We start from the raw sequence: 72,089 nt of genomic DNA on the forward strand, positions 1-72,089 counted from the left end.
CCTTGAAATGTGGGGTGAGAAGATTTAGGAAAATAAGGGTCGTGCTCTTCGAGTATTTGAAATACTGTCATGAGAAAGGGCTATTAGACACGGTTTGTGCTTCTCTAAAGATCAAGTCATAAGGAAATATCAATTGCACTATCAGGAAGCACATTATAATAATGAGTTTAAAAATAACGCAGACTTCATCACGGATAATTATGCCTTTCATTTCTTTCTTTCATCCGTTCAACAAATAATCATTTGAATAGTTAGGATGTGTCAGGCATTATGCATATAATGGTGAACAAAATAAACCAAGGTACTGCCATTGATGGAGTTTAATTTCTTTGTGCAATGCCGTACTGTTTACAGATAACCTTTATATAAAATAATCACTTAACCAAGAAGCAAGCTTCCAGTCAGGATAGCTGAAAAGGGATTTACACATGGGCGAGGGCGAGGCTGGCTAGGAGTGAACTCCGGCCAGGGAAAACCGGGAAGGAAGATAACTTGAACACAGGCAGCGCAGATTGAGGGGCCCAAGGGACGGCTCCTCCCAGCGTTCCTTCCCCCCGCCCATCCTCTCTCCTTAGCCCCGCCCCGGTTTCCTCTTCTTTTTCTCCTCCCCCATCCGCCCGTTTAACACGCGTCCTCGGGCCGCGGGATTGCGAGTCCTTCTCTCGCGAGATCTTGGCAGTATCCAGGCCGGCTGTTGTGGAGGCTGACGCGGAGTCGAGGGTCTGTTTGGCTGCGCGTTTCTAACAAATCCGGGTACCGCCGGAAGGCGCTAAATAGGTTCTGGGGTCCGATACCTGGTCTGCCGGCGCGCGGGGTCCCTGAAGAGGGAGGGGGCGGGCCTCCCTGGACTCTAATCGGCCTCTGTCTGCGTGCTCGAGTCGGCCTTTGCCCGCGTGTGCGCCGCCGGTCCGGAGCCCCTGTGAGGTCGCGCGTGCGGGGATTGGAGTCGGGGTCTCGATGTGCGGTGGCCCGCGGGCTCCGTGACGCCGTCCGGGGACTCCTGCCGCGCAAGTTCGAGGTGCTGCCGCCGGGTGTGGGCAGGGGTCCTGTGGCGGGGGAAGAGAGGGAGCGCGCTGACTTTGCCTTGTGTGCGCTCGGGTTGCCGCCCGGTCGAGGCCTGCGGGTCGAGGCCTGCGGGTCTTGCAGGTTGGAAACTCCGGAAATCCCGTGGTCATGATCCTAAAGAAGTTGCTTTTTCCTAAGTCGCCAAGTGGAAGTTGGTCTTGATTCCCGCTTCATACGAAGCTCTGCCGTGTCATTCAGAGGCAGAAGGAATAGTTGTAAAAAGAGGAACGTAGACAGATGATTTAAATCCTACCATTTTCATTTTTTAAAAGATTAGGGTGTACAGAACGATGGAGTATATGAAAGAATCCGCCGACCGCAGCCCTGGACACATGTGAGTTGCAACCCCTTTTCCCTATGCCCCTTAAGTGAGAAGATCTCAGAGTGAGTCTGAAACTGTCTTACTGGGGGGAAAGCTTTTGAGGTGGGAGAGGTTCTTTTGTCATAAATGGAAAAAATAAAAGTCTTACTTCTGCAGAAAATCGAATTCGTTTTTAGTTATAAACTTTGTTCTAGTAAATACATGCTTTAGAATGGTTAAAATATTCACTGCATTCTTCTAGGTCTTCACTGCCCATATGTAGCCGTTAGCCATACGTGGCTATTTAAACTTAAATTAATTTAAGTGGAATAAAATTAAATACTTTTATTGCTCTGTCTTACTAGCCTCATTTCAAGTGCTCAGTAGCCACACGTGGCTAGTGACTACCATTGAACATGGAAGATTATTGAACTTTTCTTTTGGACAGCATTGTTCTAGTTAGTGGTTCTCAAACCTTTGCTGCCCCCAGTACACCCAGAATTATGATACTCTCATCATTTATATTGAATCACTAGACGTTGATATAATTCCTATCCTGTTAAAAAATTCTTCTTTGGGTAAATGTTTATATTTTAGCAGTCCCTGCACCTTTTAAAAAAATTGCCTTTGGAGTTTATTGCAGTCTAATTACTGTCAGAAGTGATTTAGCTATTAGTTTCTATTGGTGTAATCCATAGGTTTATATATCTTCCAGAAATACTTTAAGACATGTTTATCAGGAGATGGGTAGACAGCTGTAGTCTTTTTATCTTGTGATACCATGCTCTTTACCTAAGCTATGAGGTCTTCTGTAGGCCTTGAATAAATAAAGTTCTCAGTGCAGCACTTGAGATAGTGCACAGAACAAATGAGGCATCAACTAGACTAAATAGGCAGCCACATTTTTATTTAGAGATGAGTTGGATGAATTAAAGAGTGATAAACTGATCTTACGTATTCTTGAGATGAAATTTTCTTTTTGGTTTTTGCCACTGACATAGTATTGCGCTGTTAATCTCTTCTTTCTTAGTTTTCCAGTTTTAAAAAAGGGATAAAAAAGTGCTCAAATTTTCCTCAATTTTGCTATTACATTTGCAGTTGTGAAATTTATTGTAAGTCTGTTCATTGGTAAAAATTAATGTGGATGTTTGCGTCTGTATCGAAAATGCCTAAAAGAATATATACAGATGGTTAATAATGGTTACCTCTGTGGATGGTCTTGGTTGGATGTGGTAAAGAAAACTTTAGCATTTTATCATATTTAATTATTTGAAATTGAAGTTGGTTCAAGTTTTGTATTCTCCATCAATATCTTCTTTTTTTGTTTTTTTCGTGTTTGTTTTTCCATTCATTTTAATGTAACTGTGTATTTCCGTTTGTTTTTAATAGAAATGGACTAGAATTGCACTAGTCACTTTTAGTGGTCCAGTTGCCATATGTAGCTAGTGGTGTCTAGAAGGATAGACTCTTCTCTTGATACTCAGAAGCCTGGTATTTTTGTTATATGGAGACTTAATTTTTTCAATGTTTGCGGTCAGGTTTTTATACAGAACAAAAATAGAGTATTTTTATCATTATGTGAAGTTCTCTCTAGACCCTTAGGGCATAGGTCTTTTTTTGAGGATTTTTGGAATTGTTGCCATCCTTAGTTTTTTGCCCCAGTAGTTCAGGTTTGGTCTTTATCTACTGCATCTTTGAAGATTGCTTCATTTCTAAGTCATTTTTTTTAAAAGGGCAAAAATATTATGGCCTAACTTGAAGGTTTTTGCTTGGTATTTTTTTTTCCTGTAAATAGTGTGTTTATAAAATTTAATTTGAAAAATTTGTCTTTTATTTATTCAAGCTTGTGCTGTGAGTGTGGTGTCCCTATTAGTCCAAATCCTGCTAATATTTGTGTGGCTTGTTTGCGAAGTAAAGTAGACATCAGCCAAGGTATCCCGAAACAGGTCTCGATTTCTTTCTGCAAACAATGTCAAAGGTACAGTGCCGGTACTATTTTACTCTCCATAAACCTGGGATTTATATATAGAGAGCCACTGGGATATGCTGAAATTACGCCAAGATACATACATTGAATAAGTGCATGCAATTGAGATTTACTTTTCTTTTCTTTTTTTTTTTGGTGGCTGGGCAGTAAGGGGATCGGAACCCTTGACCTTGGTGTTCTCAGCACCTTGTTCTCCCAAGTGAGCTAACCAGCCAGCTCAGAGATTTAATTTTTATTTATGTTGGTGTCACCAAAGATTTTAGAATTTGCAATTTTATGGTGTACTTTTCTAGTTTGCTAATCTGATAAAGATACTGTAAAGATACTTGAATCTGTTCTTTTTCTGTTAAGGGATTTAATAGGTTTGGCGTACTGTATATAGTTTATAGGTAGGAGTTGATGTTTGTAAGGGTAAGAACAGATTATTAAGGACGTACTACTTTTATTACCATGAATTTTTTTTCTTTAGTTATTAGAAGCTATGTATGATAAAGCACCTTATGGTTTAATTTAGAAATCTGTTTTAAAAACTGTTATCTATTAATGTTTACATGTAACTAAAATGACTATAGTTGATGGAAAAGAAACTCAGTAAATCATATCTGGAACAGTCAGGATTTGAAGGCAGAAGACTTCTTCTCAAAGTTAATGTTTCATTCCCTCTTTATTTTCTTTAGTTTTTGGCATAAACAGCTTATATCTAGTAGGCCATTGAATAACATAAAACTGCCAATGAGTATAAAATTATGTCTGTGATTTCCCAAATGGGTTAGGACTCTAGTGCTTTGCTTTTTGTGTGTGGGTGTGTTGGGGGGGGGTTGGTTCATGGACCCCTTTGAGAATTTGAAAACTATCCCCCCCCATACTTACATGTACATTATATAGAAACACATGAAATATTATATATACTGTTTCAGGGAGTTTACAGTTTGCAAGTTTGGCAAGTGTGAGGCTTAATCTGTTATAAATATTTGCTATTCTTAAAAGCATCGTGGAGTTACAAAAAAAAAAAGGACTGGACAAAGAATCAGGAGACCTAGTTTGTTTTGGATTTCTTTCAAACTTGCTGTTTGAAACTCTTGGCCATTTATCATCTCTGGGGTTCAGTTTCCTCATCAGAATGAAGGGTTTTATTAAATAATATGTGAAGCCCTTTCTAACTCCAAAAGTGTGTTTATAAGCAAAGGGGGACCTCTATAATGTATTTGGTAGAACCTTGAAAAGTGAAATCAGAACTTTCAGTTATTTAGTAAGTATGGCAAAAAGGCATTCACATAACACATTTGGAAGTATTACGTATTTAACAGACATTTATTAAGCACCTACTAGTATGTTCCAGGCATTGTACTAAGTCCTGAGTAGGTTGGGCTAAAAAACTTACAGCACATGCATAAAGGATTTAAATTTTAATTTAGCCAGGTTTTACCTAAGTTTTTAAAACTTGTGTTTTGCAATTTAAAATTTGAAAAGAGGCTTGAAATATAGATGAGTAATCTGGACTGTGGCTAATACATAGTGTTGGGAGGTACTAATTTACCTTTTTTGTGAGAAATAAGCAGTTCTCAAACATTTTAGAAGTATGTGTAAAAAATTTTAATTTTACTTTTTAAACTAAAGCTACTTGTCTAATTGAAAGTTTTCTGAAATTGTTAAAGTATATTTGGGTTAAGTGCTTCAGATCAGCCTTGGGTATTTTTATGACTGATTTATAATCATTGTTATATCTGTATATTCAATTTTTCCTGAGAGAAGTTGGATTTCAGTGTGTTATCTTCTCTCTCAGATATTTTCAGCCACCAGGAACTTGGATACAGTGTGCTTTAGAATCTAGGGAACTTCTTGCTTTGTGTTTGAAAAAAATCAAAGCCCCTCTGAGTAAGGTAAGTCAAACAGCTAAAATCAGTGTTTGTAAGTATATACTTTCATTAAATCTCTCATTTTCAGAAAATCTTTTTATGAGTAGATTTTTCAAAACTAACTATTAAATGTTACTAATAGCATCCCACTACAATTGCTGTTTTCATTTTAAAGTTATGTATATTCTTTTTCATGGAAAATGAAAATATCTTTTTGCTTTAAAAGACTTACAGAATCAATTTTTTTTTATTCATTATTTATTGAGAAACTCTTAGGTGTGATATTTTTTTCTAAAAATCTTTATATAAAACTATTGCTAAACGTAATTTAAGAGATTATAGTACTAGGGCTATGTTATTTGACTTCTTTTTATTTTCATTATTGCTCTGCAAGGAAAATGTTTGTGCCTATCACTTAAAGTCCATGCATAAATGTCTCTAAAAAACAAATAGGGTTTTGTTTAGCCCAGTTTATTTCTTGACATAACTCTTTCAGGTTTTCTTTATGTTAACCTTTATGACTCACTTCTACCACATGTTTTTAATTGAAATGGACTCTTTCATTTCGAGGGTTTTTCCTATTCTCCTTTAAGCTCTGATAAAATATCATGTAATCGTTCTTTGAAATTTCTCCCTTTATCTGCCACCCCCTCCTTCCTCCACCACCTTGGAATTTCTGTTAGTCAAATATTGGCTCTCCAGGCTTAAAACTTTGTCTTTCTTCATATTTTTTTTTTAATCTTTTTGCCTTTTTTCCTTTGTGTTCTTGGTGATTTCTTTTACTTTATCTTCCAGCTTTTCTATTGATGTTTTTTCCAACAGTAATATTTTTAAGTTCCAGAAGCTTTCATGTTCTTGATGCATTCTATCCTTGAATTTTTCTGATGATTTTGATAATAGGATTTTTTTTAGAGTTTCCTTCTGTTCCCTGATTTGTCTCTCTCTCTTTTTTTTCTTCAGTTGGCCGGTATGGGATTCTGAACCCTTAACCTTGGTGCTGTAGCACTGCAGTCTAACTAACTGAGCTAACTAGCTTGTCTCTGTTTTTCTGAAGTCAGTTTTTTGTGTATCTTCTTTTTTTGCTTTTATACTTTAGGCTTTTGTCAAATGTCTTGTGAGTCTTAATAATTCATTAATTTATTCGCAAATGTTTATTAAGTACCAGCTCTGTGCCAAACTGCTTTTGGTGTTGGGGATATGGCAGTGAATAAGACAGATAATCCCTGTCTTAGGGAACTTATATTCTAGTTTGCTGGGAGGGGTGGTGTAGAGTATGCAATGATAAAAATAGGTAGGTGTGTTATTCATATATGGTATATTAAAAGGTATGCATTCTGTGGTGAAAAAGCTGGGAAGGGGATAAGAATTGTGCAGGGAAGAGTTGCATATTAAAATGGGATATTTGGGGAGGCCTCGTTCATAAGGTGACATTTGCGTAAACATTAAAGATGGTTAAAGATGGTAAGTGAGAGAGCCATGCAAAAATCTGGAGGAAGAGCATTATGGGTGGAGGAAATAAGAAGTGTAGAGACCAGAGGCAAGAGCATACCTGTGAGATTAGAGTGGAGTGGTAAGTGGAAAAGTAGTTGGGGGTGAAGTCATGGAAGGTCAGAGTATGTGTGGCCTTGTAGGCCCTTTTAAGGACTTGTTTTTACTCTGTAATAGGTTTAGAGGGTGAAGAGCAGAGTAGTGAGATGATATGATTTATCAGGATCTCTCTGACTGCTTTGTTTAGAATAGATTTGAGGAGGGTAAAGATGGAAGTGGAGACCTTAGGAAGCAATCGTAATAATCATGAGAAATGATGGTTTTGGCAGTGGTGGAGGTGGTGAGAAGTGGACAGATTCTGGATCTGTTTTGAAGGTATTCAGCATTTATTGATGTAGCTGGATGTGTGTGTAAGAGAAGAGTTAAGGATGACTTCCAGTGTTCTTGACCTGAGCAGCCAGAAGAAGGGAGTTGCCATTAGTGAGGTTAAGAAAGGCTTCAAGAGGAACATGTCAGGGTGGGGGAGATCAGAGCTAATTTCTAGCTGGTACTTGGTTGTCCATTAGACATTTAAGTAGAAATTTTGAGTAGGCAGCTGGATAAATAAGCAGGAGAGTGGTCTACCTAAAGATAGTGAATTTGGGATATAGATGGTATTTAGAGCCATGAATTGGATGAGATTACCTAGGGAGTTTAGATAGAGAAGGGAAGGAACTGGAGGACTGAATCCTGGAGTCCTTTAATGATAAAAGTTTGGGAAGATGAGGAGGAACCATCAACGGAGACTGAAAGGAGCTGCTAGGGAGGTAGGAGGAAAGTCAGGTGAGGCTGATGTTCTGGAAGGTGAGGAAAGTAGAAGGGAGTGATTGGCTGTGTGATTTGTAGCTGATTGGTCAAGAAATTAGTTCTGTAGATTTAGCAATGTGGAGGTCATTAGCAAATCTGACGAGCAATTTCTGTTTACTGGTGGCAGTAAAGATGTGATTTGAGTGGAAATGAAAGAATGGGAGAAAGAATTGAAAGAATAGGTAATTCTTTTGAGATTTACTACAAAGGAAAACAAAGAAGTGGGCAGTGGCTGAAGGGGGAATTGGGGAAGGGACACGTTTCTTACACTGGCAGATGTAATAGTGGATTTGTAAGCTTTCTGGGAATGATGAGAGCATGGAGGGAACAGTTGTGAAACTGCAAGGAGACAGAATAATTGGCGGGGGATGTCCACGAAGAGTGGAAAACATAAGATATAGCACATAGTGGAAGAATACATTTGTTTGTTCATTCATTCATTCAACAAATATTCAGCACTTATTTTCTGCCAGCCACCATTTTGGGATTGTGAATATTTCATGGAACAAAATAAAGATCTCTGCCTTCTAATGGGCTTTCTGGAGGTTGGTCTTGATAGGAGCATGGGCAATTCATCTGTGGTAACAGGAAGGAAGGTGTTGGTAAGTGGGAACTTCTGGAAATCCTCTTTTGTTTTCTTTTTTTAATTGAGAAAATAGAACCATGGGCAGTAGCTCCTAGGGAAGAGCTATCAGATTTTGAGGAGAGAGGGGAAGGTATGAAATAGCCCTCTAGAAGAGTAGGAGAGGGAATGCACTAGAACAGTGTGGTGTGGGTGCTGGGCAGTGCTAAGGGTTCCTATTACAAATTTAAAGACTAGTCAGCATGGTGTGCATTTGTTTCTCTAGCCCCGTCAGCTACATGGGTAAGGCATAGAGCAGGCAGAGCATGGATTTAACAAAATTATGATTTAGCCTACTGACCGAGGTGAGGTGAGAGGGACCAAGGGAATTGAGAGTGTGTACATGGGGACTGTTTTGATGATTGATTTTGAAATTCTCTGGAATAGGGTGGAAGTGAGTAGATGAGGAATGAGCAGTAGAGAAAAGATGGTAGGATGAATGGATTGTCTGTTACACTGAATTGAAGAATTTTTGGTGCCCAGGAACTAGAGGCAATTAGCTGGAAAGATAGGAGGTGGTAGTCAGGGAGTAGGATGTTTGGAAAAGGAGGTGGCTGAGATGGGAAGGAGATCAAGATCTTGGGGGATGAGGAATTCAAAGAAAAGAGAGGTCAGGTTATTGTGGGGATCATCTGTGTGAATACTGAAATTTTCAAGTATTAATATTATGGTTGTAGAGAGTAACAGTGATCCAGGATTTAAAATCTTTGAGAAATGAGAGCAAGTGATATAAGGATTAACAGACAACTATAACAAAGAATGTAGTCAAGTGGTAGAGTCTGATGACTTTGGATTTAAAGCTGGGTATATTTAAGGAGGAGGCAGGGAGAATGATCCAAAATTAGCAGTGAAGAGCAAGGAGGACACCTGTCTGGCTCCTGGTCCAGTAATAGGAGGAAAATAAATGGAAAATTAGTCATCACTTTAGTTAGCTTCAGGGGAGCAGTATAATCAGGAGATCTAGAAGGTGAAGGGAAGGTTCAGCAAAGATGTTGAGGATTTGGGAGGTTTTGTTAGGGAAATGTTGGGTTCCAGAGGGCAAAGTAAAAGGGTTTCAGGATTCAGGGAGGAGTAGATAGGGACAGAATAGGGAATAATATGTGGGACCATATGAAAATCAGATGTGGGAGGTGAGGGGTGACTGAGGTGTCTGGTAAAGAAGGATAAAGGACCTAATAAGCCCTGGTTGTCTGAAGACAGTGTGGTGAGGCTGTATTGGGGAATGCTGACGGGAATGTCAAGGGCCCTCTCTTCATTCCTGCGGATGGAGGTTGGAGGCTGGGAAGAGCAGCCTTATTCAGTGCCCTTGGGGCTTCTTCTTGACCCCTGCAGATGGAGACCAAGAAAACAGGAAGCTGCTTGTCACCCTCTGTACCTGGTTTGGCTTGTTGATTGCTAGGCTTTGTTTTAGGGGATCCAGTCATATGAAGAGGGTTTTATTCAGGAGTGCTACATCTGCACTAGCTAGTCTAGTTCTCACCAGACAGTACTTGATAAAATTATAATCTGCTTGTTGATGCATCCCAGATCTGTTATCTACAGCCCAGATTTCTCCATAGATCTCCAGACCAGTATGTGTCTGTCTATCCACTGAACAAGATCACTTGGATAGCTCATAGATAGCCTCTTAAACTTAAATGTCTGAAACCAAATGCAGTGTCTTCTCCCCATTAAATCTGTTGTTTGTTGGTTAGAGCATGCTGTTAATAACACCAGTGTCAAGGGTTTGGATCCCTTTACTGGCCAGCCACCAAGAAAATAAAAATAAATAAATCTGTTGTTTCTATCAGAAAAATTGTTCTACCTAGTTGCCCAAACTGGATACTTCAGCATCATTGTAGAGTCTGTTCTCTTCCTCCTTCCAATATTCAATTATCATTAAATACTGTAGATTTTAGCTCCTAAATAGCTCTTGGATCTGCCTCTGTTATTTCCAGTACTCAGTTCAGGTCACCCATGACTCCAGCCCAAATTATTGCAGCAGCCTCCATTCTTGTTTTCTCCCCCCATTCCCCCTCTGTCTCAAAACACCCTTTTTAGTTGTATTGAGTTATATCGTTTCTCATATATAGCAAACTGGTGTTGACCTCAGATGTTGCTGATTTAGCAGTGAGTTGTGATTGTGGGTTCAGTATTCAGTGCATGAAACATCCTCTTATGAGTGCCCATTCTGAAAAAAAAGCCACAGACTTAATATAGAGAGAATAATCCAAGCGGAAACTTTCATTCATGAGGTTTCTAATTGATGAGGTCACCAGGTCTTTGTTTTCTTCTCAAAATTATGCTTTCCATTCAAAGAATGGTATCCTTTTTTAGGGAAAAGAATTTTTTCCCATGCAAATACTTTAATTTTTGGTTGAACTATATCAGTTGCATTAATATAGTCATCGGATTGTCCTCATATTTGCTTCTATGGTTGTCCTACTTCTGATGATAAATTTTTTTTGTGTGTGTGTCTGTGTGTAGTTATGGTATGTAGTGATGCTAATCACAGGTTCCTTAAGCATCTTATGAAATCTGTTTATTAATGAGTTGTTCTTTGTTTTCCTTCTCAGGTGGGAACTTACAATTCTTTTTGTTTGTGTTTTATTGAAGGTACGGCTTGTAGATGCAGGCTTTGTTTGGACTGAGCCCCATTCTAAGAGACTTAAAGTTAAACTGACTATTCAGAAAGAGGTAAGCTATACATAATTTTCTTAGGATGGTTGCAGTACAAGTAGTGAGAATGAGGGCCTACTGGTAAGGTATTTTATGGCTTGAACAGTTTAAAGGGAAAATGCACACTTAATTTTAGCTCTTTGTTTTCTTTTGATCATCTCTGCAAATGGTTAAGTCACTAGCAGGAGCAGTTTATGATTATTGGGCTGAGTGATTTTTTTCAAAGCTATTTTTATTAGGAAAAAGACTGAAGTAAAAGCATAGTGTGATGGAATGATTCTCAAACTTGTCTGATCATCATAAGGACTCACAGTAACTGAATCAAAATCTCTGGATCTGAGGCCCAAGAATCTATATATTTAAAAAGCCTCTCAAGTAATTTCTGATTGGTTATGTTTGGGAACTATTAAATTAAGGAATATTTTCTTCTTGAGAGTTTTCCTTGTCTCATTTTTTTTCTATTACGATGAATTCTGTATATAAATACACACACACCCACACATACATGCACGCACACCTATATAATATTTTCAAAGAATATCCTCACAACCATGTCAGCAAAAGGTAAATTTGGAGCATTAATCTAGAAAATTTTAGGAATTAAACCTGTGTACCTTTCTTGAAATACTATAACTTATGACTTTAAATTGACTGATTGGTATCCTCAAAGCATTCATGGAAAAAGAGTTTAAGTTAAATATGAATACATCATCTTTTAAGAGAAATATTCAACATGAAACAGATCCAAAAGGATGAAGGAGTGTAATTGTTTTCTTTATCAGGTGATGAATGGTGCTATCCTTCAGCAAGTGTTTGTGGTGGATTATGTTGTTCAGTCCCAAATGTGTGGAGATTGCCATCGAGTAGAAGCTAAGGACTTCTGGAAGGCTGTGATTCAAGTCAGGCAAAAGGTAATGGGAGAAAGATGGTGAGTGAGTCCTACATCTTGTATTTCATCTTGTCTGTTATAAACAGCTAGTAAAATCACTTTCTTCCCCTTCTTTCCAAATCCTTTAGGCACCAGGTATAGTCTGGGTCCCTGGAGCATTCAGCTTTGAAAATAGATCACTATCACATTTTAGATAATCTTTAAAAATTGTTGTTGTTTGAAAAATCAGTATGCTATAGCTATAGATGGTATGTGTGTGCTATACCCATAAATGGCTTTTTTTAGGCATTTAATTTATTGATCTAATGCATTTGTATTTAGACTTTGCACAAAAAAACTTTCTACTATCTGGAACAATTGATTCTGAAATATGGAATGCATCAGAATACACTTCGTATCAAAGAGATTCATGGTGAGTTAAAATTTAAAAGCATTTGAAACAGGTCAAAATTTTATTTCAACTTATGTAAGTAATTTTTTATTTATTGGTAATATCTAGATTAGTACTTTCCAAAAGAACTTTCTGTTAGTAAGAAAAAAAATCTTAGTTCTCTATCTGCACTGTCCATTGTAGTAGTCACTAGCTGCAAGTGGCTCTTAGGTACTACTTAAATTTGGCTGTTGAAGACTTGAAGTGCAACTGAGGAACTGGATTTTTAATTTTTTCTTTTTTTGTGTATTTGTACTTTTCTCTTAATTTAAATGAAATTTATATGAAATAGCCACATGTGGCTAGTGGCTAGTTTATTGGATGGCACATATCTAGAACTAAGATTTTTTTCTTTGATGTTCTTCCTCTGCCCCAATTCAAGACATTTATTAAGCATCTAGTTTGTGATAGATACTATTCTGGATTCTTAGAAGATAAAGATTATTTTAATTAATTATTATTAATTCCTGCCCTCAATGGATTGCTTATCTCACTACCAGATGAACTATGCATTCCACTGTTACTTACTGGTCTGTTACTCATTTATCTTTAAGTGTTGAAAAAGTGCTTAAAAAGTGTGATCTTTGGTCTTTAAATGGGGAAAAAATTGTAATCAGTTATGTCACTTGGAGAAAATCTTTTAAGCTTTGCATCTGACCTGAGTGCATTACCAGTAGACACAAAGAGTTGATAGTCTGAATTGGTGAAACACAATTTAGTGAATACTGATTGTGGGTAAGGTAACCTACTGCCTATTGGACATAGTATGTGGTTATTTGAGGCTAGCCACCAGGCACAAATACACCTTTGTTCTGAGTAACTCTTTTGGGGGTAAAGAGACCCAAATTTTCTAAGAAGCAAATTATTATTATTATAGTTCATCATCATGGTAGAAATATACTTGTATAGCAGCTGGCTGATTAGCTCAGTTGGTTAGAATGTGGTGCAGATAACACCAGTCCATGGTTCCATCCTTGTATCAGCCAGCTGCCAAAAAAAAAAAGAAAGAAATTTATCTACTGTTTTCCCCAGAGATTGTGCCTTAAAACAAGATAGTACAATATATGCTCTGTTTGTAAATTGTGGTGATAGTGGTAATTTCCCCTAATATGTGGGATTGTTCTGGATTGTTCTATGACTTGCTGTCTTGCTTAATGTATTTGGAAACCTTTCCACAACATTACATACAGTTCTATTTCATTATTTTTAATTGCTGTATGGTATTCATTAATCAATATATATTTTAACTTAGTTGTTCTTTTGATAATAGGCTTGCGTATTGTTCCATTATTTGCTGCTACAAACAGCACTGTAATAAATATTCTTAAGATGTTTGTCTTTCTTCATATGTAGTAGTTTTCCTTTGGACTGATTTAAAGAAATTAGAAAAGCCAATGAAGTCTTATCCAGTGTTGGCAAATGTTTGGACAAATGAAAACTCTCAAGTGGTGGGAATGTAAATTGACAATGTTTTGGAAGATAATCTAGCAGTGTGTGTCAAAATTTAAAATTTACATATGTAATACTCTTTTCTAATAATTTCAGTTCTCAATATCACTAATAGTTTACAGTTGATACTCTTGATTTGCTAGATAATCAATTATGTGTAAACAGCGATAGATTTATTTCTTCTTTCTAGTATTTTTCCCTCTTTTTTCCCCCCTTTGGATAGAGTGTTGACACATTGGACATTATTATCTTTTTAATCGTTGAGGTTTCTGTTTGATATATATGCATACGTACTTAATAATAGTTACAGCCTTCTATCTAATCTTGCTGTCTTTTGTGTTAGTGACATTGAAAGGATTAGAAAGTGTGCCTTTTTTCTACCTAGTGTTTATTAACCTCTTGAAGTTTTATAAGAACTTGTCCATTAATCTTCCAGTTTGTTATCTTCTGGGGCATAAGTCTTTTCGATTTCTTTTAGGACATTGATCTCTTTTAGGTATTCTACCTCTTTTTGAATGAATTTTGATAGCATTCTCCAAGAAGAGAAACCATTTCATCTAGCTTTGTATGTTCTTGGTATAAAATTGAATGTAGTAAATTCTCATAATATTAAGTCTCATCCATAACTGTAGTTATGTTCTCTTTATTGCTTCTAATGTTATTTGTCTTTTCTTATTTTCTATCCCCCTCCCCTTGGTCAGACTTGCCAAACTTTTATCTATTATGTTAGTTTATTCAAAAACTATTTTTAGTTTTATCAAAAAAATCTTATTTTTTCTTAATTTTGTTTTTATTACTGTAATTCCTTCTACTTTCTTTTATTTTGTTGTGATTGATTGAAAGCTTAGTTTATTTTCATTTTCTAATAGATATGCTTAAGGTTATAAATTTTCTCCTGAGCACCATGTTGGCTCTGTAGCTGGTATTTATAGCCACCTTTTCCTCTACCTGTTGCATGCTTCCATTTCCCTCAGGAAACACCTCAGTTGTTTCATTCTCTTGGGTACATAGATTCTAAGGTGTAGAACTGCTGAGTCACATGGTAAATTTCTGTTTATATTAATGTATAGGAAACTGCCAAACTGTTTGCTATACAATTATAGCAAGTAGCTATACCATTTTATATTCCTGCCAGCAATATTCGAGGGTTCTAGTTTCTTCATATCCTCATCAACAGTTGGACTGTCTTTATTTAGAGCTATTTTAGAGGGCAGTGTGAAGTGGTATCTCATTGTGGTTTTAATTTCCATTTCACTAATGACTAATGGTGTTGAGCATATTCTGGATACAAGTTTCTTACATATTTTCTCCTAGCCTGTAGCCTGTCTTCATTTTCTTAATGGTGTCCTTTGAATTGTAAAAGTTTTGAATTTTGATGAAGTCCAGTTTATCATGTTTTTCTTTTACAAATTGTGCTTCTGGTGCTGTGCTTAAGAACTTTTTGTCTAATCAAGGTCACAGAGATTTCCTTCTATGGTTTCTTTCATATGTTTTATAGTTTTAGCTTAAGAGTTCTCACTCTTTTAAGTTAATTTTTGTGCAGGGTGTTAGGTGTCTAAATTTCTTTTTTCTTTTTTTTTTTTTTTTAAATTTTATTTTGTCAATATACATTGTGGCTGATTATTGCTCCCCATCGCCAAAACCTCCCTCCCGCCTCCCTCCCCCCTCCCCCCCAACAATGTCCTTTCTGTTTGCTTGTCGTATCAACTTCAAGTAACTGTGGTTGTTATATCTTCTTCCCCCCCCCATTTTTTTTTTTTTTTTTTTGTGTGTGTGTGTGTGAGTGTGAATTTATATATTAATTTTTAGCTCCCACCAATAAGTGAGAACATGTGGTATTTCTCTTTCTGTGCCTGACTTGTTTCACTTAATATAATTCTCTCAAGGTCCATCCATGTTGTTGCAAATGGCAGTATTTCATTCGTTTTTATAGCTGAGTAGTATTCCATTGTGTAGATGTACCACATTTTCCGCATCCACTCATCTGATGATGGACATTTGGGCTGGTTCCAACTCTTGGCTATTGTAAAGAGTGCTGCGATGAACATTGGGGAACAGGTATACCTTCGACTTGATGATTTCCATTCCTCTGGTTATATTCCCAACAGTGGGATAGCTGGGTCGTATGGTAGATCTATCTGCAATTGTTTGAGGAACCTCCATACCATTTTCCATAGAGGCTGCACCATTTTGCAGTCCCACCAACAATGTATGAGAGTTCCTTTTTCTCCGCAACCTCGCCTAAATTTATTTTTTTCTATGTGGATATTCTTTGCCCTTTTAAAAGAGTGTCCTTTCCCAAGTGAATGCCTTGCAGTCTCTGTCAGAGATATATTGACTGTAGTAAATGTAATTGTTTATTTCTGGAATCTCAGGTCTGCTCCATTGATCTATATATCTTTCCTTATGCCAGTCCCAAATTGTCTTGATTACTTAACTAAATTTAGCAAAGTGTAAGTCCTACAAGATTGTTTATTTTCTTCAAAATTGTTTTAGCTATTCTGGGTAATTTTTGTTTTCTGTTTGGCTGAGTTATTAGCAAGAATGGCTTTAAACATTTCTTAGGAGGTAGGTTTGCTTTTGGCTATCCTTTTGTTGATGGTTTCTAATGCCACAGCATTGTGATCAGATAATGTTGTCTTTAGTAATTTATACTGTTTGGAATTTATTGAATTAAAAAAAAAATCTTAGTACATGATTTATTTATGAATGTTTTGTGAATGTTTGGAAATAATATGCATTTCTTCTTGGGACTGTATTCTATAGTCTCAATTAAATCAGCCTTGATAGTTGGTTATTCAAGTTCTGTGTGTCATGACTATTTTTCATCAATTTTTGTTTTCTTGAGAGAGTCTTTTTCCTGTCCTTGCAGTGATTGTACATGTGTTAACTTTTGTTAAGTTTTTCTTTTCTAATAGTTTGTTTTCTATGTCTCGATTAATGGATTTTCATTATCTTCTTGGTAGATTGTCTTGTTTTTTACTTAAAATATCCTTTTTTCTTTGTCTCTCCCCCTTGGCCTTGAATTTTATTTTGTCTGGAATTAAAATTATGAATCTTATTTTCTTTTTTTGGCATTTGTTTGATTAATTTTGTGTGTTCTTTTGCCAAACAAGTCTTAAGTCATATCCCTAATCTGTTGTGGCTATAATAGAATAGTTTTAATATTTTCTAATAATTTGATTTTGTTTATTATGGATTTAATTTGTGATGTAGTCATGTTGCTAAAGGAAAATCTTATTTTGCAGAGTTATTTTCATGTGGTCTTTTTTTTTTTTTAAAGATGGTTTGGATTTCTATTATTCCTCAAAACAACATGCACAGAAGATGGTAGAATTTCTTCAGTGTACAGTTCCCTGTAGGTAGGTTCTGAACCTAAATGTGACTTAAGTCCAAGGACCTGGGGATGGATATAGGTCACATCTATTCTTCAGGCTTAGACAAATTTTCTTAGGTTAAAGTATTTAAGATTGTACTAGGAGTACTTACACAATCAGGAAGCATTTATTGGGCTAGTCACTTTAAAGGATATATTAGCCAAATAACATGTAAGAATCTCTTTGGAGAGCTAGACATAACTCCATGATAATAAGCACTAAAGTGCTGACCCACATTGATTGAATGTATTTAAATGATAAGATACAAGGAAAGATGGGGGTTAGAGGGCTTTGGGGAGAGGCTTCATGGAGGAGGTAGGACGTGTGCTTCAATGATGGGGGAAATTTTCATAGAGTTTATATTGAAAGGTGAGATTAGCATGAACAAAGACTTGTAGTGGGCATGAGTATGGCTTTTAATGCATGCTGGATAGAGAGTAGATTGGTCAGAGCCAAGAGCATGTTTTGGAGGTTTTTAATAGATAAGGTTGAAAATAGGTAGGGTGTAGTCAGACTAGTGAAGGTTTTGAAATGCAGGTGGATAAAATTAGGCTTTACCATAGTAGGCATCAGGAAGCTGTTTCAGACCTTGGACAGTAGATATTTGATTCGATGAAAATTGCTATTCCTGAGTCTATACAATATAAGTAAGGACCTTTGTCTTATATATAAACTTTTTTCTTATTAGATACAAAGCATCACAAAGACTGATCTCTCAGGATATCCATAGTAACACATATAATTACAAAAGCACTTTTTCTGTGGAAATTGTTCCAATATGCAAGGTACTTTTTTTCATTTAATTAATGCATATCTGTGAAAGAGTGTAAGTAATTAATTGGCTTATATGTAATTTGTAGCTCCTGTTACCTTCTGGGGTTGGTTAAAAATTTAGAATAACTCCCTTAAATGATTTCTGACACATTTAGCCATGTTAAAAAGATATAAAAAAGTAATCTTGCTTATAATTATGAGTTGTCATGCCTTTAATTTTGGTGTATTAAGTTGAAAAGACCTGGTTGCAGTTTTTAAAAGTCCTTGTTCCTTAAAATTTGTGATCCTAGTGGACGTTATAACAGACAGGTCTATGCAACTTTGCATATAAGAAATAACATTAAAATAAATAACAGTGACCCGTATTGTGGAGCATGTGCAAACAGGATTTTGGCAAGATTAGATTAAACATATTGTGGAAATGAGGTCACAGAATCATTTTTATGATTTAAAAAAAATCTGAATAAAACATTTAAGATGTAGGTTATCATTTTATTTAACTGTATTAAGGTTAAACCCTGCTTCGAAAATACAAATGAATTAAAATTCAACAAGTAGTAATTGAGCATCTGTGTTTAGAAGTCTGTGTACAGAGGATTATAGCTAGAGGTCTCTACCGTGTGGGAACTTATTATGTTGATATTAAATCACTAATAATGATAACTGCCATAATTTATTGTGACCATTCTATATAAAGTTAGTATCTAAGTAGGTATTTATTATCTTTCACCTCATTCATATCTCATAATAACTGAGGTAAACGATGTCATTCTGAAGATGAGGAAATTGAAGCTTAGGGAGGTTAGACAACTTGCCTAATGAAGCCAGGATTTGTACCAAGTCTGTGACTGTAAAGCTTTAAAGCTGTTATCACTAATTTATAGTATAGTGCAGGACCAAGGCTAAAATGATAGCTTAAAACAGGGTCAGCAAACTTTTTCTCTAGAGGGCCAGATACTAAGTATTTTCAGGTTTAAGGCCATATAATTTATTTTGCATCTACTCAGCTCTCCTGTTGTTGCACAAAAGTAGCCATGGACAATATGTCAATGAATGGCCAAGGTTGTGTTCCAGCAAAATCTTGTTGATAAAAACAGGTGGGGGGCCAAATTTGTCCTGAGGGCCATATTTTGCTAACTCCTGGTTTAAAACAGTGAACATATTCCTGGCACAAAGCCTGGGAAATATGAATGTAAGTGGGAGGGCATATTTAGGCCTGTGTTAGCTGCTTTGAGTGACTCATGCAAGTAACTGGGTGGAATACACACAATGTAAAGCAGTATTTTCATATAACTTTGGAAACTTTTGAATTAGAAACAGAGGACTTGACTAGGAGCTATCAGGCACAGAATGTCCCTTCAGTGGAGAAGCCTTTGATTGTAAATAGATATAGCTTGAAGTATAACCCAGATCCTTTTTTATATTTTCATATGTTTAAAAAATAATTTCGATTAAAAAAAACCCCATAATTACATTATTGTTTAATATCTCCCAATATACCTGTAGACATATGTGACATTTTGGGGCATTAAATCTTTGATTACATATTGGTATATGTAGCTGTGTAAGAGAAACATGTTTCTTTGAAATTTGTTTTTCATGGAGATTGGGAGAAGTCACAAGTAGATTTAGAAAATCACTGTCCGCCAGATGTTTTGAATACTTTGCTTAGAATGTACATTGTATTAACATGGAGTGATAAGCATTCACACTGCAATAAAATTGAAGTAAACTTAATAATAGCTTGGTGCATAGGCCCTGGAAGATTTTTTAAAGCATTTTTATTAAGACATATATGGCTATCTTAGGAAGGTATAGCTTAGTTTTAGTTTTTTTAAGATCTGATTCTTTTCTTTAGGCTCTTTGTTGATACATAGACTTAAAAATGTTTTCATTGGGCAATTGCAGTTGAATTGGGTTTACACATTGATGAGTGTTTAATAGAGACTATTATATAGGATTTGCCTCATTCTAAATGTTAGTTCTTGTTTCTAGGATAATGTTGTTTGTCTCTCTCCAAAACTGGCACAAAGTCTGGGAAATATGAACCAGATTTGTGTGTGTATTCGAGTAACCAGTGCCATCCACCTCATAGATCCAAACACCCTACAAAGTAAGTTGTGGAAACTATTTGCCTTGCCAATTTTGCTATGTATGTCATGCAGTAATAATTTATGTTAATTTTATCAAACATTCTTCATAATACTGTTTTGAAAGGCAAGTTAAAATTGTACTTCTGTTTAATTCTTACAAAACACTGTGGAACTAAAGCTTTTGATTAGCTATTCTTTTATTTTGTATTTAAAGAAACGGTTCTGTGAACTTTTACAAATTTACTACTTTATTTCATTAATTTTTAATGAAATCAACTTATTTACCTCATTTTTTTGAATAGTTACTTAAGTTCTTTGCCAAATTTTATTGTGTAGCAGTTACTTTAAATTTTGAAACAGTTGACTTTTTGTGATCCAGTGAAACATTTAGTTTGAATATGAGTTTTAAGTAATTTCATCATTATTATAGATCATTTTAAAACTTTCCCTTTATAAAAATTATTTTTTAGGGAAGACCACATGTTGATAGATGTCTCAGTATTTGGCTGTATCTTCTACTTCTTGATCTTTTTCATATATTTCCTGTAATATAAGTTTTCCATTATAAAAAATTGGGTTTATATTAATATTTTCTAGAAAGTCATTGTTCTTGTTAATTAAAATTCATTGGTTAAACATCTGTTTGTAGTATTGTGATTGACATTTTTTAACTATCAGGTAGAACTAGACTTTATTTCCCCAAAATTAAGCAGCTAAGATGACTGATGTTTCTAAACTAAAATGCCAAAAACCTGAAACAAATACAACTGTGATTGGATCTGATATTATTTAAAACGCACTTAGTTCTGTGGCATTCTGATTAAAGTAATTACTTAAGATATGCTAATTTCTCTTGTGCTTTGAGAAGTTTGGGGCTGATTTATAGGAATGAATGATGATCCTAGAGAGTGAGTTGACACTATAGTTCCTGTTGACCTGATGCTTCCCAGTTGGTATATACCAACTTCTAGTTGACATTTGATGACTCTTGGAAATATATCAGTTCTCTTGTTCTTTAGTGTTCTATGCTTATTCTTAGTTGCAGATATTGATGGGAGCACTTTCTGGAGTCAACCTTTCAATAGTTTATGCCATCCCAAACAGCTAGAGGAGTTTATTGTGATGGAATGCAGCATAGTCCGAGATTTAAAACGCAGTGCAGGTGCTGGAATGATATCAAAAAAGGTAAGCTATATCCTGCCTACCCTTTTTTTTTTTTTTTACTTTTTGCCAACTTATTACTGTTTCAGTTTCTATATTTTTGTTGTTGTTGGTAATTCCAAAACGTGGAGTTAAAATAAAGCTAGCACTACATTAGGTTAAAAATGCATTGTGTGCTTCTTTGTTTTTTTTTTTTAAACATGTGGTCATTGTGGTGAAAATTATCAGACTCACACTATCTGATAAGTTAATTTTTTCTTTTTTACATTGGAAAAAAAGTTTTTAAATGTTTACTCCATTATTGTAAAAAAGCATTTCCATGCTTTATTTTTGTAGAGGAGGACCAAATGACCAACTAATCTCTTGACTTTTTAAAATTCATCACTAAATACTAAATACTTCAGTAAGCATCTGTAAAACATAAAAATATTTTTCTACATAATCAGTGTCATTGTCTTACCTATAAACTATATAGTCAACCTTCAGATTTCCTCATTTGTCCCAAAAGTGTCTTTTATGGTTTGTTCACACTAGTCTCCAATTGGAAAACACATATTAAATGTGTATAATGCACCTTGTAAATCTTTTATTTAATAATAGCCCCTTTCCCTAAATTTTTGTTTTTGTTTTTGTTATGATACCGACTTCCTTAGGCAACTAGGGTACTTATCTTGTAGAATATTCTACCTTCTAGATCTTATTGTTTCTTCATGATGTCATTTAACTTGCTTCTTAATCCCTTGTATTTCCTCTAAACTGGAGAGTGGACCTACAGGTTTGGTTAGGTTGAGGTTAAGTTACTTTGCCAGAACATTTCAGAGGTAATGCTGTGTACTTTCTATAATATCACATCAAGAGACAAGTAATATCTGTTTGACTGGTTAAAATGGTGTTAGCCAGATCCCTCCAGTGTAGTGTTATGATCTTACTTTCCAGCAAGTAATCTGTGTAGCGATACTGTAATAATATGCAAATGTCAAGATCTTTTTATCTCTTTTTTCTGGCTTTAGTATCTGTTGATAATTCTTGCCTAAATTATTATTTTATTTAGGGTTACAAAATCGTAAATTTTCTATTTGTTATTTCTTGTACAATTATTAGCTGGCATTCTTTATTAAGGAAGAGCTTTCCATTATCAAATAGGGCTATGTGGTTTTCCTGAAATGCTTTTCTTCTGCATAAATCCTTAATTCTTTCTCTTTTAGCACATATTTTCAGAGTAAGGAGTTGGTCTAAGAGTCACTCTCAGTGGCGAAAATTAGTTTAGACTTGTTTTTATATTTGGCAGTGTCTCTTTATCTGTGATAATCATTGTGATCTCATGAAGTGTTTTACTGTATTTCTTTTCTTTCCTATTTCTTGTCCAATGGCCCCCCCACCCCATCTTTCCTTCCTTTTTTTCAAATGCTTGGATTGCCCCATATTTAGCCAGTGGGAGCCCCCTCAGAGTGGTTTCTATGTGCTTTTGACATGACTTTCTTGGTCTTTGAAAGCATCCTTATTTTCTGGCACAACAACAGCATTCAAGTTTCTAAAATCACATTGTATAGTTTTTAACCTATATCTGAAGTCAAGTATTTCTTCAAGGATGTAAGTCTAATTTCTTTTAGTGTGAAATGGTATTTAGAGACCCTCAATCTGGGTACTAAGGGTGCTTATTCCCTTTGAGGTAATATTCATCTTGAGACAATTACTTTATACATATTTATTTGAAATAAAAAAATTAATATAGTTAAGAGCAAACTATTTATAATAAATGTAGAAGTACACAACATCTCAGATATAAAACTAGATATTGTATTTTCTTGGTTTTCAAAAAATACATTTAGCTAGAACAGGTTTATAAGTCTTTTATAAATAGAAGTAGTTTATTAGCTAGAAAGTGAATTCTGTTACATAGAATTTAGTCTCTCCCTGGTAATTCACTTTTCTTTTTCAGTTCTTTTCCTAAATCTGAGATCTGTCTTTTCCTTCATTTTCTCCTTTCTACTTCTGCTTCTTCTTTTTGTCTCTATTTTGGAATACCTTAATTTTACCTGTTACTCTTAGTATTTTGCTCTTAATCTCACTTTACTTGGTTTGTCTTTGTTAGTAAAAGATGTTGGCATGTGCTCTACTGAATTCAGCTTGGAAGTTTGAAATGTCAGTTATGTGTTTGTAAAACTCTCATGTTGGAGAGGGAATTAACAGTTTTCTAGTTTAAAATTTCACACTTGGGATGTTGTTTCTATAACAAATAGTTTAAAAAAAAACCCAGGAGATTACACCTCAAACTAGTAGATGTCCAAAAAATTAATTTGATAAAGATTTGGATTCTCTAGTGGTGCGCTGCTGGGATTTCCAGGTTGTTCTTTGAACCCTGGTCTTCTGAACTGTATGTGTCAAACAAGGGTTTGCTTGAAATATTTTCTTGCTTTGAGATTCCCCTACCTTTTCAGTTATTCTCTTTGCTTAGTCTGTATTGTCCCATCTCCTTGTGAAAACATTTCTTTTGAAAATTCTACGTATGTTTATTTTTAGGTTACATTGCTAATGTTTTGTAAAAGCCTTGAATAAAATCTTAACAAAAATCAATTATTTATTTTTGTGAATTCCTTATGAATCTCTTTCTATACTTATGATTTAGTAATTTGTTAATTTTTACAGTGTTTCAGAGATCTGGAAAATAAAAAACAAGAAAATTAAAAATTAGGAAACTAAAAATATTGTATTTAACTGTTCTATGAGATGCTTTTTGAGTTATATTTAGATTATTGAAAAGTACATTTTTCTTTCCTGTTAAGCATTCCCTTGGGGAAGTCTGGGTACAGAAAACATCTGAAATGAATACCGATAAACAGTATTTTTGTCGCACTCATTTGGGACACCTTCTAAATCCTGGAGACCTTGTGTTGGGGTTTGTATTATTTTATAGTATTTTAAACTGCCAATTAGCATTGCATAGTTTCTTTGGAGCCAGCAAACTACCTAAAATACTAAAGTTGTTTACTCTAAAAAGATTTAAAAGTTCTTAGGGGACTTATAATTCACTTTATTATTAATAACTAAATTAAGCTGTGGATTGGACAAAAGCCCATAGTTATTTCCATTTTGGCCATCATCTTAAAGAGTCATTTGTTCCAAGATTTTGGTAATTGAACCTTGAGGTTGTATGGTTAGATCCATATTTAAAGCTTTCTGGGCGAGTGGGTTTTTTATTCTGAATATTTTGCTGCTCAGATATTTCATTTTTAAGATAGAACTATAAAGGCATGAACTATAAAAGTTCTTTCCAAATTGGAGTGTATTAGCGTGCCTTCAGAATTACTTTTGTTCTTAGGGTTTCAGTTCCTTTTACTAGAGAATGAAGGTTTTTTTTTTTTGTTTGTTTGTTTGTTTGTTTTATAAACTAGATGGAACCATCCCCTTAGTTAAACTGATAGTATAAGTCTGTTTTGCTTCTTTTACAAGTATGTGGTAAAATGGACAATAATGGATGATATGTGAAACTCAGAGATAGAGTGCCTTATTATCTTTACCAGTATCTACAGAAGCATGTTCACTGTATAGTACATTGCAAAACTTTTTAAATGTTTGATCTTGGGAGGAAGTTTTGGGTAATATCCATAAAACAAAAAATTATATGCAAAGGATAAATAGTCATTAAGTTTTTTGTTGTTTGCATTTCAGGTTTGATTTGGCCAACAGTAACTTAAATGATGAACATGTCAACAAAATGAACTCTGATAGAATTCCAGATGTGGTAAGGCTTTAGATTTTTCCCTTTTTTCCTGGGTATTGATGTAACTCTTATGGGTAAGATGCATGAGTTTGCACTTTTGAAAATAAATAAATTTAGAAGTTTCTTTGAAATTGCAGTTAAGGTATAATAACAATAGTCTTCGTTTTAAATTATTTTTCTTGGTGGGGTAAATCCATAATTTACTGAGGTTTTCTTGTTGCTCTTATAATCAAATTTTCATTCTCTGTTAAAATACTTGATAATTTCTATAGAGCAATAATTAATATGCAGCTGAAAATGATGACTTTCAAAATTTATTCAAGTTCATGCTTATTTGGCTGATCTTATTTCATGTATATTGTTCAGTTAAAATACAAGTAACAAAAGAAAAAATAAACAAATGGGACTATATCAAACTGAAAAGCTTCTACACAGCAAAGGAAACAATCAACAGAGGGAAATGACAACCTACAGAGTGGGAGAAAATTTTTGCTAACTATGCATCTGACAAGAGATTAATATCCGTAATATACAAGGAACTCATGCAGTTTCACAGTAAAAAACCAAATAACCCAATTAAAAAATGGGCAAAGGAACAGAAAAGACACTTTTCAAAGGAAGACGTACAAATGGCCAACAGGTACATGAAAAAATGCTCAACATTAGTAGTCATCAGGGAAATGCAAATTAAAACCACATTGAGATATCATCTCACCCCAGTTAGACTGGCTATAATCAAAAAGACAGAGAATAACAAATGCTGGCAAGGATGTGGAGAGAAGGGAACACTCCTGCACTATTAGTAGGACTGTAAATTAGTACAACCACTATGGAAAACAGTATGGAGGTTTCTCAGACAACTACAGATAGATCTTTCATATGACCCAGCAATCCCACTTCTGAGTATATACCCAAAAGAATGGAAATCATCATGTTGAAGGGATACCTGCACTCCCATGTTCATTGCAGCTCTGTTTACAATAGCTGAGATATGGAACCAACCTAAATGTCCATCGATGGATGATTGGATGAGGAAACAGTGGTGTATATACATTATGGAATACTACCCTGCCATAAAAAAGAATGAAATTTTCCCATTTGCAACAACGTGGATGAGCTTGGAGAAACTTACATTGAGTGAAATAAGCAAAGCACAGAGGGATAAATACGATATATACTCACTCATGAGTAGAAGCTAAGAGAGAAAGAAAGAAGGGAAGAAAGGCCACAGTGGCGGGTTGGACTTGTAGAGGGAGAGAACATACCTAGAGATACAAAGTGGAGTGAGGAAAGGGGGATGGGGAGGGAGGTCAGGGATAATTGGGGGGATAATTGGGTTGGGGACACGGAGTAGAATCACAATTTCTGGTAATGGGGCATGCTGCCAGTATCCATCTGGCCTTCACATCTTAGGCACGAGTGGTGCCAATTTGCTTTGTACGCCATGAATATTCATAACCTATTAAAAAAAAAGGCATTTACAGTTAAGACCATTATTCAAAGTTGAATATAATTTCAGTTAAAAATAATCTTCAGAGTGTCAAGTCTTAGAGAAACACTTACTTCTGAAAAATCTTTTAAGTTCTATCATGATGAGTTTTAAGAATCATGAGCAACAGTGAATGAAATCATTGTGAAAGACCTTATCTCCTACTTGGCTTTATCTTTTAGAATAAACATTGGTTTAGTTAGCTGCGGGCAAAAAATGAAGTGATGGTAAAAGAAGGACCCTTCCCCCTACCACCCAATTGTAAGTCAAACTAGGTATTTATAACAAGTTTGTCAGAGGAGCTCATGGCAGTATTACGAGATTTTTTTTGTGTAAAATTATTTTCATTTATTCAGACAAAATTCATTAAACAGTGTTATAAGAAATACTGTTGTGAAAAGTTGTGTGCAGTTCTGTAAGTGCTTATTAGTGGGAAAAGAAAGAAAAAGTCTGTGATGTTTCAGAATGATTTATATGAAATGTTAGCTGAAAACTAAAGTTTGTTTAAAAAAAAAACTGAAGTTTTTGGTATTTAAAAAAAACTTAATATTAAGTCACTGGAAAATTTCAGCTAGTAAATTTTAACACTTATACAAATAATGCCCAAATGCATTCTCACGAAAAGTTAAATACATGGAGAAAAATTTTTTTTTTTTTTTTTTTTTTTGGTCTTTTTCGTGACCGGCACTCAGCCAGTGAGTGCACTGGCCATTCCTATATAGGATCCGAACCCGGGGCGGGAGTGTCGCTGCGCTCCCAGCGCCGCACTCTCACGAGTGCGCCACGGGCTCGGCCCTTGGAGAAAAATTTTAAAGTCCTCTTGATACTACTTATTGATCACAACTCCTTTTCCTGAGATGTAATCACTGTCATCAGTTTGGTGACTTCCCTGGCATTTCCATAACCTTTCATTTTTTAACTTCATTGGATTTTGTGGCCCTGCTATGTAGTTTCTATTTTTATAAACTTTGCAAATATTTGTTACAGGTATTAATCAAGAAGAGCTATGACCGTACCAAACGTCTGCGTCGTAGAAACTGGAAACTGAAAGAGCTTGCAAAAGATAGAGAAAACGTTGATACAGATGATGAAAGGTCCCACTTTTCTTTAAACCTTATATGTTGTTCAGAGGAAATCCTTATGATAAATTGTTGTTATTTTCTAAAGAAATAGAGATCACATAATTGATCCTTGTACTCAATATTAATTTTGGATTCTTATCAGGGTATTGGTGGAATCGGTATAAAAGGATGTAATGACATTTAACACAGATTTGGTAATTAGTTCCAGGACTAAATGTAAGCAGTTTAATTGAAAGGTAAAATATAGTAAATAATTACCTTAGGATAGCACAAATAACAGATGAGTACTTATGACTTGAGACTAAAAGGAAACAGCTTATTGATGTCAAATATGTCATTTCTCAAATAACTTAAGCCTGAATGAAGAAAATATGTTATAAAAACATTTATTGGATGATTCAAAAAGTGGCCTTAATAATGGTGAAGACACTGATGTCTAAAGAAGTGAAGTGTTTATATAAAATTATTTTATGAACTGTGAGTGGGAAACTAGTATTTCTAAAATATAATCTCATAATATAATTTAAAATAAGTATGTATGAATATATAACATGTTCAGTCAATCAGATATATATATCTATATACACACATTTGACTTTCATCTGTAGTTTTAAAAGTGTTTCAATTTGGCTATAGACTTTATGGGGGGAGGATAAATTGGCGGGATGTCTTTTCTTTGTCTTATATTTAACATCACCTTATATTCAGCTGTTTTTAACCATGTAATTTTGAAAGAAAATATTTTTTTAAGCCTGTCAGAGTAATTAATATCCATATGTTACCTTCAGATATAATTTTTTAATATTTTAATACTTGGAGCACATTTATCTTGTAATGCTGAAAATGAAGAAAATATAACTTCATACTTTTCTTGGTGACAGTGAATTATTTATGTTTCTTTATCCTGTAGGCAATACCAAGATTTTCTTGAAGATCTTGAAGAAGATGAGGCAATTAGAAAAAATGTCAACATTTACAGAGGTTGGTGTTTTAGGGGTGTTAGATTTAAATCATATGTTCTATATATAAATATAGTACCCAATATGAGTATTTTGGTATCTTAAACTTTGATTCCCATAAATGACTTTTATTATTTGTTTTTTTAAACTACTCTAATCAAATTCTATAAAAAAATACTTGCAGAATAGTAAAACTTACTATAGTGTTAACTGTACTGCGTTTGATACTGTTTGCATCCTAGTGTAATCCCTCAAGTTGCCGACTTCCATACTGGTAAAAAGGTATTCATATTTGTTCAGTTCATTCATTCAGTGAATGTTTGAATGCCTGCTCTAGATGAGATACAAGAGCTTCTGATACAACGTAGTTAAATAATAATAGTAGGGCAGGTATTTGTATATTTCCATATTTGTATTTATTTTAAATTTTCCTTTTTTTTTTTTTTTTTTTTTTTTTAAGATTCAACCATCCCTGTGGAAAGTGACACAGATGATGAAGGAGCACCTCGAATTAGTCTGGCTGAGATGCTTGAAGACCTTCATATTTCCCAAGATGCCACTGGTGAAGAAGGTGCATCGATGATGACATAATGAGATCATGTTGTAGACTGTTTCTACAGCTGTGGGCTCAGAAAGTTGGACAAAGTAACCTATACGGTCTATTGCATCCATGCCTCCAGATTGAGAGGGAGATATTTAGTTTTAAACCTGAAAAAACATGACCATTTTGATTGCTCACTTGAAGCACTGAAAAAGATTGATGGCTTAGAAGTTTTAGATAATAAAAGATTATAGAGAATATAATTATTACTAATATTTAAGCCCTTTTTCATGTGGAATTTCATCACTTTATACAAGGCACTGTAGTATTTCACATACTGTAGTACTGGATTTAAAAGTTTAAAAGTTGTGATTCCTCGGATAACTAAATCTTCAAGCGCAAAGAAGTTTTTACATTCTTTTTACATTGATTATTTTAATAAAAGCATATGCAATATTTAATATGAACTTGTTTTGCACTTTGATCCATTTTAGATCATTTTTATGTCCTTGGGGTAGAGAAATTGGGGTTCACCTTATCACTGGATGTTCAGGAAGAAAGTTAATCTTTTTTATTCATAAAATTAACATCTTTTTTCTTTTTTTTTTCCTGACTGGTAAGGGGATCGCAACCCTCGGCATGGTGTTGTCTGTGCCACGATAGGATACAAACCCGTGGTCTCGGTGCTACCAGTACCGCACTCTTCCAAGTGAGCCACGGGGCCGGCCCCATAAAATTAACATCTTTAAAAGCTGTTAAACTGATAGTTATCTTAATTTTTATTGCAGTAGGAAGAAGTATATTTAAAATATTTGTATATTTGTAACAAACATAGATTAGTTATTTAATGGTTAAATAACAGTTTGTTCTTTTGTTGTTTTTGCCTGTGCCCACAGTTTAGGGTAGTAGCTGCTTATGTCTTAAAAATATCTCCTTATTACATAAAGGATTTTGTTTTTAAAATTTTGTTTTATAAATTGAGAAGGAAGTAATTTTTTCTGTTTTATCATTATACATATCACCATCAAAGAGAATATTAGATTCCAGCATGTACATGATAAAAGTAATAAAAATGAGGTATATGCTTTATAAAACCATGAATTGCATTTAAATGAGAAATGTCTCCCACATCCTTGAAAGAAAAGCCTTGGCTTGGGTTATAAAGTATTCTGCGAATGAACTGTAAGGATCCTATTTCTGTAAGCAAGATCGTACTTGCTAAATATGCCACAACTGAGAGCTAATTGATTGATTCTGTGCTTACCATCAAATAAACAGATTGAGCAAGTGCCGAATGGAACATTTTCCTTTCTTTTTTAAGATTGGACTCCCCAGTTTTGAAGTTATCAATAAAGGCCTGAACTTCCGATGGTGGCCCTTTTTCTGTCTGCAGATTCAGTTAAAGTTGTGGGTCTAAAAACCATAACCTGTCCTTGGTGATAGCCTAGTAGGGATGGCTTGTTTTAGTTTTTCAGAGGTGAGTATGGCCACAGCAAGTTCTCAGTTGTGGTCTGTGTTTACTTCTGATATGCCAGGATTTTAAAAAGCATGAAAATAAAAACATTTTTATTTTTGTGTGTCCTTGCAGTGGTTGCATCAGTGTCATATTTGCATGAGAAGGGACCTCATGCAGTTTTCTGGAGTGGAATTGTTATGTTATTTAAATAGTACTTGGCATATGATTTTTCCCTTTGAAAAATATAGTTTTCCACTAAACTTATTTAAGTCTTACTCATTTTGATGTATCTTTATGAGTATTGAAACCTGTTGGTTGAAAGAAGGCTGTGACAAGGAGAAGGGATGTAGCTAAGGGACAAGTTGTCATCCAAGAGCTTGCACAGAATTAAACAATCCTAAGAAATCTACCATTTTAGGGTATACTTCCCATGCTCAGGCTTGTGGGTCCCACAGTACTCTTATTGCTGTCTCAGAGTTGATAAGGGTATTAATCAAATGTACAAGAAGGTGACTTATAACCCAATTTATAAATATGACTAACTTACAAGTCAGTGTGATCATTTTCTTTTGTAGCCAGATCTGCAACTGAAGCTGTTGTTTTATAGTCAAAAGTCACTGATGAGCAAGGAAAGAATTGAAGGAGAGAGTTGCTTGTGTGATTGGGATGTTTAACATCCAACTAATTCCTTGCCACAGTAGAACCTGGGAACTCCAGGCTGTGTGCTGGGACGCATCTCCCTGGTGAGTACTGAGTGCTAGAGTTTTCCCTAGACTCTTAATTTTAGCAACTGTGTTTATGTTAATTCATTCCTCAGATTACGTGGCATGTTATTTTTAGCTTAATTTGTTATTTCTAGCTCAAGGTACGTTTACTTTTTAAAATAATTTTTTAAAAAGTTTTGTCATAACTTCAAACTTAACAAAAAAGTTGCAAGAATAGTACAAAGAATTCCTGGGTATCCTTTACCCAGACTTGCCAAATGTAAACATTTTACCTCATTTGCATTCTTTCCCCTTCTCGCTAATTATTTTTTCTTCAGTCATTTAAGAGTAAGGTACAAACGTGATGCTTCTCTACCCTCTAATTAGTTGTGCTTTTCCCCCATAAAAGCAAGAAATTCTCTAAATCACAGTGCAGTGATTAAAATCAGAAAATTAGCATTAACACAAAACTTATGTAATTAATAGACTATATTGAGATTTTCAGATGTCCCAATACATTTTTTTACAGAAAAAAATTAAGATTGTACATTGCATTGGGTTATCATATCTCTGTAGTCTTCTTTAATCTGGACTAATTCCTGAGTGTGTTTTATGTAACTGACTTTTTTGTAGAGTCCAAGCCGGTTATTTTGTAGAATGACCTCAATTTGTGTTTGTCTGATGTTTTCTCATGATTAGACTTAGGTTATGTCCTTTTGGCAGGACTAACCTAGAAGGGATGCCAAATTCTCAATGCATTGTATCAGGAGGCATGTGCTTCAATTCGTCCATATGTTCCCCTATATCCTTGGGTTGTTAGTTGGTTTTCTGTTGTAAGGAACAGCATTCTCTTTTTCTTCATCTTTTTGGTTATTCATTTGTTTCTCGTATCAATGTGGACTCTTGGATTTTTACTTTAATTCAGTAGGATTTAATCCTTTACAATCATTATTTTTACTTGATTTGTAAAACATTTTCAGTTTACAGACAGTGAAAGTTACTCTTTGACGTACAGGTCTATGAATTTTTAACATGTATAGATCATATAATCATCACAATCAAAATACAGATCGATTCTATCACACCCCTGCCCCCCCACCTCCCAATTTCCTTATGCTAGCCCTTTGTTTTCAAATCCTTTCCCTGTCTTTAATCTCTGGCAACTTCTGATCTGTTTTCTGACCTTATGGTTTGCTTTTTCCAAAATATCATATAAATGAAGCTATGTAGCCTCTTGAGTCTGGTTTCATTTACTTAGCTTGATGTGCTTGAGATTCATCGAAGGTGGTATATATATAAGAGCTGGGGGACTTCTGGTCAAGATGGCGGAATAGACAGACCCCAGTGTCATTCTCTCCCACAAACCAACAAATTTACAACTATAAACAACAACAGATAATCTGGGGATGCTAGAGCTCAGGGGAAGAGGAAGAGAGTCCTACAGAGTGCATGAAGGCGGGAGAAGCCATGATGAGAGGAAGAAAAAACCACTCTGACCGTTTCAAGCCCTGGCCACTTCCAGGCTGGAGCTGCTGAGCGCTCGGAGCAGGAGCTGGCAAAAGCTAGAGCTGTGCCCTTTGGATAAAGTTGCTTGGAGGTGGAAGGGGAGAAGAGGGCCTTGGTGGCCCCCAGGCCAGCAAGACTACTAATAGGGTTCCCGTGGACCCACATAAGAGCAAGGAGCCACAACAACTGAAAAAAAGCAGCCACTCAGAAGCCAGCGAGTCATCGCAAGGGACCAGTGCATGGCTTGTCCCATGGGAAATGTTTGGAGCATGCGTGGTGGGGGAGACAGGCCCACTGGGAAAACACTGGGAAACAGCAAGGACAGCAGATGTGCCCCCCAATCAGCATAGGACCACTCAGAGGAGACTGGTCAGGAATATAGAATTGCATGGGGTGTAGTTTGATGAGAACACTCCGGCCTAGACCAGAGTTTCTACACAACCCAAGTGCACTGGATCTCTCGAGAGCCGGAAGTACCTATAAAGTCAACCATTAAAATCTGTGCTGCACAAAAAGCCTTCCTTAAGGAATCAGCAGCAAAGCAGGGATTTAGCTCAACCACAGAGCTCAAGTGCTGGTCCCCACAGTAAGTTCTTTTAGAAGTAAGCAAAGGACAGCAATGCAGAGTTTAAGTGGTGGGAACAGCAAATAATTCAACACAGAACTGAAAGAAAAAAAGTACCTGCAACCAGAGACAAAGTTTGATATTAACTAGTAAAGGTCTCATTTCACCGAAGAACACCTATAACACCTAGAAGAACCGGAAGTCCCCTGGGCTACCAAGCCAGAAAGGGGGGAGGGCTGGGGGCCTCAGCAGTGTCCCCTGACACTCCCAACCAATCCCGAGGGTGGGGGATGAGGGCCTCAGGCATGCCACCTGAGACATACAGCCAACCCAGCAGCAATCATCAAGCTGCTGCAGGAAGCATCAATGGTCTTCCAAGCCAGGGCGGTGGGGGGCCTCGGGCCTCAGCTGCAACATCTGACACGCGCAGCCAGCCCAGCGGTGACCATTGAGCAGCTGCAGGAAGCGCCCTGGGCTCTCCCGAGTTGGGGCGGGTGGGGAGGGGGCTCAGGCCTCAGCCATGCTCCCCCAACACCTGCAGTCAGCCCAGTGGCGACCACCGAGTCACTGCAGGAAGCACCCCAGACCTCCAGAGCCAGGGCAGTAGGGGACCTCAGGCCTCGGCCATGCCCCTTTGACATGCGCAGTTAGCCCAGCGGCAATCACCGAGGTACCGCAGGAAGCGCCCCAGGCTCTCCCAAGCCTGAATGGTGTGGGGCCTCAGGCCTCGGCCATACCCCCCCAACATGTGCAGCCAACCCAGCGGTGACCACCGAGCTGCCCCAGGAAGCGTCCTGGGCTCTCCGGAGCCAGAGCAGTGGGGGACCTTGGGCCTTGGTCATGCCCCCCTGACACCCGCAGCCAGCCCAGTGGCAACCCCCAAGCTCCGTGTGGTCCTACTGAGCCAGGGCAGTGGGGGTCGGGGGGGCTCAGGCCTAGGCCACCCCCCCCCCGCCCCCCGACTCAAGCAGCCAGCCCATTGACGACCACCAAGCTGCAGCAAGAAGGGCCCCGGGTTCCCACGCTGGGACGGTGGGGGGCAAGGGCTTTTGCTAACCCCCCCACTCAACATCTGCAACCAGCCCAGCAATGACCAAGCCATTGCAGGAAGCCCACTGTTCTCTTTGGAAATGGGGGGGTGGCATGGGCCTCAATCCCACCCCTCTTCCTCCTGCTTCCATCCCATTTCCTTCCCCTTTCCCCTCTCCCCCTCCTTGCCAACTGCTCTGCAACAACATCCTAGAATGTAAAGAATAATATTAATAAATTACATTAAATGGTTTCTTTTTATTTCTGCATAATTCATTGTATAGATATACTGCAGTTGATCCTTTCCTCTCTTGAGGCACATATGAGTTGTTTCCAGTTTTTGATGATTAGTAGTAAAGCTGCTATGAACATTTCTATACAGATTTTAATTTTATTTGGGTAAATAACTAGGAATGAGATTGTTGATCTTGTAGTAAGTGTATATTTAACTTTATAAAAATCTGCAAACTGTTTTCCATTGTGGCTTGTGCCATTGTGCTTTCCCAGGAGTGTATGAAAGTTTCATTTATTCTGTATCCTTGCCAGTACCTGGTGGGGTCAATGTTTTTAAAAAATCATCCTGACAGGTAGATAGTGGTGTTTTTTTGTGATTTTAATTTGCATTTCTTTAGTGCCTAATAATGCTGAGCATATTTTCATGTGCTTATGTGTGATCTGTATAGATTCTTTAGTAAAATGGCTATTCAAATCTTTCATCTGTTTTTAAAAATTGGATTGTGTCTTAATTTGGGCTGCTATAAAAGAATACCATACGCTGGGTGGCTTAAAAAACAGAAACTTACTTTTCACTGTTGTGGAGGCTAGGAAGTCCAAGATCAGGGTGCTAGGATGGTCAGGTTCTGGTAAGGGCCCCCTTCCTGATTTGCAGATGGCCATTGTTGTGCTGTGTCCTCACATGGCAGAGAACAGAGAGAGAGGAAGCAAGCTCTTCAATATCTTCATAAGAGCACTAATCCCATCATGAGGGCTCTACCCTCATGACATAATTACCTCTTAAAGGCCCCACCTCCTAATACCATCAGAATAGGGATTAGGCTTTCAACGTATGAATTTTGGGGGGACATAAACATTCATAGCAGTTTGTTTTCTTATTGTTGAGATGTTCACATCCCAGAATCAGTCAGTAGGTATCCCTTCTAGCTGGGTCCTGCGTCCTTTTGACAGGTGTCTCTTCAAGTATTTGCTCTTGTTCATGGATGCTGATTAACTCTTTGGGCAAGTTTTGGATTTCCCTTGTTCAGATGCCACGTACAATCAGTTTTGGCTTATTTTGCTTCATGAGGGACCAATATATAGTCATATGTCACTTAATGACAGAGATACATTCTGAGAAATGTGTTGAATAGGTGATTTCGTCATTGTGCAAATATCATAGAATGTGCTTACACAAACCTAGATGGTATATATATATAGCCTACTGTGCACCTAGGCTCTATGGTATAGCCTATTACTCCTAGGCTACAGTCCTGTACACGTGTTACTGTACTGAATACTGTAGGCAATTGTAACATAATAGTAAGTATTTGTGTGTATAAACATAGAAAAGTTACAGTAAAAATATGGTACAAAAGATACAAAAAAAGGCACACTTATATAAGGCACTTACCATGACTAGAAGTTGCTCAGGGTGAGTCAGTGAGTGAGTGGTGAATGAATGTGAAGGCCTAGGACATTGCTGTACACTACTGTAGACTTTATAAACACTGTACAGTTAGGATACACTAAATTTATAAAAAATAATTACACTACAACATTATGACTGTTACCATGTCACTAGACAATAGAAAATTTTCAGCTCCATTATAATCTTTTGGGACCACCATTGTATATGTAGTCCACTGTTGACTGAAATGTCTTTATGTGGCATACGACTATACTTAAAAATAGGGCCACCTCAATTGAGTCATTTGTGATTTAAAGAATCATGAAAGGCTTCCTAAAAAATAACACAGATGTAAAGGCTATTCATTCTCAGCTTATCAATTCTTTCACATGTTGAAATAACTTGATCAGTGGGGTGGTGAGTCTTGGTGAAGGCAAGAAGTAAGTCTAGATATCTCTGTACTTCAAAATAGTGTAATGAGAATATTCAATTTTAGTTCTTTGACTTGATACATTTTGAAAGAACTACCTCATTGACTAGGGAAGAGGCATGATTCAGGGGCCTTCTGACAAAACAAGATCACTGTAGTACTTAAAATTATCAGTAGTAGATTGGATAGCCACTGTATGTAGCAATGCTGCTTGTATTGTTTTATCTGATGGAGATTTTATTTTTGGTTGGAGTCAGCGCTGCAGTGGTGCCTGTCACATATTTTTCTTCTGACACAGTTTCACATAAATACGAGTATTTAAAAACCTGCCTCACAGCATTGTTGTGAATTACTTTAAAGTAGTATATGTACTAGCACTAATTTATGAGGTGCTGATCAGGTAATTCTTGGGAGGCTGTATGATATGGAAATGAAAACACATTTTGGAGTCAGCTACCTGCCACCTATTAGCTATGTGACAACTTTCTGAATATCTGTATCCTTATTTTTTAAAAGGGAATAATACTGTTCACTACACAGAGTGTTGCTAAAATTCTTAGCATAGTCAGTATGCCACAAATTGTAATTATTCAATAAATAGTATCTGCTTTTAAAATTTATTATCACAGTTTCAGTATTTAGTATTTAAACAAGTTGAGAAAAAACAAATCTTGTATACATACACTTTTTAGAGCAGCATAGAGCTTGTTCTAGAAATGTATGGTGTATGGAACTGTAAAAACAAAAGCAGAAATTACCCATAATCCAACCACAGGGACATTATCACTATTAACATTTTGGTATATTTCTTTTTTATTTTTTAACAGTTATAGACTTAGAGAAAAATCAACAAGAAAGTACAGATTGTTCCCATATATGCCATACCCGGTTTCTCCTATTAATATTTTATATCAGTATGATACTTTTGCTATACTTAATGAGTTAGTATTGATGCGTTATTATTAACTGAAGTTCATAGTTTATTTAGAGTTCCTTAGTTCGTATCTAATGTCCTTTTTCATTTCCAGGATCCCATCTAGGGTACCACATTACATTTAGTTGTCTTGTTTCCTTATGCTTCTCTGGGCAGTGGCAGTTTTTCAGACTTTTCCTTGTTTTTGATGACCTTAATAATTTTGAGGCCTACTGGTAAGATATTTTACGGGATGCCCCACTATTGAAATTGTCTGATGTTTTTCTCATGATAAGACGGGGGTTATGGGTTATTGAGAAGAAGACCACAGAGGCAAAGTGCCATTTTCATGACATCATATCGAGTGTACATACTATCAACATGATTTATCACTGGCTGAGGTAGTGTTTGTCAGGGTTCTTCACTGTAAGGTTACTCTTTTTTTTCTCACTTTCCTTATCTATACACTTTGGAAGGAAATCACTGTGTGCAGCCCATGCCTAAGAGGTAGTGAGTATACTGCCCCTCCTTGAGGGTGGGATAACTACATAAATTATCTGGAATTCTTCTGCATGGAAGATTTGTTCTCTATTTACTAATTTATTCAATCATTTATAGCTCTATGAACTTGTGGATACTTATTTTATACTTCGGGTCATAATCTGATAGTACTTTAATTATTTTGTTGTTTGAATTATTGTAGCTTTGGCCATTGGGAGTTTTTTCAGTTGTCTCCTGTGCTCCTTTGAGATAACCCCATTAATGTGTTGTGTTTTCTGTGCACACGTGTGCTTGGGTGTGTGTTGAGCATTTCTTTACATTTTGGCACTACAAGGTGCTACAGATTCATCTTGTATATTTGCTGCTCTAGAATCAGCCATTTTTTTCAAGAAGTTTTGGTTGCATTTATTGAAGATGGTTTTAGAAACCAGTATCTGGGTGCTAAGTAAGTATGCTTTCTGCTACTGCAGTGTCATTTCATTTAGTTCCTCTCAGCCGACAGAGCAAAAAAGTACTTTTTACTAACCTATTTATTTAGATATATTTATAAGTACTTCTATATGTAACCATCTGCATCTACATTAAGGCAAACATGAGTTAATACTGATGTCTTCAATTCTAACTCATTACCGCATGGCATGGATCAGTGTAGCTTCCTTTCCTTGTTTATCTGTAAACTCCTTCAACAGTGAAAAACCTGGTTCCCAGCATCTGCCACCCGTTTACTTAATTGTTCAATTCCAGTATACAATGTATAGCAGTAGCAGAATTGTTAACCTGTACCCCATAGAAAACAACTTTATTAACTGCAGTGAATGCTTGTGCAGTTCCCTTTGCTTTTAGTCTTATGGACTGTACTCATTTCCAGAGGTATTTCGGTCAGCACCTTTCCCCCCATCCTCTTCAGTGAGATTGTTTCATACATTTGTAGTACAGTTAGTCTCGTCATTGTCTGCATTACTTCCTGGGAATGACCTCCTAAATGATTTTTTAAATTTGCATACATAAGGTTTACTTTTTGTGCTGTAAATTTCTAGGGTTTTGACAGTTGGGTAATGTCTTTTAATCCACCATTATAGTATCACGCAGGATAAGTTTACTGCCCTAAAAATCCCCTGTGTGTTGCCTATTCGTCCTGAACCCTAAACTCTTGGCATTCAGTAATCATTTTACCATCTCTAGTTTTGCCTTTTCCAGAATGTCATATAATTGGAATCATATAATAATGTAGGCTTTCATACTGGCTTTTTTTATCTTAGCAATAAGTCTTTAATGTTCTTTGTATTTTCGTGGCTCATTAGCTCATTTTTTTTTTTTTTTAATTGCTGAATTATATCTCATAGTGTGGATGTACCACAGTTTGTTTATTCATTCACTTATTGAAAGTTTTCTTGGTTACTTCCAGCTTTTGGTGATTGAGTTGCTATAAACAATCATGAGCAGGTTTTTCTGAGAACATACATTTTTAAATTAGTTGAATAAATACTGATGGAGTTTGGATGTGTTGTCCCCTCCAAAACTCATGTGGAAATTTGATCTCCAATGTGGCAGTGTTGGAAACTGATTGAGTCATGGGGGCGGATCCCTCATGAATGGATTAATGCTCTCCCTGGGGGAGGGGAGATTAAGGAGTGAGTTCTCACTCTATTAGTTCCCCCGAGAGCTTGTTGCTTAAAAAGACTCTGGCACCTCCTCTCTTGCTTCCTCTTACCATGTGATCTGCTTGTACCTGCTGGCTGCCTGCGACTTTCCGCCGTGAGTGGAAGCAGCCTGAGTCCCGTGCCAGACACAGTTGTCCCAGAATTGTAAGCCAAATAAACCTCTTTCCTTTATAAATTGCCCAGTCTCAGGTATTTCTGTTATAGCAACACAAAACGGACTAAAACAAATACCTAGAAGTATGATTGTTGGATCTTATGGTAAGATTATGTTTAGCTTTGGAAGAGACTGACAAACTGTCCTCCAGAGTGGCTGTACCATTTTATATTTTCACCAGCAATGAATGAGAGTTCCTGTTGCTCTACATTCTTGTCAGCACGTGGATTTGTCAGTTTTTTGGATTTTAGTCATTCTAATAGGTTGTAGTGGTATCTTGTTGCTGTTTTAGTGTGCAATTCTCTGATGACAAATGGTGATGAGCATCTTTTCATATGCTTATTTGCTATCCATATATGTTCTTTAGTGAGTTGTTTGTTTAGATCTTTGGCCCATTTTTAAATTGGGTTGTTTTCTTATTATTGAGTTTGGAGAATTCTTGTATATTTTGGCTAACAGTCCTTTATTAGGTGTCTTTTACAAATATTTTCTCCCAATCTGTGGCTTGCCTTTAAAAATATATTTGAAGATTTATGTGTATGAATTTATATATAATGTATGTAATTTACTTCGTATGGTTATGTAGAGGTGAAATTATGTTGTCTGTGTAGTTTTTGTGCCTTCTTTACCCATTAACATGATTTCATAAGCCTTTTCGAAACTGTTATAATTTTTTAATAAACAATAACAAAAAAAATGTATTCTACTGGTAGATTACAGAAATTGCCCCAATTTTTCACTCTTCTGTATCCATACCCTTTATCCTATAACTCATGGTAGCATCAAATAAACATTTAAGGCTTTTTGCGTGTCATATGGTCTCTATCACAACTATTCATCTCTACTGTTGTAGCATGAAAGGGTCATAGACAATATGTAAATGAAAGGGAGTGGCTGTGTTCCAATAAAACTTTACTTAAATAACAGGCAGCAGGCCTACTGACCCTGATATAATTTTATAGTGCTCATTTATTCTGGCCTTTGGGAATTAGAATAAATTGGAAGTTCTGGGCCTAGGCCTCAAGAGGGCTTGGGTGTATCCTCTTGGGCCTTTGTCATAGCTGTGAGTACATGCCTGGTTGAATCTGTTAGACAAAGAGAGACAGGTAACACAGAGCCAAATTATCCCAGTCACCCTTGCTGAAGCCAGCCAACCCACAGACATGTGAGCAAGCCCAGCTAAGATCAGCTGAGCTGTCTAGCCAACCTCTAACTGACCACAGACACATGAGCAATAAACTTATACGCTGCTGAGGATCTGTGGTTGATACATAGCATTGTTGTGGTATTAGACAATTGTTAGACTGACATAACAGCATTTAATTAACTAATATCTAAAGCTGGGCATTTCCAGGTTTTTTGTTTTTGTTTTTTTCCTTCTTTTCCTATAAAAATATGTTCATATTTCTCATTTTCTTGGAATATATACTTAGGAATGAAATTACTGTGTTAAAGAGCATGTAATCTCAGTACGTATTATGAAAATCCTTTCCAGAAAGGTTGTACCTACTATGTGGTGTAGTTTATGAGAGTGTCCCTTTTACAGTCTTATTGTTCTTGGTGCTTGGCATATTCTGTTTTCCGTTAATGCTTTCTAGGCTCAACTCAGGTGAAGCCCAGTCCGTAGTGATCTGTTTGTTGAACTTCTGTAGCAGTTGCTGTGTGTCCTACTTGTTTAGTTTTTATAAGCCCCCTGAATTATTATCATTATTATTTTTATATGTATTTGTCTTTCCCTCCAACTATACTATGTATTTCTTTAGGGCAGCACAAATATAGTACAACACATAGGTCCTCAAATATGTAGTTAGTACAATCTGATTTGAGACAACATTTTGAAAAATGGATAAACATTTTGGTTGGGGATAGCTTTGCTTTAAATAATTTGTTAAGGGTTCATTCATGAAGTAAGAAATCAAGTAGATTTTAATGGCTTTGGAGAGGTGGTAAGTGGGAATTATAGAGAGAGTTGTCCATGTTGGCCAAGTCTTCATTTTATTTATAGAAGCAAATCCTGCATCTAATTCTCTAGTAAATTTTATGTGTGTAGTTCTAGTTAGTTAACCACAGAAGTCTGACATTGTAGTGTTAGTACAAGCCGTTCAGTTTAACACATAGTAAATTATGTTGTTCCTTCACAGTACTTCGTTGTATATAATGGCATATATACTATTTGTAAATAATCATGTGGAGGGAGAAGCACAAATGACCTATACAGAGAGGGTAATCTATAAAAAGAAGGAAAAACTATTGGGCAATATTCAAGAAATACAAGATGTGTGTGGTAGTTTTTCTGTGTTTATATATTTGGGCCAGAATAATGTTGATGGGCTGACTACGAAGGCTGAGATAAACCAGTGTTCATCTGGATTCAAGAGTGTCAGCATAAAAGAGTGCTTTAGAAGGCTCTGTGGAATGTTACCAGACAGATTCCTGGGGTGGTGACACTAAGTGGTCTGGAACGTGGAATTCTGAACAGAGTCTTGAAAAAATCTGTGTTCTGATTGTAGAGTTCCATTTTTGGCATTTTGCCTTTTGTTTTGTGAGAATATGTAGACTTTAATCCCAGGTAAATTTGTGATATAGCAAAAGTTTGTTTGGGGTTGTTCCCCCAGTCTCTTTTGCTTTGCCTTCCCTAGTCATATTTGTCTGTTCTGTCTTTTCATAGGAAATGGTCTGATACTCATAGTAAGAGATAAATAGTTATGGTATAAAGTGTTATTCCTAAGAGTATTTTCATTTTGGGGGGGGACTAAAGGCTTAAGCAAAGGCATTTTCAGATGGGGAAAATATTTTGGGAGGTAACACATTTTCTGTGTGGTAGTATGAATTGTTGGTCATAATTCCAAATTCCTCTGTACTAATACAAAGTCTTACACCTGCCCTGTCCTCATGGTGGGTAGGGTGTATCTCTCTGCCCCCTCACTTTGAGCTTGGCTGTGTGATTTGCTTTGGCCAATGGTATGGTAGTGGATATGGTAAAAGCAAAGGATTAAAATGCTTTTGCTTTTTTGCACTTGTATTCGTGTCCTTCTATTATGACCACTAGAAGAACATGCCCTGGATCGTCACTGCCTCCCCAACAGGGCTCAGAATGAAACATTTGAAACACTGTCAACCCAAACAATTCATAAACCATGAGTATAAGAATAAATGATTGTTATTTTAAACCACTGGGTTTTTGGGTAGTTTCCTGTGCAGCATTATTGGCAATAGCTGATACTCTCAGCATCTTTAAAATTCATTTTACTAAGCAGTTGTGATGGGTAATGCTTGTTGTGATCGTAGAGATAGGCAAGCCCCTCCCCCCATTCACCTAGGAGGGTTAAAGTTCAGATGCTAGTAGATACACCCCTATAGATTTCCTCAGAGCAGCCTGACTTTCACTGCTACTGTTGTCCTGAGTGGGTACAAAAATTATATTGCTTAATTCCCATACATTCTTCTTTCTAGCTGCATTACAAGTTTTACTGATTTTAATAGTCATCCGGAAGATGACCTGGGTGGTGGGGGGGTGGAGGCTAGAAGACATAGCTCCAGCTGTTTCCACCCCTGCTTCAGGCTGAGCAGCCTTACTTTTATTTTAGATACTGACTTGTATCAGTGTCAGTTTCCTAGTTTTGATCCTATACTATGTTATGCAAGGTGTTGAAGAATACACAGAAATTCCCCGTACATTTTTGTTTCAATTTTCTGTGAATCTATAATTATCTCAGAAAAGAAAGTTAAGAATTATAAGAATTATACATTGCCATATATAATAGCTAATGATAGAAGAAAAGAAAGAATTCTTCCTTTGTTGTTATCAAGTTATTTATTTAAAGAAACTTGAGTGAATCAAGTTGCCCACATTTTACTGGGCCACCTATTCATCCCTGATATCTGAGCTGTTCTTTAGAGAAAAGCAAATGTGACGAAAGTGTGTGTGTGTCTTTGTGTGTGTTTATTCTCCCCATCTAATGGAATTTATTTAGAAGAGTTCCACAAAAGGACGCATTTTGTTGTTGTTGTTGTTATTGCTGATGTTAGCAGAAGAGAAGAGGAGGATATTAGGTAAAGGAAAAGGGTAGAGAGGATCCCCATTTAATGTGGGGTTATTATTAAGAAGGTGGCAACTAACAGAGGACTAGCAATTTTTAATTTTGGCAATCCATAAAGACTTCTGTGTTAGGAAATGGAAAGCTGTTTCTTTCATTAGGAGTTTTCAGAGCTGTGAATGTTCATAATAACATGCTCATTTGCTGTCAGATATTTGGGAATAAGCTAGAGCTCATAAAGAGTCGTGTGGAGACTTAGCAGCTTTGGGGAATAGGATCATCTAACCGTCTTAGCTTTGGACTCTAACCTATTTCAGTAATGGTAACATCACCAGTGACCTATACTCTTTTCCCATGGTTCTATGATTTGAGAATTTCCAGTGTAAGCAAGAATAAGAAAAAAAAAAAAAAAAAAGAATTTTAAAAGTTGTGATTTGGCTTGTCTTAGTACTCTACTTTTAGTATTTCAAAATGCTTTATGATGAGTGAGAATCTAACATGGCTTTAGGTCTGATAATATCTTTACCTAATCTGGCACTCCCCTCTGACTAAACCATGGAAAGTTTAGCAGCAGATCTGTGGTGTGACATATAGAACCTTATTTAACTTTACCCCAATCATATGAATTACTTTATTAAGAAAGAAGGGCGACTGGTTATGTTACTTTATTTTACAATTTTTTCCCCCCACATTTTTCTTTTTCTGAGGAATGAAGATACTGAATAAACACTTACTTAACAGGTGCAGAGGCATTATTTATTTGTCTTTACCATACAGTCAAATTTCTTTCTTTTAACTTGGCAGTATGTGGAAGCGTAATTTTACTGTACTCATGTTTGTGAAAGGAAGTATAGAATATAGTAAGCTGCACAGGCTCAGGAGCCAGGTGTTCTGGGTTCAAACCCCAGCTCCTACTAGCTATGACCCTCTTCCTTCTTTGTGACTCAATTTCATCTGTTAAATAGAAATATCATTGTTTAAAATAGTGGTGTCCAATTATTGTGAGGTTAATAGAAGGGCAATATTTTTCAGATGGTCTGACATAATGGGGCTGGAAGTACAAAAATAAAGACAAGTGGGGCTGGGGCACTGAAAAGGAAGATGAAGGGGTGATAGTCAGAGATCAGAAATTGCCGATGCCCCTGGTCTGTGGCCTGTGTGACCTGCTGCTGCACCATTGAGGGCACTATTGAAGTTAGGCCTGGATCTGCTGAAGAGATGTCACTTAGCCAAAGGGTGCTGCCTCTGCCCCAACTGCTCATCTGGAATCACTGCATTCCCAGAGTAGCAAGAGTATGTGCCAGAAGCTGTCACACATTTAAATTCAGGAGCCTTTCTCTTTCTTCAACCTCCTCAGTTCCCTTCAGTGCCTAGTAGAAAGCCATCTGGCAAGAAGAGAGCCTGAAAATATAGTTTGATATCTCCTGGACACAGATGTTCAGAATAACATGTAGAAGGGTAGGCAAGTCAACAAACAACAGGTGAATAACCTGTGCAAAGACTTCACACATATGCACATATCTTCTATAGTTCAGTAACTGTGGCTGTCTCTAGAGAGGAGAACTTGGGCTAGAGCATAATAACAGTGCAGAGATGCATTGTTTTTACTCCTTGTTTTTTGGTCTTTTTTTTTTTTTTTTTTTAAACTCAAAATTTATTGTGTGCAAAAGAAAAATATACAGTACATACAGTAGCTCTGTGACATTTGCAGTTTTAACATTCAGTCTTTTTTTGGCTACAAAACAAGTCTTAATACACTTAAAAAGACTAAGATCATAGAAAATGTTCTCTGACCACAATAACAGAAGGAAATTTAGAAAATTCACAAATGTGTGGAAATTAAACAACACTCTCCTAAAAGCAATGTGTAAAAAGAAAAATCACAGGGAAATTTGAGAGTACTCTGAGGTGAAAATCAAAGTGCAACATATCAGAACTTATAGGATGCAGGACTCATGCAGTGCTTAGAGGAAAATTTATGCTTGTAAACTCCTATATTAAAAAAAGGAAAAATCTCAGATCGGTAATGTGAACTTCCTACCTTAAGAAAATAGAAAAAGAAGAGAAAACTATATGAAAAGCAAATACAAGTAGGAAATAACAAAGATTACAACAGAAATATATGAAATAGGGAATTAAAAAACAATAGAGAAAATTAACAAAACCGAAAGTTTATTCTTTTAAAAGATCAACAAAATTTACAAACCTTTATCAAGACTGACCAAGAAAAAAAGACCAAAATTACTAAAATAAGAAACAAAGCAGGGACATTATTACATTGTTGTTAGGTTTTTTTTTGTGGTGGTAAGATTTAGCTTCTTTTTCTTTCTTATTTGCGTTTTTGTTCTACCAGTGGGTTTTGTTCTTTCTTGTGTATTTGTGTTAGTGGGTTATCGTTTTTCAGATTCTAGATGTAGGACTTCCTTGAGGATTTCTTGCAGGGTTGGTCATATGGTGGTGAACTCCTGCAGTTTTTGTTTGTCTGGAAAATACACTACTTTTCTCTCATTTCTGAAGGATAGCCTTGTTGGGTACTGTATTCTTGGCTGGCTGGTATAGGCATCTGAGCCCATGACCTCGGAGTTACAAGGCTGTGCTCTAACCAACTGAACTAACTGGCCAGCCTCTCCTTCCTTTTAATGTGGGCTGGATTTAGTGATCCTCTTCTATAAAATATAGCAAATGTGATGTTACTTCCAATATGTGTTTACAGAAAGACTGTGACTTGTGTCTTGTTTGCCATTTCTCATTTTCTGTTTTTGGAGCCCTTGCTCTAGAGGAAGCAAGCTGCCATGTTGTGAATTGCCCTGTGAAGAGGTCCATGTGGCAATGAACTGATGGCTTTGGCCAACAGCTAGCAAGTCCCTAAGGCCTACCAACAGCTATGTGAGTGATCTTGGAAGTGGATCTTCTGAGGGCTTCCAATAGCTATGTTGACCCTTGAGATGACTATAGCCCCAGCTGACCCTTGATTGCAGTCTTGAAAGGCCCCCACTCAGAGGCACTCAGGTCAGCCGTGTCTGAATTTCTGACCCACAGAAACTGTGAGATAATAAATATTTGTTGTTTTATTGCACTAAATCTTGGCATAATTTTGTTATACAGCAGTAGATAAGTAATACACACAAGAACATGATTGTTGAGTTGTAATATATGCATGTGTTGGGGAAAATAATCTGCATAGATTTATAATTAAATTGATCCCTGTTACAAAAGACAGATTAATAAGAGAAAAACCAAAGTTTGTTAACATGTATATTTCATGTATACATGAGAAATACCCAGAGAATGAGTAGTTCTCAAAGAGGTGGCTTTGAATTCTAGTTTATATACCATCTTCACAAAAGAACAGTAAGAACTTCTTTTTAGAGAAGTGACAAGACAAAGGAAAGGACTTTGAGTCTCTATGTGCAGCAACTTGGGGAGAAGGCAAACAAATGGCAGATAAAGGTTAGTTAGTAAAGCTTTTCAATAGAAGTTCCTCTGGTATCATCTCACGGCTGATGAGGGTCTAAAACTGTCTGCAGTGGTTAACCTTTGTTCTCCCTGGTAGAGAGACGGGAAAGGATATCTTTTGTCTTTGTAAATCTATGTCCTGCTTTCAGGCAAATAGAAGGAGGTCAGAGAGTTCTTCTGCATCTGTTTCCTCTTAACTGTCTTCAGCTCAACAATCCTTCATGTTTGGGAGAGGAGTATTCTGGTCTCTCACACATATGTAACTAAGGACTGTCAGATTTATTTTTTACCAGCAGTACATGAGGGCTTCTGTTTCCTCACACTTTAACTAACACTTGATAATATCAGACTTTTTTTCCCTTATTTTTTTCAACTTGATGAGTATAAAGTGATACTTTAATTATATTTATATGATTATATGCTGAGTATCCTTTCATATTACTTGCTAGTAATTTACGATTCCCCTTCAGGTCAGTGTTTATTCATATTCTTTGGTCTTTCTTTGGTTTTTCTGTCTTTCGTGTTGATTTGAAGAAATTTCTTATTTAAATAGTCCTTGTTGGGACATTGAAAATATCCTGTTAAATTTGTGTATGATGTCCTTTGTTAAAAAGAAATATTTAACTTTGATGTAGTTATATAACCATAAATTCTTTTTCCTTAAGGTTTGTGCTTCTCTGTAAGTAAAGGCCTTTGCTTTAAAAACTGATTAATGAATTGAAGTGCCTTTAAAAATATGGAGAAACACTGATGATCTCTTATTGCCCATCTCATTTGAATTTTCTTAGCAATACCACTGTCACCACTGTCAAGTACTTATTTCACAAATAATGTGGTAACTGTTAACTCATTCACAAACCTGGATAAGGATGAGATGTGGTCATTCTGTAAGTGACCTGAATCAGGTTGTTGGGGAACCTACTGAGAATGAATTGATGCACTGGCCCCCAAGTTACAGAAACTATAAAATAACAAAGTACGTTGCAAAATAATAAAAACGTGTTTTTCTACCTTTTTTTTTTTTAAAAGAGAAGTGGGGGAAAGCCCACAATTCTTTTAAACAATAATTTTAGGTTTAGTTAAAATGGCCACCAGGTGGCACCAATGCCTAAGTACTTCTGAAAATTAAAAGCATTATTCTCACACTTATAAAAATGTATTGATAGTGTAATTAAGGAGATAATTTTGGCTCCCTACTAATTATTCTTCAGGAAACTCTTTATAGGGCTCCAAGTTGGATGAAGTGTTTTTCCTCTGTGATTCTGTAGCTAATAGCACTCACCGATTGCTCTGTAATTATTGACCTGAGTCTATTTCTTTTACTTGAGGTAGAGATCAGGACATTTTCACCTTCACTAGGCTCTGAATAGTGTAACTTTTATTTATTTTTCTAGTAATCATTGGTTTATGAGTTAAAGCCAAGTTTGGGAGAAGTAAAATCTAAAATGTAGACTTTTCAATTTAAACACATCTTTCAATGCTTGTAAAATCTACAGGTTCGGGAAAATAATGGAAATAAATATTTCATTGCTTAAATTCTATAAATTGAATAGTGAAAAATAGCCAACATTATCTACCTCGTTCACTGGACTGTCCTACAAATCCCATTTCCTTTTGGGAAATGAACATAGAGACACTTATGGCCCTTGAAAAATAAGTTTATTTACGAATTAATATGTCCGAGGACCCGTAAGGCTGACTTCAAAGTAACAGCCTGAACTCCAAATATGAAACATTTTAAAAACTGTTTTCTGAATGGCATTAGTGAGACTCAGACTGTGTGTCTGATGTCTGAGTATACTAGAACAGTTTCTATCAACTTCTCTTCCTTATCTTCTTAGAGATGACATCTTTTCTAAATTTTTGGTGCATTGAGAGACCCAACCAAGTATCAGGCTTTCCATCTGTGGAAAACAAGGTTCTCCAGAACCTTGTTATTGCTGTTCACTTGTGGAGGGGTACTCAGTATGCTTTCCCTATTGAATACACTTTTAAAAACGATCAATACTAACATTTCCCAAAGTGTGTTTAGTGAAGTGATAGTCCGTCAAGCAGCTACCTGTATTTGGGAAAAAAAAAAGTTGTGTCCTTGTCTCTCCCTTCACAGCTCACTTTTTCATATTAAAGAGTTTCTGAAACGCTATAGCCGTGGTTCTCAATGAAGCGGTACTATCCCCAAGAGGATGTTTTATAAATTTGTGGAAGTGTTTTTGTCACACTGATTGGCCAGGAATGCAGTGCACACAACAGTCCCATAAAAGCAAGAGTTGTCCCCTTTGGCATTTTCACTTTTCTTCGTTCCCTGAGATTTTCACTTATCCTGATAGTCATGTAGCTGAAAATAATCTCTATATAATTAAGCCTACTACTGCCTGTATTTTACATGCTAACACAAAGTGGTTGAGATTTTAAAATAGGTACTTGAATGTCTTACGAATCAATGAGTATGAAAATCAAGAGAAGATTGTATTTTGTTTTGTTTGGAGCTTTACGAAGAGTTGTTTCCTATTTCAGAAAGGCACATCATGAGCAAACACCACTGGCTGTGTTTGAGTCTCTGATACAGCACGACTATGTAGCTTGTGTTTGTAGCTGTCATACTTGTGATGATTCTCCATATGGATGCAAGCATTTGGCTGCTTGTGTCTTATGGTTTAGTCCTGCCCAAGCATTTACATGTTAAAATACATATTATGTTGTTGGCTTTTCTGGAAATTGTGTTTATATAGGACATATTTATGAATTTTGTTTCAGGACGATAAAGGAGGTATTGCAAAGATACATGTTTACAAAAGGGTACTTTGGGTCTGTTAGGGCTGGGAACTATTATCCTAACTAAAGAAACCTGGAGAATTTTCTTTTTTTTTTTTTAATTTTTATTTTATTTTATTTTATTTTATTTTTTTAAATTTTATTTTCTCGATATACATTGTAGCTGATTATTGCTCCCCATCACCAAAACCTCCCTCCCTTCTCCATCCCCCCCTCCCCCCCAACAATGTCCTTTCTGTTTGCTTGTTGTATCAACTTCAAATAATTGTGGTTGTTATATCTTCTTCCCCCCCCCCCTGGTTTGTGTGTGTGTGTGTGTGTGTGTGTGTGTGAATTTATATATTAATTTTTAGCTCCCACCAATAAGTGAGAACATGTGGTATTTCTCTTTCTGTGCCTGACTTGTTTCACTTAATATAATTCTCTCAAGGTCCATCCATGTTGTTGCAAATGGCAGTATTTCATTCATTTTTATAGCTGAGTAGTATTCCATTGTGTAGATGTACCACATTTTCCGTATCCACTCATCCGATGATGGGCATTTGGGCTGGTTCCAACTCTTGGCTATTGTAAAGAGTGCTGCGATAAACATTGGGGAACAGGTATACCTTCGACTTGATGATTTCCATTCCTCTGGGTATATTCCCAACAGTGGGATAGCTGGGTCGTATGGTAGATCTATTTGCAATTGTTTGAGGAACCTCCATACCATTTTCCATAGAGGCTGCACCATTTTGCAGTCCCACCCACAATGTATGAGAGTTCCTTTTTCTCCACAGCCTCGCCAGCATTTATCGTTCATAGTCTTTTGGATTTTAGCCATCCTAACTGGGGTTACATGGTATCTCAATGTGGTTTTGATTTGCATTTCCCGGATGCTGAGTGATGTTGAGCACTTTTTCATATGTCTGTTAGCCATTTGGATATCTTCCTTAGAGAAATGCCTACTTAGCTCTTTTGCTCATTTTTTAATTGGGTTGCTTGTTTTCTTCTTGTACAGTTGTTTGAGTTCCTTATATATTCTGGATATTAATCCTTTGTCAGATGTATATTTTGCAAATATTTTCTCCCACTCTGTTGGTTGTCTTTTAACTCTTTTAATTGTTTCTTTTGCTGTGCAGAAGCTTTTTAGTTTGATGTAATCCCATTTGTTTATTTTTCCTTTGGTTGCCCGTGCTTTTGGGGTCGTATTCATGAAGTCTGTGCCCAGTCCTATTTCCTGAAGTGTTTCTCCTATGTTTTCTTTAAGAAGTTTTATTGTTTCAGGGTGTATATTTAAATCCTTAATCCATTTTGAGTTGATTTTAGTATACGGCGAGAGGTATGGATCTAGTTTCATTCTCCTGCATATGGATATCCAGTTATCCCAGCACCATTTGCTGAAGAGGCAGTCCCTTCGCCACTGAATAGGCTTGGTGCCTTTGTCAAAGATCAGCTGACAGTAAGTGTGTGGGTTGATTTCTGGATTCTCTATTCTATTCCATTGGTCAGTGTGTCTGTTTTTATGCCAGTACCATACTGTTTTGGTTATTATAGCTTTGTAGTATAGCTTAAAGTCAGGTAGTGTTATGCCTCCAGCTTTATTTTTTTTGCTCAGCATTGCTTTGGCTATGCGTGGTCTTTTATTGTTCCATATAAATGTCTGGATAGTTTTTTCCATTTCTGAGAAAAATGTCTTTTGAATTTTGATGGGGATTGCATTGAATTTGTATATCACTTTGGGTAGTATGGACATTTTCACTATGTTGATTCTTCCAATCCAAGAGCATGGGATATCTTTCCATCTTCTTGTATCCTCTCTACTTTCTCTCAGCAGTGGTTTGTAGTTCTCATTATAGAGATTTTTCACCTCCTTGGTTAACTCAATTCCTAAGTATTTTAATTTTTTGGTGGCTATTGTAAATGGGCAGGCTTTCTTGATTTCTCTTTCTGCATGTTCACTATTGGAGAAAAGAAATGCTACTGATTTTTGTGTGTTGATTTTGTATCCTGCTACTGTACTGAAATCATTTATCAATTCCAGCAGTTTTTTTGTAGAGGTTTTAGGCTGTTCGATATATAGGATCATATCATCTGCAAACAGGGACAGTTTGACTTCATCTTTTCCAATCTGAATGCCCTTTATTTCCTTCTCTTCTCTGATTTCTCTGGCTAGTACTTCCAACACTATGTTGAATAGGAGTGGTGAGAGTGGGCATCCTTGTCTAGTTCCTGTTCTTAAAGGAAAAGCTTTCAGCTTTTCCCCATTCAGGATGATATTGGCAGTGGGTTTGGCATATATGGCTTTAATTATGTTGAGATACTTTCCCTCTATACCTAACTTATAGAGGGTCTTTGTCATGAATGAGTGCTGAACTTTATCGAATGCTTTTTCGGCATCTATAGATATGATCATATGGTCCTTGTGTTTGAGTTTATTAATATGGTGTATCACATTTATTGATTTGCGTATGTTGAACCAACCTTGCATCCCTGGGATGAATCCCACTTGATTGTGATGAATAATTTTACGTATGTGTTGCTGTATTCTGTTTGCTAGTAATTTAGTGAGGATTTTTGCATCTGTATTCATCAAGGATATCGGCCTGTAGTTTTCTTTTTTGGTTATATCTTTACCTGGTTTTGGTATCAGGATGATATTTGTTTCATAGAATGAGTTTGGGAGATTTGCGTCCGTTTCAATCTTTTGGAATAGTTTGTAAAGAATCGGTGTCAATTCCTGTTTGAATGTTTGGTAAAATTCTGCTGTGAATCCATCTGGTCCTGGGCTTTTCTTTGTTGGGAGCCTTCTGATAACAGCTTCAATCTCCTTTATTGTTATTGGTCTGTTCAAATTTTCTACGTCTTCACGGTTCAGTTTTGGGAGCTTGTGTGTGTCCAGAAATTTATGCATTTCCTCCAGATTTTCAAATTTGTTGGCGTATAGTTGTTTATAGTAGTCTTGAATGATTCCTTGTATTTCAGATGAATCAGTTGTAATATCGCCTTTTTCATTTCTAATTTTTGTTATTTGAGTCTTCTCTCTTCTTTTTTTTGTTAGCCATGCTAATGGTTTGTCAATTTTATTTATCTTTTCAAAAAACCAACTTTTTGATTCGTTGATCTTTTGAATTGTTTTTTGGTTTTCAATTTCATTCAGTTCTGCTCTGATCTTAATGATTTCTTTCCGTCTGCTAACTTTAGGTTTGGATTGTTCTTGTTTTTCTAGTTCTTTAAGGTGAAGTGTTAGGTTGTTCACTTGCCATCTTTCTATTCTTCTGAAGTGAGCGTTTAATGCAATAAATTTTCCCCTCAATACTGCTTTTTCAGTATCCCACAGGTTTTGGTATGATGTATCATTGTTTTCATTAGTTTCAATAAACTTTTTGATTTCCTGCTTGATTTCTTCTTGGACCCATATGTCATTAAGTAGAATGCTGTTTAATTTCCATGTGTTTGTATAGTTTCCAGAGTTTCATTTGTTATTAATTTCTAGTTTTAATCCATTGTGGTCTGAGAAGATACATGGGATAATTCCAATTTTTTTGAATTTATTGAGACTTGATTTGTGACCTAATATATGATCTATCCTGGAGAATGATCCATGTGCTGATGAGAAGAATGAATATTCTGAGGTTGTTGGGTGGAATGTTCTGTAGATATCTGCCAATTCCAATTGGTCTAGAGTCTTGTTTAGATCTTGTGTTTCTCTACTGATTCTTTGCCTAGATGATCTGTCTAATATTGACAGTGGAGTGTTCAGGTCCCCTGCTATTATGGTATTAGTGTCTATTTCCTTCTTTAGGTCTAATAGAGTTTGTTTTATAAATCTGGCTGCTCCAACATTGGGTGCGTACATATTTATGATTGTTATGTCTTCTTGATGGATCAGTCCTTTTATCATTAAGTAGTGTCCCTCATTGTCTCTTTTTATGGTTTTTAGTTTAAAGTCTATTTTGTCAGATATAAGAATAGCTACTCCAGCTCGTTTTTCTTTTCTGTTTGCATGGTAAATCTTTTTCCATCCTTTCACTCTTAGTCTGTGTGAATCTTTATGGATGAGGTGGGTCTCTTGTAGGCAGCATATAGTTGGGTCCTGCTTTTTGATCCAGTCAGCCAGTCTGTGTCTTTTAATTGGGGAATTTAAGCCTTTTACATTAAGAGTTGTTATTGAAAGGTGTTGATTTATTCCTAGCATTTTGTTGGTTGTTTGGTTGTCTTAGGTGTCTTTTGTTCCTTGCTTTCTGATTTACTGTTTGGTTTCTGTGTTTGTTGGTTCCTTAGGTTGTAGATAGTGTTTTTGTTAGCTTGTTTTCTCTTCATGAATGCCATTTTTATTGTACTAGCGGGTTTAGATTTTTCTTGGGTTTTTATGGCAGTGGTAGTTATTTTTCAGGAACCAAACCCAGTACTCCCTTGAGGAGGGTGGTCGTGTGGTAGTGAACTCCCGCAGTTTTTGTTTGTCTGAGAAATATAGTATTTGCCCCTCATTTCGGAAGGATAGCCTTGCAGGGTAGAGTATTCTTGGCTGGCAATCTTTGTCTTTTAGTATTTTGAAAATATCATCCCATTCCTTTCTAGCTTTTAGGGTTTGTGATGAAAAGTCTGATGTTAACCTGATTGGGGCTCCCTTATAGGTGATTTGACGCTTCTCTCTTGCAGCTTTTAAGATTCTCTCTTTGTCTCTGAGTTTTGCCAATTTGACTATGACATGTCTTGGAGAAGGCCTTTTTGGGTTGAATACGTTTGGAGATTGTTGAGCTTCCTGGATCTGTAGATCTGTGATTTTTCCTATACCTGGGAAGTTTTCTGCCACTATTTTGTTGAATATGTTTTCAATGGAATCTCCATTTTCCTCCCCTTCTGGAATACCCATGACTCGGATATTTGATCGCTTATGGTTGTCTGATATCTCTCTCAGATTTTCTTCAATGTCCTTGATTCTTTTTTCTTTCTTTTTGTCTGCTTGTGTTATTTCAAACAGCCCATCTTCAAGTTCAGAGGTTCTCTCTTCAACTTCGACAAGCCTGCTGGTTAAACTCTCCGTTGTGTTTTTTATTTCACTGAATAACTTCTTCAGTTCAGCAAGTTCTGCTACATTTTTTTTCGGGACATTGATTTCTTTGTACATTTCCTCTTTCAGATCCTGTATACTTTTCCTCATTTCATCATGATGTCTAGCTGAGTTTTCTTGTATCTCATTCAGTTTCCTTAGAATTATCACTTGAAATTCCTTGTCAGTTATTTCAAGGGCTTCTTGTTCTATAGGATCTAGAGTATGAGATTTATTAACTTTTGGTGGTGTACTTTCTTGATTTTTTGTATTTCTGGTATCTTTTTTTTTGGTGTTTATTCATTGTGGCAGGGGGTTTCACAGTCCACCGGTTTGAGACTAATGACTAACTAGGATGTTGCTGTTGTTGCCAATTTGGTATGGCTCCCTCCGTGACTGCTCAGTTGGCCTCTAGTGTCTTGTGTGTGTGGTTGCCTCGGGTCTTGGGCTTCTCCAGGGATCCACCTTTCTGGTCAGCTTGTACTCTGCTGGGCTGGTGGATCACGTACCACAGGGTGTGTGATCTCTGTTGAGCTTTCACTTCCTGTGCAGTACTTCTCCCCGTTCTGTGTGCTCTGGCCCAGGCTGTTAGATCGTGCAGTGGCGACCCCACAGGGTGTGTGGTTTCTGTCGAGTCTCCGCCTCCCTGGCCGCACGTCTCCCCCCTCTGTGCGCATTGTGCTGGGCTGGGGCGTGTCTTCTGCACCCCTCGTCTATCAGCTGGGCCTTCAAGACCCTGCTCGGCACCGCCTCGCCCAGGAAGTCTACCAGGTTTCTGCTAGGCACAGACGACCCATCTCTCTGGGTGCCTTTGTAGCACTGTGTAGATCTTTCTCGGGTCTTGTTCACCTTTGTATCCCCCCGGTATAAACTGAGTCTAGCGCCCGCCTGCAGCCAGCTCTCCGGCAGGTTCAAGCGGACCTGGGAACTCTCCTACCACAGTATTCCCAACCAGAAATTCGTTAGGCTTTTTTCCAAACTGGTGGCCGCAGAGATGGTATCTGCCTCCCAGTAACAGGAAGTTTACCGGGGCCGGAGTCCAGGGTGTGGTGGCGTGACAGTCGGTCCGCCTGTACTTCCTTGCCCTCCCAACACTGGCCGGGACGCCCCACGCCACCCCCGCCAGAGAACCGCGGAGGGAGTGGGAGAGGAGGCCGGCCCGCAGGCTCCGGAAAGCCCCGCGCCAGGCCAAGCAAGTGGGAGGGCTCAGTGATGGCTGAGCAGGGCGGAGCTGCCCACACCTGGGAAAATGGAGGCAGCACCGGGGCGGTGAGTGGCCTGGTGGTGCAGGCGGGAGCCAGGTGGGCATCCGCCCCCCGAACAGAACTGGGCCAAGGGTCACTCACAGGGTTGTGCCAGGTTGGGTGTTCGCTCTCTGTCTCTGGTTTGTTGCCTTCCGTGTTCTCGGCGCTGCCGCCTCCCGTGTTCTCGGCGCTGCCGCCTCGGGCTGTTCAGTCGCGGCGCGGCTCGGGAGCTCTCAGGAATCTTCTTTAATGCCGGCCTGAAACCTCAAATCCTAAATAGGGCAGCTGGCCACCTTCAGCGTGGCCCCAGCCTCCGGGATCCTGTCTGCATCCACAGCAGCCCTGGCGCCGTGTTCCCTGTTTCAAGACTCGCTTTTGCAGCTAAGAAACAGTTCTTTTCCTGCTCCACACTTCAAAGCTGTTGCCTGTAAATGAGGCAGCCTCTCCTGCTGGGGGCAAAGTGGCGTTGAGCCCCCACGACCGGCCAGCAGCTGTAGTCCTCCCTTAAGAGATGGCGAGAGGAAGGTCCACAAGTTTCCCGGCTGCCTGAGGTCCAGTGGCCGCCTTTTCCACCTCAGCTACTCCGTGCCAGCCGCCGCAGCCACCGCCATCTTGAAACTCTTCCTGGAGAATTTTCTTAACCCACCTAAATTTATTTGATAACAGAACGTTTTTATTTGAGGCCTGCTGCCAAGTTTCATTAAGCTATTTCCTGGTTTTTGCATTTGTCCCTCTGATTTTAGTGTAAATTTATTACCCATCTAACATGTGAGCAAATACTTCTTTTCAAGCTTGTGCTAATTTAATAAAGACCAGAGCTGGAACTTGGACAAGGCAAAGCTGCAGGTGGAATACTGGGTAGGGAAGGGTGGCTCATATCCTGTCTTGAGATAATGGTGAGGTGCAGTGAGACCAGCCTGGAAACACTGGGGACCAGTGGGTGTGCATCAATGGAGGGCCTGCCTGCTCAGGTTTGGGCACTGGGTGTTCTCCATACAACCACAGACAGGTTAAGGACTTTACTGGCATCCTTCCTGATTCCTTAAAATAAGGGAATATATGGAATTTTTAAAAAGTCTCAGATAGGAGGAGAGAGGAAGGGACTTGGGGAGGGACAGGTTGGGTAAAAGCTATAAAGAAAAATCATGATTTGTAATAACGAATATGCTAATAAAAAAGTCTCAGTTGTAATGAATAGTTCCTCCATTGTGATGAATTGTTCCGACAATTATCCAAATTGTGATTTTTGGACATTTAAAAGCCTAAAGGTAGTTTGCTTTACATTCCTCTCATTACATGCAAAAATTGGACATGTATCATAAAGAAAAGAAAGATGAGGATGATAGTATCAAACACTTCCACAAAACATTTTCATGAAGTATGTAGTAGGTATTAAGCACTGTGGTTTGACTGAATTTTGTCCCCAAAGTTCATATATTAGAAGCGTAATTCCCACTGTGACTGTTAAGAGGGTGGGAAATCCTATTATGGTAATTGAAAGGTGGGGCCTTGGAGAGGTGATTAGATTGTAGGACCATGCAGTAGTGAATGCATTAATAATGGTAGTCAGGGGTGTGGTTCTGGGAGCTTTAAAAGAAGAGCACATGAGAGGTTAGTCTCTCTCTCTGCTCCACCATTTTCTGCCATGTGAGACCCCTGGTCACTGTCGCTACCATCAAGGCCTTCACCAGCTCTGTTCTCTGGACTTTGGACTTCCCAGCCTCTGAAACTGTAAGCAGTAAATTTCATTTTCTTACGAATTACCCAGTTCTGTGTATTTTGTTATAAACGACAGAAACAGACTAATACAAGAAGTTAGATGCTTTGAATGACAGACAGGCAGCTATGGGAATTTGTCACCTAAGAAATTCAGATGGGAGCACCTGACAGATGAAATCTGGAGAGATGGAGAAATAAAATTAGTAGATCACAGAGGTTTTCCCCATTACCATACTTGACCACAAATAGGAACCCACAGGATTGTGAATCAGTCTTCTTGGGCTTGACTTCTGCTTTGCTTTGAAACCTGAGAATACAGTCAACCTCTGTGTTAATATCTTACTTGTTTACCTCACCAGGGATTATGAACATCATATACAATGACAAATGGTAAAGTATCTTGAAAATGGAAACTTCTATACCAACAGAAACATCATGGTTTGTCCACAGACAATATAGTAACAGTGCTGCTGCTGGAGCCCAGGCAATCTGATTCATAGCCTGGGGTGCTTCCCCAGGGTCTTCAGGTCACCTGAATTCAGTGCTGCTTGGGGCTTCACTTTCTCTTTAAGAGGCATAACTAGCCTCTTGCTCAGTGGAGTTGCTGTTTTCTTTTTGAAATAGTCAAGAGAGATGACCTTCTGGCGTTAATATATCCTCATAGCTTCCTTACTGGTCATAGACTTTTTCTTATCATATGGGCTTCAGTACCTGGATCCCAGCCTATATCCTGGAGATTATGTAGGTGGCTGCAGGTAAGTGGGTGTCCTGCAGTTTATGTCTACACCCATGTGTGCAGACCAACTTGGATCTCCAGGGAAGCTCTGTTCTCTGGTGGCCTCAGGAGCTGGGGAAATTTCCACAGGAGATCCCTCCCTGGAGTGACCACAAAGAGCCAGCCAAACTCTAAAGGCTCAGGTGGTTTCAGGGCCTCTCTGAGGCATCAGACTTCTTCATTTGGGTTCTGACTTACGTAGTCAGACTTGGATCCTCAGAGATGCCCTAAAAATGACCAGTGTCCTGAGGCATCTTCCAGGCTGAGCCCCATGAACCATTAGCAGATCTTAGGGGAGAGCTGAAATCGTCATAAGCCTTCTGCTCCCCATCTATGTCCCTGGGGTTCTTCTGGGGCATCTCTGGTGTGTGTTGGACCTTCTGTGATAAAGGACTGCTGTCAGCAATTAGCTCTGTCTGTCAGAAGTGCACTAGCAGCTCTTTTCTGAGGCTGGGGCTGTCCCTCATAGAGTCCTAATTGTGAGGTCAATTTCATTCTTATCGTTATATGTTCCCTTGCAATACTGCTTCCTATTTCAAGGCCCAGCTCAAATGTCACTTTTTATCCCTGTAGGCTCCCAACTTGAACAGAATAAATTACTTCATAAAGTGCATAAAATAGCATTTTAATCCATATCTCTAGTGAAACTTAACACACAAGTATCTAAAATATGTCTGCCTATGTGCTTAAAAGGAGCTGTAAATTTTTTTTAATTGAAACATACTGATTATATGTATTTGTGGAGTACAGAGCAATGCAAGTATATAATGTGTGATGATCAAACCAGGGTAATTAGCATATTAATCATTACAAAATATCATTTCTTTGAGGTAAGGACATTTGATCTCCTCTCCTCTAGCCACTTGATAACATGCAGTAAATTATTGTTAATTATAGATGCCTAGCTCGACTGTACATCTATAGAACTTATTTTTCCTATCTGGCTGATATATGTCCATTAACAGACCTCTCACTATCCCCTTCTCCCCCTTTCCTGCCTCTAGTAACCACAATTCTGCTCTCAAAAGGAGCTGTAAACTTGAGAGTAAAGACTAAGTACAACTTGTTTCATCTGTCTGTATATTTGCAAGGCCTTACACCATGAGTAGAACAATATGTGTTTATTGACTTAATTCCCTCAAAGGACAGTAAGATGGAGATCAAAGACAGAATCATTGTTTTTGTGATTAATTATTTCAGCAAATTTATTGAGAACCTGGCATGCCCCAGAAGATGCAATTATGAACAAGACACACATAGTTCTTACCTTCAGGGAGCTTTCAGTCTTTTCCACTTGCATGCCTTGGTTCCTCAGATTTATACTGTCCCTGATCAATAAAGTGTTGCTTCAGGTGATGGAGAGCTGAACTACTGGAGAGGTGAACGCCCATGGAAACGTGCTGCTGCTGGTGATGATAGAATCAGCAGGTAGTATGGCAGAATTGTGCCCTCCTTCTGACTGTACTCATGACTGTAGCATGTCCAATATTTCAGCTCTCCCTATAGGGATCCCTTAAGGAGCTCAGTGGTGGCCTTGTGCATCTGGCTAATGGCAGGTTGGGTCCTCAGAGCCTAGGCTTGATCTCTTGAATACCTATGATACATCGAGCCAGGGGCAAAGGGGGATCAAATCAAAGAAACCAAGTCTGTTTCAGATTCAGTAGGGATTGAGGGTTCCCCATGCATAAGTGTGAGAGCTGGTAATATTTCAGTGATAAATGAGATTTCTTCATAAGGCATTCGAAGGAGAAAGTTGAATTGACTAAGGCTAATGCTGCATTCTGCTGAGCATTCTACTGTTGTCTTACCTTCATTAATTGTGGCCTTAACACAGACTTCACTGTGGTCTTATGCATCTAAGGTATTCATCTAAGGGATGAAGAAAGTTTAGAGGCAATATTGGACAGAGATGAAGCTTGGAGCTGTAGGAATGTACCTGGAAGTTAAGACTTACGTAGTTAATGGATCCAAGAGTTTTGTGGTAAAAAGAGCTGGGCTGACCAGAGCTCAGTTTTTTTTTTCACCTTGGTGCCCACCCTAGATGTTGCCATCTCCTATGCCTTTATGTTCTACAGCATCCTTCACACCTCAGAGGCCACTCCAAAGCCTTTGCTTTTTTTTTTTCTTTTATTTATTTATACATTTATTTATTTTTGATTATACATTTTTATGGGGTACAGAGTTGACTATCAATATTTCTGTACAGTATGTGATGATCAAATCAATATTATTAGCATGTTTATCATTACTAATAATTATTCTTTGTGTCCCTTACCCAATTACTCCCTAACCCTCTTCCCCCTTGCCCTTTCCACCTCCAGTATCTATAGGTCTGTTCTCTCTTTCTGAAAGTTCAACATTTTATTGTGGTCTTTCTTACTTTCTTTCTTAGCTCCCACTCATGAGTAAGGACATGCAGTATTTCTCTTTCTGTGCCTGGCTTATTTCACTCACCATGATTTTCTCCAAGCTCATCCATGTTGCTGCAAATGGCAGAATTCCGTTCTTTTTTATGGCTGAATAGTGTTCCATTGTGTATATATATCACAGTGTCCTTGTCCAGTAGAACATCAATGGACATTTCGGTTGGTTCCATATCTTAGCTATTGTAAATAGAGCTGTGATGAACATGGGAGTGCAGGTATCCCTTCAACATGATGATTTCAATTCTGGACTTTACAGACATATATAGAACATTTCATCCAACAATGACAGAATGTACATTCTTCTCATCAGCATGCAGATCATTCTCCAGGATAGACCACGTTTGGTCACAAATTAAGTCTCAAAAATTTTTAAAAGATTGAAATCATATCAAGTATATTTTCAGAACACAATGGAATAAAATTAGAAATTCATAACAAATAAAACTATAGAGACTATACAAATTCATGGAAATTGAACAACATGTTCCTGGATGACCACTGGATCAAAGAAGGAATAAAACAGGAAATCAAAAAATTCCTTGAAACGAATGAAAACACAAGCACAACTTACCAAAACCTATGGGATGCTGCAGAAGCAGTACTAAGAGGGAAGTTTATTGCAATAAGTGCTTACATCAAAAGAATAGAAAGACTTTAAATAAACAACCTAACATTAAATATCAAAGAACTAGAAAAACAAGAATGATCTAATCCCAAAACTAGTAGATGGAAAGAAATAATTGAAACAGAACTAAATGAAACATAGACCAAAAGAATGATGCAAAAAATCAACAAAGCAAAAAGTTAGTTTTTCGAGAGAATAACAAAATAGACAAGCCACTGGCTGGACCAATTAAAAAAAGAGGAGAGAAGACCGGAATAGGAATAGTTCTCTGTTTTTGAATTGCTTGGCCTGCTTAAAGATAGAAGGCTGGGCCAGGCAACGGTGCTTAGTTTTGTGGGTGCAAAAAAAGAATCTTAAAATGTAGTCCTTGCCCCTTAAGGAAGATATAACCTAGCTGTGAGAGAAGAATCACACTTAAAAAAAAAAAAGAATGGAGTAAGATGAGATTGAATTTAATTAAGGCGCATGTGGAAAATGGTTGGGTCAGTGTGGGCTAAAGGCATGGGAAGGCTTCGTGGACCTTGAGGCACAGGCAGGGTTTGGCGATCCCAGCTTATTTACAGCCAGTCCTCCCCATGCTGGAGACCACAGTGAAGTCTGTGCTAAGGCTACAATTAATGAAGGTAATGACAACAATAGAATACTCAGTAGAATGCAGTGTTAGCTTTAATCAATTCAATTTTCTCCTGAATACGTTATGAAGAAATCTCACTTATCATGGAAATATTTCCAGCTCTCACACTTGAGCATGGTGAAGTCAAGAGCTCCCCAAACCCTATTGACTGGTAGATGCATAGTGGACAGAAACGGCCACCTCAGATGTGAGGTCAGCATTTTGCCACATTTGCATGACGCAGGTGGACCGGCCTTTGGGACCAGGCAAGTTTCCCAGCTCTACTTGGGGCCTAATTAACCCTGTCTGCCTCCAATGCCCTTTCTGTGGCATGTTTTCCGTTCTCGTATATTGCCTTTTACTGGTTGAAGGGATGACCTCTCATCACCAAGACCTGTGCAGGCATGCACCTCTTGGGAATACGTGGGAACCCCACGTCTGCTGGTGTCTCTCCCCAAAACGCATACCTGCCCAAGTTTTGCACATTTCACACTTGCACTTGCGTTAAGAAGCATGGAATTTTGAGTTTCTCTGAGGCATGAAGTAAGATATTCTCATCAATAACTGGCTTTCCTATCTTTGTTTTGCTATCAGGAAAACGCTGGATAATGAAACCTGTGATTTATTTGGGCTTGCTGTATTAAGAATGACAGTGATTTGATTCTGTACTGCTTCTCTTCTGAATTTTGACTATTCTTTTTAGCTGTGCCTCTGCCATAAGTGACTGTTAATCACTAATTCTAAACTCACTCAAAGAGTATAAAATAGAACATGTCACCTAAAATCTGAATGGAATTAGCTTTGTCACCACAAAATTTTGTAAGACTTTTAAAGTCTTTTCTGAATTGTTACAAGAGGGTTGAAAAGTCCAGATAACTTACTGGTTTATCTTTTGTCTGACTGACAGACAGACTTACCCTTACAGGTGTTTTGAGAGGACCCTGCAATAGGCTGTAAAGTGATGTTTGTTATTTAATTGATTGATTCATTCATTCAATACTTATTTATTGAGTGTCCACTCTGTCAGGCTCTGTTCTAGCTGTGGGAATACAGCAGTGAATAAAACAGAAACCTGTCCTCATTTAGTGGAGGAAGACAGACAAATACCAAAGGAAATAGAATAATTGGTTATTTATTTGAGCATGAGAAATGCTGTGGAGAAAAATAAATCAGGGTAGGAGATGTAGGCTGCTAGATTGGTGAGGCAAGTAAGAAAAACATTTCAGTTTTAAATATGGTGGTCTGGAAAAGCCTCACTGAGACAGTGACCTTAGAGCAAAGGCTTGAAGTAGGGGAAGGAGTAAGCCATGTATATCATGGGAGAAGAGTGCGCCAGGCAGAGGGGGCAGTAGATACAGAGGCCCTGAGGTAGGGGATGCCTGTTGTGCTGCAAACCAGGCTGATGATGACATTAACACACACATACACAGAGCTTCCAACATGCCAGACACTGTTCTGAAGGCTTTATTTACATCCATCATATCACTTAATCCTCCATGTTTTCCCCATTCCCGATTTACAGATAAAGAAACTGAGGCACAGACAGGTTTAGTAACTTGTTCCAAGTCGCTCAGCTAGAATGTGGTGGAATCCAAACAGTCTGGCTCAAGTCCATGCACTGAACCCCTCTGGTCTGCTGCCTGTGTCCATCTTTTGGACATGTGGAGGATATTGCTCATCAGATTGCACTATGCTGCTTTGAGGAGAAAATATTTTTGTGATCTTCAGATTGACATTGGTTTTGCTTGTCTGGAGCTGCTGGTTTATTTCAGCCTAATGAACATTGTGATCTGTGACAATGATTGCTGATCATGATTTTATGTTGGCCACTGAATATTCAAAGGCCACTTCTTATTTCTTTTCCTTTCTTAGTTCCTGTTGTTGTATTTTGTATATCATTGTAACTACCTTATATCCTTTTAGAAACAGGGAGTGATGAATGAATAGAAATATATTTAAAAAGAAAGAGCAGAATACTTAGCATTTTGGGACTGGGAAGGAAGCAGCCCCAGCTCTGGGAAAAGCTAACTTCCAGCGTGGCCTTGCAGGGTTAGGTTTCCCATTTCTCTCTTCTCCCAGTCACAGCCCTTCTCTCCTTGCTGGCACTCAGGGTTCCCTCTGGAGCTTGGGGAAGAAGGAAGAAGCAGGCTTCTCCCTGAAACCCCGGCCTGGACCACAGCAGTGCATGTGGCCATGTAGCATGGCGGTTAAGAGCATGGACTGAGATCAAACAGTTCATCCTTTTAACCACCACCTGTATGGGGTCTAAGCCCACAGCTGCTTCATCTGTAAAACGAAGATCAAAAATAGGGCCTACTTCTTAGAGTCATGAGAATTAATTAGGATAATTTCCACCTGTAAAGTGTACAGCATACAGCTGGTGCATATAAACTCTGTGGGAATCTTAGTTGTTATTGTTATTAATCATTCTTTAAAAAAAACACAAAAAACATCTGGGCTTGGTTGAAATCTAGCTCTTCAACATCTCCAGTCAGATGCCCTGCAGGGACTCTCTGTGGTTCTGACCATCACACCTTGGCTTCCCGAGTGGATATGGCCTACTGGAAACAAAACAAAACCAATATGAATAGTGAATAAAATCAGCAACAACAGCCAGGTTCCAACTTCCTAAAAGCCTCGGTAATGCTGAGGACAGGGCTGCACAGAGATGCAGGGAAGAGAGGACATGAGGAGGAGCTGCCTCAGGAACTACCTCTGCTTTGTAAGCTGATCCTCCTCCCCTCAAGTGCTCAAGAAGAATCTGCCTTCTCAAAAAATTGGCACTTACTTTTTTAGGATGGCTTCAACTTCTGCAAGAAGCAAATGATTCACCTAAAAAGGCTTGAAAAGTCCAATTAAACATATTTTAATTAATTGTGTTAGAATAAAAGAAAGCTTTTGAATAGCTCACATGTTTGATAATTTTTTTTAACCCGGTAAACATGTCAAACCACTGACGTTTGTGGAGAGAGGTGGTGCTGTGGGAAGAGTGTCGGGGGGACTGACTCCCAGCTGTGCAGTTTCAGGCTGTGTGAACTTTGGTCAAGGCCGCCGGTTCTTTATCCGCAAAATGGGGATAACATAGCTTCCTCACAAGGCTGTTCAAAGAGGACAGAGGATCATGATGTGTGCAAAGGCTGCTGGCACAGAATAGGCTTTAATGTCAGTCTGATTTTTTTGAAGACTTTTCTTCAATTATTTCACTTTCTGCCACATCATTAGAACTGCTTAATTATTCAGGAGTTTTATATCCAGTTTATGGATTACCAAAGCTTTTTACTAATAAATCTCTCTCCTGCTGACTTTTAAAATTACAATATGACTGCATATCAGCCTATCAATTACGAGAGAGCAGATGATTCAACATCTGTATTGCTGAATGCTTTGGTAAAATGGTTTTATGAAAATGAGTTTGAAACTACAGTTAAAATAAAGCTTTAAAAATATGTTTATTTTATCTGTGGGCAGATTTTATGAGTTGACAGTTTTTTCATTTTCAAGATTGATTTTTTCCTGATTATGCAATTATCACAAAAATGTGAAGATCAGAATAAAATCACTCATAATCCTATTGCACAGAAATAACCACTAGTAAGTTTTTTTTCCCTTTTGATATGCATAGTTCTTTATATAACTTTTTTTCACATAAAAGTATAAGTATTTTCCCATATTCCTAACTTTTAAATTACTTTCATAATGAATATACTGGGATCTACTTAATCATTTTCCTAATTTACACATTAAGGATCTCCTAAACTGCTCCACAAAAAGTGTTGTTGAATATAAGCCTTTGTCTGCACTTCTGATTAGTGCCTGAGGATAAATTTCTAGAAGTGAAATTATTGGGTTTATCTCAGGACTCTATTGTTGTGTAACAAACCACCTTAAAACTTAAAACAGCAACAATCATTCATTTGCTCACAATTTTGCAATTTGTCTTTGGGGATAATTTGTCTCTGTTTCACCTGGGGCTGGACATTCACTTCCAAGATGGCTTACTAACATAGCTGACAAATTGGTGCTGGTGGTTGGCTGGGCACCTGGGTTCTCCTCCAGGTGGGCTTCTCCAATGGATTCCAGATGGAGTGGAGTGGAAGCTGCTTGTCCTCTCATAGGCCCAGAACCAGCACAGAATCTTTTTTACCATGCTGTATTGGTTAAAGCAGCCATAGGCCAGATTCCAGAGGGTGGTTAAAATAGGCCACACCGCCTTCTGAGGAAAGCGTCAAAGAATTTGTGGTCATAATGGATTTACCACAGTTAAACAGCATATTGTTGCAGGGTCTTTATACATGTTACCAAATCACTTTCTAGGAAAGGTTGTGCTGGGAATTTGCCCACCACCACACTTATCAACATTAAACATTGAAATGTTTTAAAACCTCTACTTATTGGATAGGTGAAATATGGGAGGCCATTGTTTTACTTTGAAGTTATTTATTAGTGAGCTTCCATATGCCTGATAAAAATTTATATGTCTTTGTGAATTGTCTGCTCATTTTGGGGGCCAATTTAAATGTTCATCAACCTTATAGAATTACATGAGTTGTTCATATATTATTGACATTAACAATGTGTCATTTGTTGTAAATATTCCTTTCATTTTTCTTAGTTGAAAAATAAAAAACTTTTTCCTCTTAATTAAAAAAAAATTAGACAAAACTGTTTTCTATTAAATTCAGTCTGGCTGCCATACATTGATCTCAAAACAATGATATATATCATATATTTTAATAATATATTTTGAGTCAATTTCAGTTTGTCATCTCACATGTCAACAAATACCCAGAAAATAATATGATTTATTAATTGTCTTTATTTTGGAGGGACTGAATCCACAAGAGTTTAGATAATTTTGTCAGACAGAAATGAAGGAACAAAATTGTGTCATCGTCCCTTAATTTTCTCTTTGGACTTTAGCTGCCTCTTAACTTCCCTTAACCTCACTTTTCTTAACTGTAAAATGGAGTAATAGCAGGGAGGCTGTGAGGCTTGGAGAAGATGTTTATGAAGGGCCTAGTGTGCAGTGGTAGGTAGTGGGCAATGTCATTATCCATTTAAATTCTCCCTCGTGAATCTAGAAAGGACTTATTCTCGGAATGTCAGAGTAAGTTCTACAAATAGCTTTCAGGTGGGGCTTCGGGCTGTGTGGGTGCTGTTAGTTCACTTCAGTTAGTGTCTGTCACTTTTACTCAATGTGTTGCACAGTGGTGAAAACTAGGTGAATTGTCAGGCCACAGATGGAGCAAATGTCTGTGGGACCACATTGTATACTCCTTGAGAATGCCCCTCAGGGAGCTTCTCAGAGCAATCTAGTGTCCAATCTTAATACTCTGAGAGTTCTATGCTAATATTATGACTAATAACACCTTTTACTATGTGTATGGCACTTGATAGTTTTCACAGGACTTTCGTGTGTTTTGTCTCCTTTGATCTTCACAGCACCCTGGGAGGCCAGCAGTTCAGATATTATTTTACCCATGAGAAAGTCAAGGCTTGAGTGGGTTATGACTTGCCCAAAGTTGTAAAACTAGTAAGTGCCAGGCCCTGCACTAGATGGTTTCTACAAGCCCCATGCAGAATTTTCTTATTGGATTATATACTGCCTAACTCTCCACCAAGGACATTGCGACAGATGGCCCTAAAATGAAACGTACAGGATCAAGTTTTTCTTCTGTCTTGCATTAAAATGGGTAGCAGAGTGTAGTAGTCAATGTTGACTCTGAGTCTTCTGAAGCTATTGTCTACATTTGGACACTTGTTAGCTGAGTGTCCTTGGGCAAGTTACTTAACCACTCTGTATCTCAGTTTCCCCATTTATAAAATGAGAATAAAACTAACAGCTAACTCATAGGGTTATTGGGAGATTAAATGAGATCATCTGTGTAAAGCACTAACACAAGGCCTTGCACCCAAATAAGCACTAACTAAAGCCCCTGTTCTTACTTGGTGTGATCTAAGAAACTAAAAGGCTTACCTACCTGCCTTCAAAATGTCTGCACTGCTGGCCTTTCACTGTGCCTTAGACTTCAGGCACTGGTTCAGGAGGGCTCGTTGTCTTCCATGAGTGTGGTGGTCCTTCAGCTGAGTGTCCTCCAACACATTATCAGATTGGCCCTGAGGGAATGAAGCACAAAGCAGGTAAGTATTGACTGCTTTGAGATTAAAAAAAAAATCACCCATTAACTACTCTCAACATTTTGCTGTATTTCCTTCTCATCTTATATAACCTTTAAAAAGTTAGAATCACATTGTATAAAGACTTTTTGTAATTTGCTTTCTTCACTTCACATTTGTGTTGTCTTTATAGCTCCTTAGTAATCCTATAAACCTTGCTTTCATGGTTGGGTTGGGTTCGATATGTTCAGGTGCTATTATTTATTAACAATTTGGTATGCGGGACAGTTAGTTTTATTTTCCTATTGTAAATAATGCTATGGTAAACACCCTTTTACACAAATCTTTGAAATCTTCTCTGATTATAGCTTTAGAATAAATTCCTAGAAGTGGAATTACTAAGTCAAAGGGTATATATAGTTTGAGAAATATTGCTGAACTGCCTCCTAGAAAGTTTTATCAATTTATCACTCCTACCAACAGTGTATATGTATCAGTGATCAAACCATTCAAGGCCTTCCATGGTTTGTCCTAACCAACCTTTCTTTTCACTCTTCATTCCAGATTCCTGTACAAAGCCTCTACTTTAGATCTGCCCTCGGTTCTAGCCACATTGTTTTACTCAGTGTTTCCTAAACATCTTCCTAGGGTACCTTCTCTAGGCCTTTGCCATTGCTTTCTGGAAATGTCTTCTTCCTCTTCTTTAATCTCTGCATCATATGTCTTAATTCAGGTCCCAACTCATCTGCAAACCTTTCCTGATTGTCCAATTTAGTAAACTACCCTATCCCCGAAATTCCTCAACGCTACATTATTGTTGTCACTCACTTGACACTCGTCACATGCTGCCTTATTTGTGAATTATCTTTTTCTGTAAGCCTGTATTGGTTCCTGAAGGACTTGTACAGAATTAGACTTAAAAATCCCTTGTATTACCCATAACATACATAAATGTAGCTTTGAATAAGTAACTATATTGCAATACATATATATACATGTATAATATATATGATAAAACTGCAATGGGGGATCATAATGAAAACTTAAATTGCTTTTTGGATAACTTCCCCACTGGATCAAACCCTCCTCTTTGTTCCAGTCACCAACAAAAAAACCAGGTATCCCTGTCAGATCTGTCCCAGACATCCATGTGGCTTAGACCCCAACCTCCTTAAACTTAAACCTCCAGTGTACTCTGTTTATCTAAATAGAAATGATAGGGACTCTTTTCTACATAGCACTTAAGAAATAGCTGGATTCAATTTTAAATCATAAAATTGTAATAAGCATAATCTGATCAATGTCTAGAATCAGGAATCAAAGTCAATTTGGCAAAAGATATATGTACACTGAAAAGACAAAACTGAATATTCATCTTAAAAATATTTAACCTGAATGTGATGTAGGAAATTTTAGTACTATTAGAGATCAGAAATGATAGCTCTTTCAAGAAATGCTGAGATCGAACAAATGTTCAGTGAGCCACATTATATAAATAAGTAGCTACATAATGCAAACATACACAGGAAGCTAAAAATTCTGTAATATCACGTTGCGCTTAGATATAACAAGTGCTTCTTCATCATTGGTTTTAAGTGATCTAGTTAACATTCCTGGCACTCTTAGAAGACAAGATATATGAAAAGATAGTTTGACATTTATAAGACTTTATAGTTTATAGAGCATAGTTTATAGAATCCATCATCCCATTGGAATATCATAACCGTGCTCTTACATAGGCGTTAATTGTACAAATAAAGAATTGGAAACTCGGGGAGATTAAAAACTTGGTTAAAGCTACACAACCAGTAAACGAGGTCCCCAACTCTCACACTGGGTCTGTCCGGCTCTGTCTAGTGCATTCCTAGTTGTAACCCATGCTTCTACTGCATATTAGGAGCAAGTTTCAAGTTCAGAAGCCTCACCCTGCCTCAAAGGTCTATCCACTTGCAGTTCTCTCTACCTGGACTGTTCATCATGTGTGTATATACTTGTCTCACTGCCTCACCTCCCTGAGTTCTCTGCTCAAATGTTGCTTTATTTGTAAGTTCTTCCTTGACTAGTTGCAATACTAATAACACCCCCCCCCACACACACAGCCAAAAATTTCCTTGCCTGTTTCCTTGCTTTATTTTTCCTCAAAGTACTTACCACCAGTTGACCTATTATACAAGGAGACTTCAAAAAGTTGGTGGAAAATGGAATGAAAAGATAAAAATAGAAAATAAAAACTTTATTTCTCAGCATAAGCTTCATCAAGTTCAAGACACATTTGTAAGCAATGATAACAGCCATTTAGTCCTTCCCTAAATAACTGAGGGTCCTGGGGATTTAGCCATGCCAGTGCAATCTTTTTTACATTATTAACTTACAAAAAAATGGGTTTAAGATTAGGAAACAGAAAGAAGTCAGGAGGAACCAAATCAGGACTGTAAAGTGGATACCTAATGATTTCCCATTGGAACTCTCACAAAATTGCCCTTATTTGATGAAAGGAATGATTGGGAACATTGTTGTCGTGGAGAAGGACTCTCTGGTGAAGCTTTCCCAGGCATTTTCTGCCAAAACTTTGGCTAACTTTCTTCAAACACTCACATAATAAGCAGAGGTTATCATTCTTTGGCCTTCCAGAGAGTCAACAAGCAAAATCTTGAGCATCCCAAAAAACTGTTGCCATGTCTTTGCTTTTGACCAGTCTGCTTTCACTTTGACTGGACCACTTCCACCTCTTGGGAGCCATGGCTTTGATTGCACTTTTTCTTCAGAATCATGCTGGGAAAGCCGTGTTTCATCTCCTGTTATAATTCTTTAAAGAAATACTTCAGTATCTTAACCCCATTTGTCTAAAATTTCCATCAAAAGCTCTGCTCTTGTCTGCAGCTGATCTGGGCACAACAGTTTGGCACCCATCAAATGGAAAGTTTGCTCAATTTTAATTTTTCCATTAGAATTGTGTAAGCCGAACCAACTGAGATGTCTATGGTGTTGGCTATTGTTTCCGCTGTTCATCTTTGGTCCTCTTCAATTAAGGCATGAACAAGATTAATTATTTTCTCACAAATTGATGTGGATGGTCCACTGCTGAGGGATTCAACATGATTTTGTCCCTTCTTAAAGTGAGTTATCCATTTGTAAATTGCTCATTTCTTTGGGGCATTGTCCTCATAAACTTTTTGTAAAACATCATTGATTTCACCATTCTTCCACCCAAGCTTCACCATAAATTTGATGTTTGTTCTTGCTTCAACTTTAGGAGAATTCATGTTGCTCTATCATGGCTCTTTTTCAAACTGATGTCTTATCCTTCTTAGTTCCTCAAACTAGATCCTGTTCAGACATGTTAGAACAAGTTAATACAAATTTATTTTACAGCAAAGAAATTTCAAAATAGTTTTTTTATAATACACATTTTCCACTAACTTTTTGAAGACTCTTCATATATTTACTTGCCAGCACTAGCATGTAAGCTCTATGAGGACAGGAATTTTTGTTCTGTGCCTTACTATATCTCAGACCTAGAGCAGTGGCTGGCACTTAGAAGGCATTCAGTAAACATTTGTAGGATATATATAAATTAAAAAATAAATCTGTGTACTTTCAAGTTTGAATTTGTAGCAGTAAAATTGGTATTAGTATTGTAACTAGTCAGGGAAGAACTCATAAAAAAAGCAACATGCAAGCAGAGAACTAAGGAAGTGAGGGAGTGGGACAAATACATATCTGTGTGATGAACAGTTCAGGCAGAGAGGACCACAAGTGTAAAGACCCTGTGGCAGAGCAAGGCTTCTGTGGCAGTGTAGTCTGAACTGTCTGATATTGAGCTCTGCATCTGAGTTCTTCATGCATTATTTATTCAGCCTGTTTTGCTTTTCTTTATATCCCTTATCTCTACCTGAAACTTTATTATATATATTCATTTACTTATTTATTGTCTGTCTCCTT

At 37.4% G+C, this 72,089-nt stretch overlaps 1 protein-coding gene across 6 annotated transcripts; it reads left to right on the forward strand.

The window, feature by feature from the left end:
* The first annotated feature begins 649 nt into the window (after positions 1-649).
* On the forward strand, positions 650-30,327 carry NMD3 (NMD3 ribosome export adaptor). Of its 6 annotated transcripts, none has more exons than XM_063108868.1 (16): positions 650-720; positions 1,338-1,399; positions 3,210-3,344; positions 5,137-5,233; positions 10,761-10,841; positions 11,606-11,734; positions 12,034-12,124; positions 16,875-16,953; positions 17,657-17,753; positions 19,738-19,855; positions 20,875-21,020; positions 23,780-23,892; positions 24,666-24,738; positions 27,194-27,300; positions 28,199-28,269; positions 28,708-30,326. In XM_063108868.1, exons 2-16 carry the CDS (start codon positions 1,356-1,358, stop codon positions 28,836-28,838), a joined length of 1,512 nt encoding a protein of 503 aa, XP_062964938.1. In that variant the 5' UTR covers positions 650-720; positions 1,338-1,355; the 3' UTR covers positions 28,839-30,326. The 6 variants fall into 6 exon arrangements, with proteins under 6 accessions (XP_062964938.1, XP_062964937.1, XP_062964936.1 ...); XM_063108867.1 differs by having other exon boundaries at positions 677-1,018; XM_063108866.1 differs by having other exon boundaries at positions 677-1,018; positions 1,343-1,399.
* Positions 30,328-72,089: the final 41,762 nt, after the last annotated feature.

Source organism: Cynocephalus volans, chromosome 1, assembly GCF_027409185.1.
Source record: "Cynocephalus volans isolate mCynVol1 chromosome 1, mCynVol1.pri, whole genome shotgun sequence".
NCBI lineage: Eukaryota > Metazoa > Chordata > Mammalia > Dermoptera > Cynocephalidae > Cynocephalus > Cynocephalus volans.

What these genes read in the sequence shown, in the direction of transcription:
- NMD3 (XM_063108868.1), top strand. Translation starts at nt 1,356, where the DNA reads ATGGAGTATATGAAAGAATCCGCCGACCGCAGCCCTGGACACAT. An exon ending in CTGGAATGATATCAAAAAAG is followed by an intron (nt 21,021 to 23,779) that starts GTAAGCTATATC and finishes TTTCCTGTTAAG; the next exon opens with CATTCCCTTGGGGAAGTCTG. An exon ending in CTGATAGAATTCCAGATGTG is followed by an intron (nt 24,739 to 27,193) that starts GTAAGGCTTTAG and finishes TATTTGTTACAG; the next exon opens with GTATTAATCAAGAAGAGCTA.